This window comes from Lagenorhynchus albirostris, unplaced genomic scaffold (assembly GCF_949774975.1).
Source record: "Lagenorhynchus albirostris unplaced genomic scaffold, mLagAlb1.1 scaffold_29, whole genome shotgun sequence".
Classification (NCBI taxonomy): Eukaryota; Metazoa; Chordata; class Mammalia; order Artiodactyla; family Delphinidae; genus Lagenorhynchus; species Lagenorhynchus albirostris.
The window spans coordinates 2159596-2231684 of NW_026783366.1; positions in this window are offsets into that span (position 1 = coordinate 2159596).

The window sequence follows — 72089 nt, forward strand, 5'->3', positions numbered from 1 at the left end:
ATGTTTCAGGAAACACCATACACTTCTCCCGAGTGGCTGTTGGCAATTGACATCCCGCCCATCAGCATAACAAGGCTCCCAGTTCTCCATGGCCTGTCCTGCCTTTCTGGATTTTACACTTTTTTCAGATGGCCCTTTTGACCGGGGGGAAGTGAGACTTCATTGTAGTGCAGATTTCCTTTGCAAGCTTGCTTGGTTGGCCAAAAAGGGCGTATGCGTTTTTTCCTGAATATATTCAGGAAAAAACGCATACGCCCTTTTTGGCCAAGTGCATCATTGTGGACGTTCTGCCTCTTTTCCTATGCTTTAAATGCAATTCCAGTCTACCTCCTGAAATCGGTTTCCTGCAATTCTGCCCCGCTTTCAAGTCCTCTTGGCAGCCTTACTTCGGTATATTTTTGGACGATAGCTGTCATTTATAACTCTGCAGGTTTGTGAATTACAGTGCCCCTGAGCTCCTTTCTTCAACTTGCTTTCTCGTGAGCTGGCCGCAACACCGCAGGATGGCTTCAGGCCCTAATCTGGTTCCGGCACGGCATGCTGAGCCTTTGGTTAATTCCTCTTCCTGGTGGGAAATGAGAGTTAAATTTGCCCGTCCAGACACCTCCAGCTAGTCTGTCATTGGTTCTCCCTATTCCTGTTCATCTTCCGCAGAAATTGCAAACTGGGCCAAACAGGAGGTTAAAGGCACTGACTCTCCAAGTCGGGAGAGTGTTAGTAAAGCGTCTGGAATGTTGCACCCGAGTACCAGGGGACGAAAACTGACACATATTGGAACACGTCTCCCGATCACACGGTTGATCATACTCTGGGTTCCACATGCATGTTTTAGCTGAAGGAAGAATACCTTAAACCTGGAGAGTTGAGACCCGTGGAATGGGTACCATGCAATATGACTTCAAAGGGTCTTCATTTGCTCACCGAACCTCTCCAATCCTATCACTGCTGCGTTTATGCCCCTGTACACACACTTGATTCTCTTTCAGAGACATAGCAATCCATAGGTTTTAAGATACTTCCTAGTCAGGTACACTCTTAGGCATTTAATATGGGGTGTTGAGTCCATTTCGTTGAGCAAGGAGTAGCTCTTGTCTATTCCATATTTGGCTTAAGGAACTTTATCTGTGCTCATTTCAATCTCTGGTTTTATGCAGCACCCCAACTCACCTTTCCCCTTAAGCAAGCATAAGTTGGGTTTCTAAATTTGAGACCCTGTTCTGTTTTGGAATTCAGTTCCTGTGTAGCCAAGGTTACATTCCGTGTATTAGTGATATCTTATGATGTTTCTTTTCCTGTGTGACTTATTTCAGTTAGAATCATCATACCTGAATCCACTCATTATGCTGCTACGGGCCTGATGACATAGATTTCATTGCTGAGTGATACTGCATTGTACGTAAGTACCACAACTTCTTTATCCATTTTTCACTTTCTGCGATATTGAACTTGTACCGTAAACCAGGTTCTTGTAAACAGAGCCGTCCCAACCTTTGGGGTGGCTGTGTCTTTTTGATTTTAATTTCCCTAAGCTATAGGACCATAAGTGGAAGTGCCCTAGGCTCTGTTGCTTTGTTTTTTAGATGTTTCAGGAAACACCATACACTTCTCCCGAGTGGCTGTTGGCAATTGACATCCCGCCCATCAGCATAACAAGGCTCCCAGTTCTCCATGGCCTGTCCTGCCTTTCTGGATTTTACACTTTTTTCAGATGGCCCTTTTGACCGGGGGGAAGTGAGACTTCATTGTAGTGCAGATTTCCTTTGCAAGCTTGCTTGGTTGGCCAAAAAGGGCGTATGCGTTTTTTCCTGAATATATTCAGGAAAAAACGCATACGCCCTTTTTGGCCAAGTGCATCATTGTGGACGTTCTGCCTCTTTTCCTATGCTTTCAATGCAATTCCAGTCTACCTCCTGAAATCGGTTTCCTGCAATTCTGCCCCGCATTCAAGTCCTCTTGGCAGCCTTACTTCAGTATATTTTTGGACGAGAGCTGTCATTTATAACTCTGCAGGTTTGTGAATTACAGTGCCCCTGAGCTCCTTTCTTCAACTCGCTTTCTCGTGAGCTGGCCGCAACACCGCAGGATGGCTTCAGGCCCTAATCTGGTTCCGGCACGGCACGCTGAGCCTTTGGTTAATTCCTCTTCCTGGTGGGAAATGAGAGTTAAATTTGCCCGTCCAGACACCTCCAGCTAGTCTGTCATTGGTTCTCCCTATTCCTGTTCATCTTCCGCAGAAATTGCAAACTGGGCCAAACAGGAGGTTAAAGGCACTGACTCTCCAAGTCGGGAGAGTGTTAGTAAAGCGTCTGGAATGTTGCACCCGAGTACCAGGGGACGAAAACTGACACATATTGGAACACGTCTCCCGATCACACGGTTGATCATACTCTGGGTTCCACATGCATGTTTTAGCTGAAGGAAGAATACCTTAAACCTGGAGAGTTGAGACCCGTGGAATGGGTACCATGCAATATGACTTCAAAGGGTCTTCATTTGCTCACCGAACCTCTCCAATCCTATCACTGCTGCGTTTATGCCCCTGTACACACACTTGATTCTCTTTCAGAGACATAGCAATCCATAGGTTTTAAGATACTTCCTAGTCAGGTACACTCTTAGGCATTTAATATGGGGTGTTGAGTCCATTTCGTTGAGCAAGGAGTAGCTCTTGTCTATTCCATATTTGGCTTAAGGAACTTTATCTGTGCTCATTTCAATCTCTGGTTTTATGCAGCACCCCAACTCACCTTTCCCCTTAAGCAAGCATAAGTTGGGTTTCTAAATTTGAGACCCTGTTCTGTTTTGTAATTCAGTTCCTGTGTAGCCAAGTTTACATTCCGTGTATTAGTGATATCTTATGATGTTTCTTTTTCTGTTTGACATTTCAGTTAGAATCATCATACCTGAATCCACTCATTATGCTGCTACGGGCCTGATGACATAGATTTCATTGCTGAGTGATACTTCATTGTACGTAAGTACCACAACTTCGTTATCCATTTTTCACTTTCTGCGATATTGAACTTGTACCGTAAACCAGGTTCTTGTAAACAGAGCCGTCCCAACCTTTGGGGTGGCTGTGTCTTTTGATTTTAATTTCCCTAAGCTATAGGACCATAAGTGGAAGTGCCCTAGGCTCTGTTGCTTTGTTTTTTAGATGTTTCAGGAAACACCATACACTTCTCCCGAGTGGCTGTTGGCAATTGACATCCCGCCCATCAGCATAACAAGGCTCCCAGTTCTCCATGGCCTGTCCTGCCTTTCTGGATTTTACACTTTTTTCAGATGGCCCTTTTGACCGGGGGGAAGTGAGACTTCATTGTAGTGCAGATTTCCTTTGCAAGCTTGCTTGGTTGGCCAAAAAGGGCGTATGCGTTTTTTCCTGAATATATTCAGGAAAAAACGCATACGCCCTTTTTGGCCAAGTGCATCATTGTGGACGTTCTGCCTCTTTTCCTATGCTTTAAATGCAATTCCAGTCTACCTCCTGAAATCGGTTTCCTGCAATTCTGCCCCGCTTTCAAGTCCTCTTGGCAGCCTTACTTCGGTATATTTTTGGACGATAGCTGTCATTTATAACTCTGCAGGTTTGTGAATTACAGTGCCCCTGAGCTCCTTTCTTCAACTTGCTTTCTCGTGAGCTGGCCGCAACACCGCAGGATGGCTTCAGGCCCTAATCTGGTTCCGGCACGGCATGCTGAGCCTTTGGTTAATTCCTCTTCCTGGTGGGAAATGAGAGTTAAATTTGCCCGTCCAGACACCTCCAGCTAGTCTGTCATTGGTTCTCCCTATTCCTGTTCATCTTCCGCAGAAATTGCAAACTGGGCCAAACAGGAGGTTAAAGGCACTGACTCTCCAAGTCGGGAGAGTGTTAGTAAAGCGTCTGGAATGTTGCACCCGAGTACCAGGGGACGAAAACTGACACATATTGGAACACGTCTCCCGATCACACGGTTGATCATACTCTGGGTTCCACATGCATGTTTTAGCTGAAGGAAGAATCCCTTAAACCTGGAGAGTTGAGACCCGTGGAATGGGTACCATGCAATATGACTTCAAAGGGTCTTCATTTGCTCACCGAACCTCTCCAATCCTATCACTGCTGCGTTTATGCCCCTGTACACACACTTGATTCTCTTTCAGAGACATAGCAATCCATAGGTTTTAAGATACTTCCTAGTCAGGTACACTCTTAGGCATTTAATATGGGGTGTTGAGTCCACTTCGTTGAGCAAGGAGTAGCTCTTGTCTATTCCATATTTGGCTTAAGGAACTTTATCTGTGCTCATTTCAATCTCTGGTTTTATGCAGCACCCCAACTCACCTTTCCCCTTAAGCAAGCATAAGTTGGTTTTCTAAATTTGAGACCCTGTTCTGTTTTGTAATTCAGTTCCTGTGTAGCCAAGTTTACATTCCGTGTATTAGTGATATCTTATGATGTTTCTTTTTCTGTGTGACTTATTTCAGTTAGAATCATCGTACCTGAATCCACTCATTATGCTGCTACGGGCCTGATGACATAGATTTCATTGCTGAGTGATATTGCATTGTACGTAAGTACCACAACTTCTTTATCCATTTTTCACTTTCTGCGATATTGAACTTGTACCGTAAACCAGGTTCTTGTAAACAGAGCCGTCCCAACCTTTGGGGTGGCTGTGTCTTTTGATTTTAATTTCCCTAAGCTATAGGACCATAAGTGGAAGTGCCCTAGGCTCTGTTGCTTTGTTTTTTAGATGTTTCAGGAAACACCATACACTTCTCCCGAGTGGCTGTTGGCAATTGACATCCCGCCCATCAGCATAACAAGGCTCCCAGTTCTCCATGGCCTGTCCTGCCTTTCTGGATTTTACACTTTTTTCAGATGGCCCTTTTGACCGGGGGGAAGTGAGACTTCATTGTAGTGCAGATTTCCTTTGCAAGCTTGCTTGGTTGGCCAAAAAGGGCGTATGCGTTTTTTCCTGAATATATTCAGGAAAAAACGCATACGCCCTTTTTGGCCAAGTGCATCATTGTGGACGTTCTGCCTCTATTCCTATGCTTTCAATGCAATTCCAGTCTACCTCCTGAAATCGGTTTCCTGCAATTCTGCCCCGCATTCAAGTCCTCTTGGCAGCCTTACTTCAGTATATTTTTGGACGAGAGCTGTCATTTATAACTCTGCAGGTTTGTGAATTACAGTGCCCCTGAGCTCCTTTCTTCAACTCGCTTTCTCGTGAGCTGGCCGCAACACCGCAGGATGGCTTCAGGCCCTAATCTGGTTCCGGCACGGCACGCTGAGCCTTTGGTTAATTCCTCTTCCTGGTGGGAAATGAGAGTTAAATTTGCCCGTCCAGACACCTCCAGCTAGTCTGTCATTGGTTCTCCCTATTCCTGTTCATCTTCCGCAGAAATTGCAAACTGGGCCAAACAGGAGGTTAAAGGCACTGACTCTCCAAGTCGGGAGAGTGTTAGTAAAGCGTCTGGAATGTTGCACCCGAGTACCAGGGGACGAAAACTGACACATATTAGAACACGTCTCCCGATCACACGGTTGATCATACTCTGGGTTCCACATGCATGTGTTAGCTGAAGGAAGAATACCTTAAACCTGGAGAGTTGAGACCCGTGGAATGGGTACCATGCAATATGACTTCAAAGGGTCTTCATTTGCTCACCGAACCTCTCCAATCCTATCACTGCTGCGTTTATGCCCCTGTACACACACTTGATTCTCTTTCAGAGACATAGCAATCCATAGGTTTTAAGATACTTCCTAGTCAGGTACACTCTTAGGCATTTAATATGGGGTGTTGAGTCCATTTCGTTGAGCAAGGAGTAGCTCTTGTCTATTCCATATTTGGCTTAAGGAACTTTATCTGTGCTCATTTCAATCTCTGGTTTTATGCAGCACCCCAACTCACCTTTCCCCTTAAGCAAGCATAAGTTGGGTTTCTAAATTTGAGACCCTGTTCTGTTTTGGAATTCAGTTCCTGTGTAGCCAAGGTTACATTCCGTGTATTAGTGATATCTTATGATGTTTCTTTTCCTGTGTGACTTATTTCAGTTAGAATCATCATACCTGAATCCACTCATTATGCTGCTACGGGCCTGATGACATAGATTTCATTGCTGAGTGATACTGCATTGTACGTAAGTACCACAACTTCTTTATCCATTTTTCACTTTCTGCGATATTGAACTTGTACCGTAAACCAGGTTCTTGTAAACAGAGCCGTCCCAACCTTTGGGGTGGCTGTGTCTTTTTGATTTTAATTTCCCTAAGCTATAGGACCATAAGTGGAAGTGCCCTAGGCTCTGTTGCTTTGTTTTTTAGATGTTTCAGGAAACACCATACACTTCTCCCGAGTGGCTGTTGGCAATTGACATCCCGCCCATCAGCATAACAAGGCTCCCAGTTCTCCATGGCCTGTCCTGCCTTTCTGGATTTTACACTTTTTTCAGATGGCCCTTTTGACCGGGGGGAAGTGAGACTTCATTGTAGTGCAGATTTCCTTTGCAAGCTTGCTTGGTTGGCCAAAAAGGGCGTATGCGTTTTTTCCTGAATATATTCAGGAAAAAACGCATACGCCCTTTTTGGCCAACTGCATCATTGTGGACGTTCTGCCTCTTTTCCTATGCTTTCAATGCAATTCCAGTCTACCTCCTGAAATCGGTTTCCTGCAATTCTGCCCCGCATTCAAGTCCTCTTGGCAGCCTTACTTCAGTATATTTTTGGACGAGAGCTGTCATTTATAACTCTGCAGGTTTGTGAATTACAGTGCCCCTGAGCTCCTTTCTTCAACTCGCTTTCTCGTGAGCTGGCCGCAACACCGCAGGATGGCTTCAGGCCCTAATCTGGTTCCGGCACGGCACGCTGAGCCTTTGGTTAATTCCTCTTCCTGGTGGGAAATGAGAGTTAAATTTGCCCGTCCAGACACCTCCAGCTAGTCTGTCATTGGTTCTCCCTATTCCTGTTCATCTTCCGCAGAAATTGCAAACTGGGCCAAACAGGAGGTTAAAGGCACTGACTCTCCAAGTCGGGAGAGTGTTAGTAAAGCGTCTGGAATGTTGCACCCGAGTACCAGGGGACGAAAACTGACACATATTGGAACACGTCTCCCGATCACACGGTTGATCATACTCTGGGTTCCACATGCATGTTTTAGCTGAAGGAAGAATACCTTAAACCTGGAGAGTTGAGACCCGTGGAATGGGTACCATGCAATATGACTTCAAAGGGTCTTCATTTGCTCACCGAACCTCTCCAATCCTATCACTGCTGCGTTTATGCCCCTGTACACACACTTGATTCTCTTTCAGAGACATAGCAATCCATAGGTTTTAAGATACTTCCTAGTCAGGTACACTCTTAGGCATTTAATATGGGGTGTTGAGTCCATTTCGTTGAGCAAGGAGTAGCTCTTGTCTCTTCCATATTTGGCTTAAGGAACTTTATCTGTGCTCATTTCAATCTCTGGTTTTATGCAGCACCCCAACTCACCTTTCCCCTTAAGCAAGCATAAGTTGGGTTTCTAAATTTGAGACCCTGTTCTGTTTTGGAATTCAGTTCCTGTGTAGCCAAGGTTACATTCCGTGTATTAGTGATATCTTATGATGTTTCTTTTCCTGTGTGACTTATTTCAGTTAGAATCATCATACCTGAATCCACTCATTATGCTGCTACGGGCCTGATGACATAGATTTCATTGCTGAGTGATACTGCATTGTACGTAAGTACCACAACTTCTTTATCCATTTTTCACTTTCTGCGATATTGAACTTGTACCGTAAACCAGGTTCTTGTAAACAGAGCCGTCCCAACCTTTGGGGTGGCTGTGTCTTTTTGATTTTAATTTCCCTAAGCTATAGGACCATAAGTGGAAGTGCCCTAGGCTCTGTTGCTTTGTTTTTTAGATGTTTCAGGAAACACCATACACTTCTCCCGAGTGGCTGTTGGCAATTGACATCCCGCCCATCAGCATAACAAGGCTCCCAGTTCTCCATGGCCTGTCCTGCCTTTCTGGATTTTACACTTTTTTCAGATGGCCCTTTTGACCGGGGGGAAGTGAGACTTCATTGTAGTGCAGATTTCCTTTGCAAGCTTGCTTGGTTGGCCAAAAAGGGCGTATGCGTTTTTTCCTGAATATATTCAGGAAAAAACGCATACGCCCTTTTTGGCCAAGTGCATCATTGTGGACGTTCTGCCTCTTTTCCTATGCTTTCAATGCAATTCCAATCTACCTCCTGAAATCGGTTTCCTGCAATTCTGCCCCGCTTTCAAGTCCTCTTGGCAGCCTTACTTCAGTATATTTTTGGACGATAGCTGTCATTTATAACTCTGCAGGTTTGTGAATTACAGTGCCCCTGAGCTCCTTTCTTCAACTCGCTTTCTCGTGAGCTGGCCGCAACACCGCAGGATGGCTTCAGGCCCTAATCTGGTTCCGGCACGGCACGCTGAGCCTTTGGTTAATTCCCCTTCCTGGTGGGAAATGAGAGTTAAATTTGCCCGTCCAGACAGCTCCAGCTAGTCTGTCATTGGTTCTCCCTATTCCTGTTCATCTTCCGCAGAAATTGCAAACTGGGCCAAACAGGAGGTTAAAGGCACTGACTCTCCAAGTCGGGAGAGTGTTAGTAAAGCGTCTGGAATGTTGCACCCGAGTACCAGGGGACGAAAACTGAGACATATTGGAACACGTCTCCCGATCACACGGTTGATCATACTCTGGGTTCCACATGCATGTTTTAGCTGAAGGAAGAATCCCTTAAACCTGGAGAGTTGAGACCCGTGGAATGGGTACCATGCAATATGACTTCAAAGGGTCTTCATTTGCTCACCGAACCTCTCCAATCCTATCACTGCTGCGTTTATGCCCCTGTACACACACTTGATTCTCTTTCAGAGACATAGCAATGCATAGGTTTTAAGATACTTCCTAGTCAGGTACACTCTTAGGCATTTAATATGGGGTGTTGAGTCCATTTCGTTGAGCAAGGAGTAGCTCTTGTCTATTCCATATTTGGCTTAAAGAACTTTATCTGTGCTCATTTCAATCTCTGGTTTTATGCAGCACCCCAACTCACCTTTCCCCTTAAGCAAGCATAAGTTGGGTTTCTAAATTTGAGACCCTGTTCTGTTTTGGAATTCAGTTCCTGTGTAGCCAAGTTTACATTCCGTGTATTAGTGATATCTTATGATGTTTCTTTTTCTGTGTAACTTATTTCAGTTAGAATCATCATACCTGAATCCACTCATTATGCTGCTACGGGCCTGATGTCATAGATTTCCTTGCTGAGTGATATTGCATTGTACGTAAGTACCACAACTTCTTTATCCATTTTTCACTTTCTGCGATATTGAACTTGTACCGTAAATCAGGTTCTTGTAAACAGAGCGGTCCCAACCTTTGGGGTGGCTGTGTCTTTTTGACTTTAATTTCCCTAAGCTATAGGACCATAAGTGGAAGTGCCCTAGGCTCTGGTGCTTTGTTTTTTAGATGTTTCAGGAAACACCATACACTTCTCCCGAGTGGCTGTTGGCAATTGACATCCCGCCCATCAGCATAACAAGGCTCCCAGTTCTCCATGGCCTGTCCTGCCTTTCTGGATTTTACACTTTTTTCAGATGGCCCTTTTGACCGGGGGGAAGTGAGACTTCATTGTAGTGCAGATTTCCTTTGCAAGCTTGCTTGGTTGGCCAAAAAGGGCGTATGCGTTTTTTCCTGAATATATTCAGGAAAAAACGCATACGCCCTTTTTGGCCAAGTGCATCATTGTGGACGTTCTGCCTCTTTTCCTATGCTTTCAATGCAATTCCAGTCTACCTCCTGAAATCGGTTTCCTGCAATTCTGCCCCGCTTTCAAGTCCTCTTGGCAGCCTTACTTCAGTATATTTTTGGACGATAGCTGTCATTTATAACTCTGCAGGTTTGTGAATTACAGTGCCCCTGAGCTCCTTTCTTCAACTCGCTTTCTCGTGAGCTGGCCGCAACACCGCAGGATGGCTTCAGGCCCTAATCTGGTTCCGGCACGGCACGCTGAGCCTTTGGTTAATTCCTCTTCCTGGTGGGAAATGAGAGTTAAATATGCCCGTCCAGACACCTCCAGCTAGTCTGTCATTGGTTCTCCCTATTCCTGTTCATCTTCCGCAGAAATTGCAAACTGGGCCAAACAGGAGGTTAAAGGCACTGACTCTCCAAGTCGGGAGAGTGTTAGTAAAGCGTCTGGAATGTTGCACCCGAGTACCAGGGGACGAAAACTGACACATATTGGAACACGTCTCCCGATCACACGGTTGATCATACTCTGGGTTCCACATGCATGTTTTAGCTGAAGGAAGAATACCTTCAACCTGGAGAGTTGAGACCCGTGGAATGGGTACCATGCAATATGACTTCAAAGGGTCTTCATTTGCTCACCGAACCTCTCCAGTCCTATCACTGCTGCGTTTATGCCCCTGTACACACACTTGATTCTCTTTCAGAGACATAGCAATCCATAGGTTTTAAGATACTTCCTAGTCAGGTACACTCTTAGGCATTTAATATGGGGTGTTGAGTCCATTTCGTTGAGCAAGGAGTAGCTCTTGTCTCTTCCATATTTGGCTTAAGGAACTTTATCTGTGCTCATTTCAATCTCTGGTTTTATGCAGCACCCCAACTCACCTTTCCCCTTAAGCAAGCATAAGTTGGGTTTCTAAATTTGAGACCCTGTTCTGTTTTGTAATTCAGTTCCTGTGTAGCCAAGTTTACATTCCGTGTATTAGTGATATCTTATGATGTTTCTTTTTCTGTGTGACTTATTTCAGTTAGAATCATCATACCTGAATCCACTCATTATGGTGCTACGGGCCTGATGACATAGATTTCATTGCTGAGTGATATTGCATTGTACATAAGTACCACAACTTCTTTATCCATTTTTCACTTTCTGCGATATTGTACTTGTACCGTAAACCAGGTTCTTGTAAACAGAGCCGTCCCAACCTTTGGGGTGGCTGTGTCTTTTTGATTTTAATTTCCCTAAGCTATTGGACCATAAGTGGAAGTGCCCTAGGCTCTGTTGCTTTGTTTTTTAGATGTTTCAGCAAACACCAAACACTTCTCCCGAGTGGCTGTTGGCAATTGACATCCCGCCCATCAGCATAACAAGGCTCCCAGTTCTCCATGGCCTGTCCTGCCTTTCTGGATTTTACACTTTTTTCAGATGGCCCTTTTGACCGGGGGGAAGTGAGACTTCATTGTAGTGCAGATTTCCTTTGCAAGCTTGCTTGGTTGGCCAAAAAGGGCGTATGCGTTTTTTCCTGAATATATTCAGGAAAAAACGCATACGCCCTTTTTGGCCAAGTGCATCATTGTGGACGTTCTGCCTCTTTTCCTATGCTTTCAATGCAATTCCAGTCTACCTCCTGAAATCGGTTTCCTGCAATTCTGCCCCGCTTTCAAGTCCTCTTGGCAGCCTTACTTCAGTATATTTTTGGACGATAGCTGTCATTTATAACTCTGCAGGTTTGTGAATTACAGTGCCCCTGAGCTCCTTTCTTCAACTCGCTTTCTCGTGAGCTGGCCGCAACACCGCAGGATTGCTTCAGGCCCTAATCTGGTTCCGGCACGGCACGCTGAGCCTTTGGTTAATTCCTCTTCCTGGTGGGAAATGAGAGTTAAATTTGCCCGTCCAGACACCTCCAGCTAGTCTGTCATTGGTTCTCCCTATTCCTGTTCATCTTCCGCAGAAATTGCAAACTGGGCCAAACAGGAGGTTAAAGGCACTGACTCTCCAAGTCGGGAGAGTGTTAGTAAAGCGTCTGGAATGTTGCACCCGAGTACCAGGGGACGAAAACTGAGACCTATTGGAACACGTCTCCCGATCACACGGTTGATCATACTCTGGGTTCCACATGCATGTTTTAGCTGAAGGAAGAATACCTTCAACCTGGAGAGTTGAGACCCGTGGAATGGGTACCATGCAATATGACTTCAAAGGGTCTTCATTTGCTCACCGAACCTCTCCAATCCTATCACTGCTGCGTTTATGCCCCTGTACACACACTTGATTCTCTTTCAGAGACATAGCAATCCATAGGTTTTAAGATACTTCCTAGTCAGGTACACTCTTAGGCATTTAATATGGGGTGTTGAGTCCATTTCGTTGAGCAAGGAGTAGCTCTTGTCTATTCCATATTTGGCTTAAGGAACTTTATCTGTGCTCATTTCAATCTCTGGTTTTATGCAGCACCCCAACTCACCTTTCCCCTTAAGCAAGCATAAGTTGGTTTTCTAAATTTGAGACCCTTTTCTGTTTTGTAATTCAGTTCCTGTGTAGCCAAGTTTACATTCCGTGTATTAGTGATATCTTATGATGTTTCTTTTTCTGTGTGACTTATTTCAGTTAGAATCATCATACCTGAATCCACTCATTATGGTGCTACGGGCCTGATGACATAGATTTCATTGCTGAGTGATATTGCATTGTACGTAAGTACCACAACTTCTTTATCCATTTTTCACTTTCTGCGATATTGTACTTGTACCGTAAACCAGGTTCTTGTAAACAGAGCCGTCCCAACCTTTGGGGTGGCTGTGTCTTTTTGATTTTAATTTCCCTAAGCTATTGGACCATAAGTGGAAGTGCCCTAGGCTCTGTTGCTTTGTTTTTTAGATGTTTCAGGAAACACCATACACTTCTCCCGAGTGGCTGTTGGCAATTGACATCCCGCCCATCAGCATAACAAGGCTCCCAGTTCTCCATGGCCTGTCCTGCCTTTCTGGATTTTACACTTTTTTCAGATGGCCCTTTTGACCGGGGGGAAGTGAGACTTCATTGTAGTGCAGATTTCCTTTGCAAGCTTGCTTGGTTGGCCAAAAAGGGCGTATGCGTTTTTTCCTGAATATATTCAGGAAAAAACGCATACGCCCTTTTTGGCCAAGTGCATCATTGTGGACGTTCTGCCTCTTTTCCTATGCTTTCAATGCAATTCCAGTCTACCTCCTGAAATCGGTTTCCTGCAATTCTGCCCCGCTTTCAAGTCCTCTTGGCAGCCTTACTTCAGTATATTTTTGGACGATAGCTGTCATTTATAACTCTGCAGGTTTGTGAATTACAGTGCCCCTGAGCTCCTTTCTTCAACTCGCTTTCTCGTGAGCTGGCCGCAACACCGCAGGATTGCTTCAGGCCCTAATCTGGTTCCGGCACGGCACGCTGAGCCTTTGGTTAATTCCTCTTCCTGGTGGGAAATGAGAGTTAAATTTGCCCGTCCAGACACCTCCAGCTAGTCTGTCATTGGTTCTCCCTATTCCTGTTCATCTTCCGCAGAAATTGCAAACTGGGCCAAACAGGAGGTTAAAGGCACTGACTCTCCAAGTCGGGAGAGTGTTAGTAAAGCGTCTGGAATGTTGCACCCGAGTACCAGGGGACGAAAACTGAGACCTATTGGAACACGTCTCCCGATCACACGGTTGATCATACTCTGGGTTCCACATGCATGTTTTAGCTGAAGGAAGAATACCTTCAACCTGGAGAGTTGAGACCCGTGGAATGGGTACCATGCAATATGACTTCAAAGGGTCTTCATTTGCTCACCGAACCTCTCCAATCCTATCACTGCTGCGTTTATGCCCCTGTACACACACTTGATTCTCTTTCAGAGACATAGCAATCCATAGGTTTTAAGATACTTCCTAGTCAGGTACACTCTTAGGCATTTAATATGGGGTGTTGAGTCCATTTCGTTGAGCAAGGAGTAGCTCTTGTCTATTCCATATTTGGCTTAAGGAACTTTATCTGTGCTCATTTCAATCTCTGGTTTTATGCAGCACCCCAACTCACCTTTCCCCTTAAGCAAGCATAAGTTGGGTTTCTAAATTTGAGACCCTTTTCTGTTTTGTATTTCAGTTCCTGTGTAGCCAAGTTTACATTCCGTGTATTAGTGATATCTTATGATGTTTCTTTTTCTGTGTGACTTATTTCAGTTAGAATCATCATACCTGAATCCACTCATTATGGTGCTACGGGCCTGATGACATAGATTTCATTGCTGAGTGATATTGCATTGTACATAAGTACCACAACTTCTTTATCCATTTTTCACTTTCTGCGATATTGTACTTGTACCGTAAACCAGGTTCTTGTAAACAGAGCCGTCCCAACCTTTGGGGTGGCTGTGTCTTTTTGATTTTAATTTCCCTAAGCTATTGGACCATAAGTGGAAGTGCCCTAGGCTCTGTTGCTTTGTTTTTTAGATGTTTCAGGAAACACCAAACACTTCTCCCGAGTGGCTGTTGGCAATTGACATCCCGCCCATCAGCATAACAAGGCTCCCAGTTCTCCATGGCCTGTCCTGCCTTTCTGGATTTTACACTTTTTTCAGATGGCCCTTTTGACCGGGGGGAAGTGAGACTTCATTGTAGTGCAGATTTCCTTTGCAAGCTTGCTTGGTTGGCCAAAAAGGGCGTATGCGTTTTTTCCTGAATATATTCAGGAAAAAACGCATACGCCCTTTTTGGCCAAGTGCATCATTGTGGACGTTCTGCCTCTTTTCCTATGCTTTCAATGCAATTCCAGTCTACCTCCTGAAATCGGTTTCCTGCAATTCTGCCCCGCTTTCAAGTCCTCTTGGCAGCCTTACTTCAGTATATTTTTGGACGATAGCTGTCATTTATAACTCTGCAGGTTTGTGAATTACAGTGCCCCTGAGCTCCTTTCTTCAACTCGCTTTCTCGTGAGCTGGCCGCAACACCGCAGGATTGCTTCAGGCCCTAATCTGGTTCCGGCACGGCACGCTGAGCCTTTGGTTAATTCCTCTTCCTGGTGGGAAATGAGAGTTAAATTTGCCCGTCCAGACACCTCCAGCTAGTCTGTCATTGGTTCTCCCTATTCCTGTTCATCTTCCGCAGAAATTGCAAACTGGGCCAAACAGGAGGTTAAAGGCACTGACTCTCCAAGTCGGGAGAGTGTTAGTAAAGCGTCTGGAATGTTGCACCCGAGTACCAGGGGACGAAAACTGAGACCTATTGGAACACGTCTCCCGATCACACGGTTGATCATACTCTGGGTTCCACATGCATGTTTTAGCTGAAGGAAGAATACCTTAAACCTGGAGAGTTGAGACCCGTGGAATGGGTACCATGCAATATGACTTCAAAGGGTCTTCATTTGCTCACCGAACCTCTCCAATCCTATCACTGCTGCGTTTATGCCCCTGTAAACACACTTGATTCTCTTTCAGAGACATAGCAATCCATAGGTTTTAAGATACTTCCTAGTCAGGTACACTCTTAGGCATTTAATATGGGGTGTTGTGTCCATTTCGTTGAGCAAGGAGTAGCTCTTGTCTATTCCATATTTGGCTTAAGGAACTTTATCTGTGCTCATTTCAATCTCTGGTTTTATGCAGCACCCCAACTCACCTTTCCCCTTAAGCAAGCATAAGTTGGTTTTCTATATTTGAGACCCTTTTCTGTTTTGTAATTCAGTTCCTGTGTAGCCAAGGTTACATTCCGTGTATTAGTGATATCTTATGATGTTTCTTTTCCTGTGTGACTTATTTCAGTTAGAATCATCGTACCTGAATCCACTCATTATGCTGCTACGGGCCTGATGACATAGATTTCATTGCTGAGTGATACTGCATTGTACGTAAGTACCACAACTTCTTTATCCATTTTTCACTTTCTGCGATATTGAACTTGTACCGTAAACCAGGTTCTTGTAAACAGAGCCGTCCCAACCTTTGGGGTGGCTGTGTCTTTTTGATTTTAATTTCCCTAAGCTATAGGACCATAAGTGGAAGTGCCCTAGGCTCTGTTGCTTTGTTTTTTAGATGTTTCAGGAAACACCATACACTTCTCCCGAGTGGCTGTTGGCAATTGACATCCCGCCCATCAGCATAACAAGGCTCCCAGTTCTCCATGGCCTGTCCTGCCTTTCTGGATTTTACACTTTTTTCAGATGGCCCTTTTGACCGGGGGGAAGTGAGACTTCATTGTAGTGCAGATTTCCTTTGCAAGCTTGCTTGGTTGGCCAAAAAGGGCGTATGCGTTTTTTCCTGAATATATTCAGGAAAAAACGCATACGCCCTTTTTGGCCAAGTGCATCATTGTGGACGTTCTGCCTCTTTTCCTATGCTTTCAATGCAATTCCAGTCTACCTCCTGAAATCGGTTTCCTGCAATTCTGCCCCGCTTTCAAGTCCTCTTGGCAGCCTTACTTCAGTATATTTTTGGACGATAGCTGTCATTTATAACTCTGCAGGTTTGTGAATTACAGTGCCCCTGAGCTCCTTTCTTCAACTCGCTTTCTCGTGAGCTGGCCGCAACACCGCAGGATTGCTTCAGGCCCTAATCTGGTTCCGGCACGGCACGCTGAGCCTTTGGTTAATTCCTCTTCCTGGTGGGAAATGAGAGTTAAATTTGCCCGTCCAGACACCTCCAGCTAGTCTGTCATTGGTTCTCGCTCTTCCTGTTCATCTTCCGCAGAAATTGCAAACTGGGCCAAACAGGAGGTTAAAGGCACTGACTCTCCAAGTCGGGAGAGTGTTAGTAAAGCGTCTGGAATGTTGCACCCGAGTACCAGGGGACGAAAACTGACACATATTGGAACACGTCTCCCGATCACACGGTTGATCATACTCTGGGTTCCACATGCATGTTTTAGCTGAAGGAAGAATACCTTAAACCTGGAGAGTTGAGACCCGTGGAATGGGTACCATGCAATATGACTTCAAAGGGTCTTCATTTGCTCACCGAACCTCTCCAATCCTATCACTGCTGCGTTTATGCCCCTGTACACACGCTTGATTCTCTTTCGGAGACATAGCATTCCTTAGGTTTTAAGCTACTTAATAGTCAGGTACATTCTTAGGTGTTTAATATGGGGTGTTGAGTCCATTTCGTTGAGCAAGGAGTAGCTCTTGTCTATTCCATATTTGGCTTAAGGAACTTTATCTGTGCTCATTTCAATCTCTGGTTTTATGCAGCACCCCAACTCACCTTTCCCCTTAAGCAAGCATAAGTTGGGTTTCTAAATTTGAGACCCTTTTCTGTTTTGTAATTCAGTTCCTGTGTAGCCAAGGTTACATTCCGTGTATTAGTGATATCTTATGATGTTTCTTTTCCTGTGTGACTTATTTCAGTTAGAATCATCGTACCTGAATCCACTCATTATGCTGCTACGGGCCTGATGACATAGATTTCATTGCTGAGTGATACTGCATTGTACGTAAGTACCACAACTTCTTTATCCATTTTTCACTTTCTGCGATATTGAACTTGTACCGTAAACCAGGTTCTTGTAAACAGAGCCGTCCCAACCTTTGGGGTGGCTGTGTCTTTTTGATTTTAATTTCCCTAAGCTATAGGACCATAAGTGGAAGTGCCCTAGGCTCTGTTGCTTTGTTTTTTAGATGTTTCAGGAAACACCATACACTTCTCCCGAGTGGCTGTTGGCAATTGACATCCCGCCCATCAGCATAACAAGGCTCCCAGTTCTCCATGGCCTGTCCTGCCTTTCTGGATTTTACACTTTTTTCAGATGGCCCTTTTGACCGGGGGGAAGTGAGACTTCATTGTAGTGCAGATTTCCTTTGCAAGCTTGCTTGGTTGGCCAAAAAGGGCGTATGCGTTTTTTCCTGAATATATTCAGGAAAAAACGCATACGCCCTTTTTGGCCAAGTGCATCATTGTGGACGTTCTGCCTCTTTTCCTATGCTTTCAATGCAATTCCAGTCTACCTCCTGAAATCGGTTTCCTGCAATTCTGCCCCGCTTTCAAGTCCTCTTGGCAGCCTTACTTCAGTATATTTTTGGATGATAGCTGTCATTTATAACTCTGCAGGTTTGTGAATTACAGTGCCCCTGAGCTCCTTTCTTCAACTCGCTTTCTCGTGAGCTGGCCACAACACCGCAGGATTGCTTCAGGCCCTAATCTGGTTCCGGCACGGCACGCTGAGCCTTTGGTTAATTCCTCTTCCTGGTGGGAAATGAGAGTTAAATTTGCCCGTCCAGACACCTCCAGCTAGTCTGTCATTGGTTCTCGCTCTTCCTGTTCATCTTCCGCAGAAATTGCAAACTGGGCCAAACAGGAGGTTAAAGGCACTGACTCTCCAAGTCGGGAGAGTGTTAGTAAAGCGTCTGGAATGTTGCACCCGAGTACCAGGGGACGAAAACTGAGACCTATTGGAACACGTCTCCCGATCACACGGTTGATCATACTCTGGGTTCCACATGCATGTTTTAGCTGAAGGAAGAATACCTTCAACCTGGAGAGTTGAGACCCGTGGAATGGGTACCATGCAATATGACTTCAAAGGGTCTTCATTTGCTCACCGAACCTCTCCAATCCTATCACTGCTGCGTTTATGCCCCTGTACACACACTTGATTCTCTTTCAGAGACATAGCAATCCATAGGTTTTAAGATACTTCCTAGTCAGGTACACTCTTAGGCATTTAATATGGGGTGTTGAGTCCATTTCGTTGAGCAAGGAGTAGCTCTTGTCTATTCCATATTTGGCTTAAGGAACTTTATCTGTGCTCATTTCAATCTCTGGTTTTATGCAGCACCCCAACTCACCTTTCCCCTTAAGCAAGCATAAGTTGGTTTTCTAAATTTGAGACCCTTTTCTGTTTTGTAATTCAGTTCCTGTGTAGCCAAGTTTACATTCCGTGTATTAGTGATATCTTATGATGTTTCTTTTTCTGTGTGACTTATTTCAGTTAGAATCATCATACCTGAATCCACTCATTATGGTGCTACGGGCCTGATGACATAGATTTCATTGCTGAGTGATATTGCATTGTACGTAAGTACCACAACTTCTTTATCCATTTTTCACTTTCTGCGATATTGTACTTGTACCGTAAACCAGGTTCTTGTAAACAGAGCCGTCCCAACCTTTGGGGTGGCTGTGTCTTTTTGATTTTAATTTCCCTAAGCTATTGGACCATAAGTGGAAGTGCCCTAGGCTCTGTTGCTTTGTTTTTTAGATGTTTCAGGAAACACCATACACTTCTCCCGAGTGGCTGTTGGCAATTGACATCCCGCCCATCAGCATAACAAGGCTCCCAGTTCTCCATGGCCTGTCCTGCCTTTCTGGATTTTACACTTTTTTCAGATGGCCCTTTTGACCGGGGGGAAGTGAGACTTCATTGTAGTGCAGATTTCCTTTGCAAGCTTGCTTGGTTGGCCAAAAAGGGCGTATGCGTTTTTTCCTGAATATATTCAGGAAAAAACGCATACGCCCTTTTTGGCCAAGTGCATCATTGTGGACGTTCTGCCTCTTTTCCTATGCTTTCAATGCAATTCCAGTCTACCTCCTGAAATCGGTTTCCTGCAATTCTGCCCCGCTTTCAAGTCCTCTTGGCAGCCTTACTTCAGTATATTTTTGGACGATAGCTGTCATTTATAACTCTGCAGGTTTGTGAATTACAGTGCCCCTGAGCTCCTTTCTTCAACTCGCTTTCTCGTGAGCTGGCCGCAACACCGCAGGATTGCTTCAGGCCCTAATCTGGTTCCGGCACGGCACGCTGAGCCTTTGGTTAATTCCTCTTCCTGGTGGGAAATGAGAGTTAAATTTGCCCGTCCAGACACCTCCAGCTAGTCTGTCATTGGTTCTCCCTATTCCTGTTCATCTTCCGCAGAAATTGCAAACTGGGCCAAACAGGAGGTTAAAGGCACTGACTCTCCAAGTCGGGAGAGTGTTAGTAAAGCGTCTGGAATGTTGCACCCGAGTACCAGGGGACGAAAACTGAGACCTATTGGAACACGTCTCCCGATCACACGGTTGATCATACTCTGGGTTCCACATGCATGTTTTAGCTGAAGGAAGAATACCTTCAACCTGGAGAGTTGAGACCCGTGGAATGGGTACCATGCAATATGACTTCAAAGGGTCTTCATTTGCTCACCGAACCTCTCCAATCCTATCACTGCTGCGTTTATGCCCCTGTACACACACTTGATTCTCTTTCAGAGACATAGCAATCCATAGGTTTTAAGATACTTCCTAGTCAGGTACACTCTTAGGCATTTAATATGGGGTGTTGAGTCCATTTCGTTGAGCAAGGAGTAGCTCTTGTCTATTCCATATTTGGCTTAAGGAACTTTATCTGTGCTCATTTCAATCTCTGGTTTTATGCAGCACCCCAACTCACCTTTCCCCTTAAGCAAGCATAAGTTGGTTTTCTAAATTTGAGACCCTTTTCTGTTTTGTAATTCAGTTCCTGTGTAGCCAAGTTTACATTCCGTGTATTAGTGATATCTTATGATGTTTCTTTTTCTGTGTGACTTATTTCAGTTAGAATCATCATACCTGAATCCACTCATTATGGTGCTACGGGCCTGATGACATAGATTTCATTGCTGAGTGATATTGCATTGTACGTAAGTACCACAACTTCTTTATCCATTTTTCACTTTCTGCGATATTGTACTTGTACCGTAAACCAGGTTCTTGTAAACAGAGCCGTCCCAACCTTTGGGGTGGCTGTGTCTTTTTGATTTTAATTTCCCTAAGCTATTGGACCATAAGTGGAAGTGCCCTAGGCTCTGTTGCTTTGTTTTTTAGATGTTTCAGGAAACACCAAACACTTCTCCCGAGTGGCTGTTGGCAATTGACATCCCGCCCATCAGCATAACAAGGCTCCCAGTTCTCCATGGCCTGTCCTGCCTTTCTGGATTTTACACTTTTTTCAGATGGCCCTTTTGACCGGGGGGAAGTGAGACTTCATTGTAGTGCAGATTTCCTTTGCAAGCTTGCTTGGTTGGCCAAAAAGGGCGTATGCGTTTTTTCCTGAATATATTCAGGAAAAAACGCATACGCCCTTTTTGGCCAAGTGCATCATTGTGGACGTTCTGCCTCTTTTCCTATGCTTTCAATGCAATTCCAGTCTACCTCCTGAAATCGGTTTCCTGCAATTCTGCCCCGCTTTCAAGTCCTCTTGGCAGCCTTACTTCAGTATATTTTTGGACGATAGCTGTCATTTATAACTCTGCAGGTTTGTGAATTACAGTGCCCCTGAGCTCCTTTCTTCAACTCGCTTTCTCGTGAGCTGGCCGCAACACCGCAGGATTGCTTCAGGCCCTAATCTGGTTCCGGCACGGCACGCTGAGCCTTTGGTTAATTCCTCTTCCTGGTGGGAAATGAGAGTTAAATTTGCCCGTCCAGACACCTCCAGCTAGTCTGTCATTGGTTCTCCCTATTCCTGTTCATCTTCCGCAGAAATTGCAAACTGGGCCAAACAGGAGGTTAAAGGCACTGACTCTCCAAGTCGGGAGAGTGTTAGTAAAGCGTCTGGAATGTTGCACCCGAGTACCAGGGGACGAAAACTGAGACCTATTGGAACACGTCTCCCGATCACACGGTTGATCATACTCTGGGTTCCACATGCATGTTTTAGCTGAAGGAAGAATACCTTCAACCTGGAGAGTTGAGACCCGTGGAATGGGTACCATGCAATATGACTTCAAAGGGTCTTCATTTGCTCACCGAACCTCTCCAATCCTATCACTGCTGCGTTTATGCCCCTGTACACACACTTGATTCTCTTTCAGAGACATAGCAATCCATAGGTTTTAAGATACTTCCTAGTCAGGTACACTCTTAGGCATTTAATATGGGGTGTTGAGTCCATTTCGTTGAGCAAGGAGTAGCTCTTGTCTATTCCATATTTGGCTTAAGGAACTTTATCTGTGCTCATTTCAATCTCTGGTTTTATGCAGCACCCCAACTCACCTTTCCCCTTAAGCAAGCATAAGTTGGGTTTCTAAATTTGAGACCCTTTTCTGTTTTGTATTTCAGTTCCTGTGTAGCCAAGTTTACATTCCGTGTATTAGTGATATCTTATGATGTTTCTTTTTCTGTGTGACTTATTTCAGTTAGAATCATCATACCTGAATCCACTCATTATGGTGCTACGGGCCTGATGACATAGATTTCATTGCTGAGTGATATTGCATTGTACGTAAGTACCACAACTTCTTTATCCATTTTTCACTTTCTGCGATATTGTACTTGTACCGTAAACCAGGTTCTTGTAAACAGAGCCGTCCCAACCTTTGGGGTGGCTGTGTCTTTTTGATTTTAATTTCCCTAAGCTATTGGACCATAAGTGGAAGTGCCCTAGGCTCTGTTGCTTTGTTTTTTAGATGTTTCAGGAAACACCAAACACTTCTCCCGAGTGGCTGTTGGCAATTGACATCCCGCCCATCAGCATAACAAGGCTCCCAGTTCTCCATGGCCTGTCCTGCCTTTCTGGATTTTACACTTTTTTCAGATGGCCCTTTTGACCGGGGGGAAGTGAGACTTCATTGTAGTGCAGATTTCCTTTGCAAGCTTGCTTGGTTGGCCAAAAAGGGCGTATGCGTTTTTTCCTGAATATATTCAGGAAAAAACGCATACGCCCTTTTTGGCCAAGTGCATCATTGTGGACGTTCTGCCTCTTTTCCTATGCTTTCAATGCAATTCCAGTCTACCTCCTGAAATCGGTTTCCTGCAATTCTGCCCCGCTTTCAAGTCCTCTTGGCAGCCTTACTTCAGTATATTTTTGGACGATAGCTGTCATTTATAACTCTGCAGGTTTGTGAATTACAGTGCCCCTGAGCTCCTTTCTTCAACTCGCTTTCTCGTGAGCTGGCCGCAACACCGCAGGATTGCTTCAGGCCCTAATCTGGTTCCGGCACGGCACGCTGAGCCTTTGGTTAATTCCTCTTCCTGGTGGGAAATGAGAGTTAAATTTGCCCGTCCAGACACCTCCAGCTAGTCTGTCATTGGTTCTCCCTATTCCTGTTCATCTTCCGCAGAAATTGCAAACTGGGCCAAACAGGAGGTTAAAGGCACTGACTCTCCAAGTCGGGAGAGTGTTAGTAAAGCGTCTGGAATGTTGCACCCGAGTACCAGGGGACGAAAACTGAGACCTATTGGAACACGTCTCCCGATCACACGGTTGATCATACTCTGGGTTCCACATGCATGTTTTAGCTGAAGGAAGAATACCTTCAACCTGGAGAGTTGAGACCCGTGGAATGGGTACCATGCAATATGACTTCAAAGGGTCTTCATTTGCTCACCGAACCTCTCCAATCCTATCACTGCTGCGTTTATGCCCCTGTACACACACTTGATTCTCTTTCAGAGACATAGCAATCCATAGGTTTTAAGATACTTCCTAGTCAGGTACACTCTTAGGCATTTAATATGGGGTGTTGAGTCCATTTCGTTGAGCAAGGAGTAGCTCTTGTCTATTCCATATTTGGCTTAAGGAACTTTATCTGTGCTCATTTCAATCTCTGGTTTTATGCAGCACCCCAACTCACCTTTCCCCTTAAGCAAGCATAAGTTGGGTTTCTAAATTTGAGACCCTTTTCTGTTTTGTATTTCAGTTCCTGTGTAGCCAAGTTTACATTCCGTGTATTAGTGATATCTTATGATGTTTCTTTTTCTGTGTGACTTATTTCAGTTAGAATCATCATACCTGAATCCACTCATTATGGTGCTACGGGCCTGATGACATAGATTTCATTGCTGAGTGATATTGCATTGTACGTAAGTACCACAACTTCTTTATCCATTTTTCACTTTCTGCGATATTGTACTTGTACCGTAAACCAGGTTCTTGTAAACAGAGCCGTCCCAACCTTTGGGGTGGCTGTGTCTTTTTGATTTTAATTTCCCTAAGCTATTGGACCATAAGTGGAAGTGCCCTAGGCTCTGTTGCTTTGTTTTTTAGATGTTTCAGGAAACACCAAACACTTCTCCCGAGTGGCTGTTGGCAATTGACATCCCGCCCATCAGCATAACAAGGCTCCCAGTTCTCCATGGCCTGTCCTGCCTTTCTGGATTTTACACTTTTTTCAGATGGCCCTTTTGACCGGGGGGAAGTGAGACTTCATTGTAGTGCAGATTTCCTTTGCAAGCTTGCTTGGTTGGCCAAAAAGGGCGTATGCGTTTTTTCCTGAATATATTCAGGAAAAAACGCATACGCCCTTTTTGGCCAAGTGCATCATTGTGGACGTTCTGCCTCTTTTCCTATGCTTTCAATGCAATTCCAGTCTACCTCCTGAAATCGGTTTCCTGCAATTCTGCCCCGCTTTCAAGTCCTCTTGGCAGCCTTACTTCAGTATATTTTTGGACGATAGCTGTCATTTATAACTCTGCAGGTTTGTGAATTACAGTGCCCCTGAGCTCCTTTCTTCAACTCGCTTTCTCGTGAGCTGGCCGCAACACCGCAGGATTGCTTCAGGCCCTAATCTGGTTCCGGCACGGCACGCTGAGCCTTTGGTTAATTCCTCTTCCTGGTGGGAAATGAGAGTTAAATTTGCCCGTCCAGACACCTCCAGCTAGTCTGTCATTGGTTCTCCCTATTCCTGTTCATCTTCCGCAGAAATTGCAAACTGGGCCAAACAGGAGGTTAAAGGCACTGACTCTCCAAGTCGGGAGAGTGTTAGTAAAGCGTCTGGAATGTTGCACCCGAGTACCAGGGGACGAAAACTGAGACCTATTGGAACACGTCTCCCGATCACACGGTTGATCATACTCTGGGTTCCACATGCATGTTTTAGCTGAAGGAAGAATACCTTAAACCTGGAGAGTTGAGACCCGTGGAATGGGTACCATGCAATATGACTTCAAAGGGTCTTCATTTGCTCACCGAACCTCTCCAATCCTATCACTGCTGCGTTTATGCCCCTGTACACACACTTGATTCTCTTTCAGAGACATAGCAATCCATAGGTTTTAAGATACTTCCTAGTCAGGTACACTCTTAGGCATTTAATATGGGGTGTTGAGTCCATTTCGTTGAGCAAGGAGTAGCTCTTGTCTATTCCATATTTGGCTTAAGGAACTTTATCTGTGCTCATTTCAATCTCTGGTTTTATGCAGCACCCCAACTCACCTTTCCCCTTAAGCAAGCATAAGTTGGTTTTCTATATTTGAGACCCTTTTCTGTTTTGTAATTCAGTTCCTGTGTAGCCAAGGTTACATTCCGTGTATTAGTGATATCTTATGATGTTTCTTTTCCTGTGTGACTTATTTCAGTTAGAATCATCGTACCTGAATCCACTCATTATGCTGCTACGGGCCTGATGACATAGATTTCATTGCTGAGTGATACTGCATTGTACATAAGTACCACAACTTCTTTATCCATTTTTCACTTTCTGCGATATTGAACTTGTACCGTAAACCAGGTTCTTGTAAACAGAGCCGTCCCAACCTTTGGGGTGGCTGTGTCTTTTTGATTTTAATTTCCCTAAGCTATAGGACCATAAGTGGAAGTGCCCTAGGCTCTGTTGCTTTGTTTTTTAGATGTTTCAGGAAACACCATACACTTCTCCCGAGTGGCTGTTGGCAATTGACATCCCGCCCATCAGCATAACAAGGCTCCCAGTTCTCCATGGCCTGTCCTGCCTTTCTGGATTTTACACTTTTTTCAGATGGCCCTTTTGACCGGGGGGAAGTGAGACTTCATTGTAGTGCAGATTTCCTTTGCAAGCTTGCTTGGTTGGCCAAAAAGGGCGTATGCGTTTTTTCCTGAATATATTCAGGAAAAAACGCATACGCCCTTTTTGGCCAAGTGCATCATTGTGGACGTTCTGCCTCTTTTCCTATGCTTTCAATGCAATTCCAGTCTACCTCCTGAAATCGGTTTCCTGCAATTCTGCCCCGCTTTCAAGTCCTCTTGGCAGCCTTACTTCAGTATATTTTTGGACGATAGCTGTCATTTATAACTCTGCAGGTTTGTGAATTACAGTGCCCCTGAGCTCCTTTCTTCAACTCGCTTTCTCGTGAGCTGGCCGCAACACCGCAGGATTGCTTCAGGCCCTAATCTGGTTCCGGCACGGCACGCTGAGCCTTTGGTTAATTCCTCTTCCTGGTGGGAAATGAGAGTTAAATTTGCCCGTCCAGACACCTCCAGCTAGTCTGTCATTGGTTCTCGCTCTTCCTGTTCATCTTCCGCAGAAATTGCAAACTGGGCCAAACAGGAGGTTAAAGGCACTGACTCTCCAAGTCGGGAGAGTGTTAGTAAAGCGTCTGGAATGTTGCACCCGAGTACCAGGGGACGAAAACTGACACATATTGGAACACGTCTCCCGATCACACGGTTGATCATACTCTGGGTTCCACATGCATGTTTTAGCTGAAGGAAGAATACCTTCAACCTGGAGAGTTGAGACCCGTGGAATGGGTACCATGCAATATGACTTCAAAGGGTCTTCATTTGCTCACCGAACCTCTCCAATCCTATCACTGCTGCGTTTATGCCCCTGTACACACGCTTGATTCTCTTTCGGAGACATAGCATTCCTTAGGTTTTAAGCTACTTAATAGTCAGGTACATTCTTAGGTGTTTAATATGGGGTGATGAGTCCGTTTCGTTGAGCAAGGAGTAGCTGTTGTCTGTTCCATATTTGGCTTAAGGAAATTTATCTGTGCTCATTTCAATCTCTGGTTTTATGCAGCACCCCAACTCACCTTTCCCCTTAAGCAAGCATAAGTTGGGTTTCTAAATTTGAGACCCTGTTCTGTTTTGGAATTCAGTTCCTGTGTAGCCAAGTTTACATTCCGTGTATTAGTGATATCTTATGATGTTTCTTTTTCTGTGTGACTTATTTCAGTTAGAATCATCATACCTGAATCCACTCATTATGGTGCTACGGGCCTGATGACATAGATTTCATTGCTGAGTGATATTGCATTGTACGTAAGTACCACAACTTCTTTATCCATTTTTCACTTTCTGCGATATTGAACTTGTACCGTAAACCAGGTTCTTGTAAACAGAGCCGTCCCAACCTTTGGGGTGGCTGTGTCTTTTTGATTTTAATTTCCCTAAGCTATTGGACCATAAGTGGAAGTGCCCTAGGCTCTGTTGCTTTGTTTTTTAGATGTTTCAGGAAACACCATACACTTCTCCCGAGTGGCTGTTGGCAATTGACATCCCGCCCATCAGCATAACAAGGCTCCCAGTTCTCCATGGCCTGTCCTGCCTTTCTGGATTTTACACTTTTTTCAGATGGCCCTTTTGACCGGGGGGAAGTGAGACTTCATTGTAGTGCAGATTTCCTTTGCAAGCTTGCTTGGTTGGCCAAAAAGGGCGTATGCGTTTTTTCCTGAATATATTCAGGAAAAAACGCATACGCCCTTTTTGGCCAAGTGCATCATTGTGGACGTTCTGCCTCTTTTCCTATGCTTTCAATGCAATTCCAGTCTACCTCCTGAAATCGGTTTCCTGCAATTCTGCCCCGCTTTCAAGTCCTCTTGGCAGCCTTACTTCAGTATATTTTTGGACGATAGCTGTCATTTATAACTCTGCAGGTTTGTGAATTACAGTGCCCCTGAGCTCCTTTCTTCAACTCGCTTTCTCGTGAGCTGGCCGCAACACCGCAGGATTGCTTCAGGCCCTAATCTGGTTCCGGCACGGCACGCTGAGCCTTTGGTTAATTCCTCTTCCTGGTGGGAAATGAGAGTTAAATTTGCCCGTCCAGACACCTCCAGCTAGTCTGTCATTGGTTCTCCCTATTCCTGTTCATCTTCCGCAGAAATTGCAAACTGGGCCAAACAGGAGGTTAAAGGCACTGACTCTCCAAGTCGGGAGAGTGTTAGTAAAGCGTCTGGAATGTTGCACCCGAGTACCAGGGGACGAAAACTGAGACCTATTGGAACACGTCTCCCGATCACACGGTTGATCATACTCTGGGTTCCACATGCATGTTTTAGCTGAAGGAAGAATACCTTCAACCTGGAGAGTTGAGACCCGTGGAATGGGTACCATGCAATATGACTTCAAAGGGTCTTCATTTGCTCACCGAACCTCTCCAATCCTATCACTGCTGCGTTTATGCCCCTGTACACACACTTGATTCTCTTTCAGAGACATAGCAATCCATAGGTTTTAAGATACTTCCTAGTCAGGTACACTCTTAGGCATTTAATATGGGGTGTTGAGTCCATTTCGTTGAGCAAGGAGTAGCTCTTGTCTATTCCATATTTGGCTTAAGGAACTTTATCTGTGCTCATTTCAATCTCTGGTTTTATGCAGCACCCCAACTCACCTTTCCCCTTAAGCAAGCATAAGTTGGTTTTCTAAATTTGAGACCCTTTTCTGTTTTGTAATTCAGTTCCTGTGTAGCCAAGTTTACATTCCGTGTATTAGTGATATCTTATGATGTTTCTTTTTCTGTGTGACTTATTTCAGTTAGAATCATCATACCTGAATCCACTCATTATGGTGCTACGGGCCTGATGACATAGATTTCATTGCTGAGTGATATTGCATTGTACGTAAGTACCACAACTTCTTTATCCATTTTTCACTTTCTGCGATATTGTACTTGTACCGTAAACCAGGTTCTTGTAAACAGAGCCGTCCCAACCTTTGGGGTGGCTGTGTCTTTTTGATTTTAATTTCCCTAAGCTATTGGACCATAAGTGGAAGTGCCCTAGGCTCTGTTGCTTTGTTTTTTAGATGTTTCAGGAAACACCAAACACTTCTCCCGAGTGGCTGTTGGCAATTGACATCCCGCCCATCAGCATAACAAGGCTCCCAGTTCTCCATGGCCTGTCCTGCCTTTCTGGATTTTACACTTTTTTCAGATGGCCCTTTTGACCGGGGGGAAGTGAGACTTCATTGTAGTGCAGATTTCCTTTGCAAGCTTGCTTGGTTGGCCAAAAAGGGCGTATGCGTTTTTTCCTGAATATATTCAGGAAAAAACGCATACGCCCTTTTTGGCCAAGTGCATCATTGTGGACGTTCTGCCTCTTTTCCTATGCTTTCAATGCAATTCCAGTCTACCTCCTGAAATCGGTTTCCTGCAATTCTGCCCCGCTTTCAAGTCCTCTTGGCAGCCTTACTTCAGTATATTTTTGGACGATAGCTGTCATTTATAACTCTGCAGGTTTGTGAATTACAGTGCCCCTGAGCTCCTTTCTTCAACTCGCTTTCTCGTGAGCTGGCCGCAACACCGCAGGATTGCTTCAGGCCCTAATCTGGTTCCGGCACGGCACGCTGAGCCTTTGGTTAATTCCTCTTCCTGGTGGGAAATGAGAGTTAAATTTGCCCGTCCAGACACCTCCAGCTAGTCTGTCATTGGTTCTCCCTATTCCTGTTCATCTTCCGCAGAAATTGCAAACTGGGCCAAACAGGAGGTTAAAGGCACTGACTCTCCAAGTCGGGAGAGTGTTAGTAAAGCGTCTGGAATGTTGCACCCGAGTACCAGGGGACGAAAACTGAGACCTATTGGAACACGTCTCCCGATCACACGGTTGATCATACTCTGGGTTCCACATGCATGTTTTAGCTGAAGGAAGAATACCTTCAACCTGGAGAGTTGAGACCCGTGGAATGGGTACCATGCAATATGACTTCAAAGGGTCTTCATTTGCTCACCGAACCTCTCCAATCCTATCACTGCTGCGTTTATGCCCCTGTACACACACTTGATTCTCTTTCAGAGACATAGCAATCCATAGGTTTTAAGATACTTCCTAGTCAGGTACACTCTTAGGCATTTAATATGGGGTGTTGAGTCCATTTCGTTGAGCAAGGAGTAGCTCTTGTCTATTCCATATTTGGCTTAAGGAACTTTATCTGTGCTCATTTCAATCTCTGGTTTTATGCAGCACCCCAACTCACCTTTCCCCTTAAGCAAGCATAAGTTGGGTTTCTAAATTTGAGACCCTTTTCTGTTTTGTATTTCAGTTCCTGTGTAGCCAAGTTTACATTCCGTGTATTAGTGATATCTTATGATGTTTCTTTTTCTGTGTGACTTATTTCAGTTAGAATCATCATACCTGAATCCACTCATTATGGTGCTACGGGCCTGATGACATAGATTTCATTGCTGAGTGATATTGCATTGTACATAAGTACCACAACTTCTTTATCCATTTTTCACTTTCTGCGATATTGTACTTGTACCGTAAACCAGGTTCTTGTAAACAGAGCCGTCCCAACCTTTGGGGTGGCTGTGTCTTTTTGATTTTAATTTCCCTAAGCTATTGGACCATAAGTGGAAGTGCCCTAGGCTCTGTTGCTTTGTTTTTTAGATGTTTCAGGAAACACCAAACACTTCTCCCGAGTGGCTGTTGGCAATTGACATCCCGCCCATCAGCATAACAAGGCTCCCAGTTCTCCATGGCCTGTCCTGCCTTTCTGGATTTTACACTTTTTTCAGATGGCCCTTTTGACCGGGGGGAAGTGAGACTTCATTGTAGTGCAGATTTCCTTTGCAAGCTTGCTTGGTTGGCCAAAAAGGGCGTATGCGTTTTTTCCTGAATATATTCAGGAAAAAACGCATACGCCCTTTTTGGCCAAGTGCATCATTGTGGACGTTCTGCCTCTTTTCCTATGCTTTCAATGCAATTCCAGTCTACCTCCTGAAATCGGTTTCCTGCAATTCTGCCCCGCTTTCAAGTCCTCTTGGCAGCCTTACTTCAGTATATTTTTGGACGATAGCTGTCATTTATAACTCTGCAGGTTTGTGAATTACAGTGCCCCTGAGCTCCTTTCTTCAACTCGCTTTCTCGTGAGCTGGCCGCAACACCGCAGGATTGCTTCAGGCCCTAATCTGGTTCCGGCACGGCACGCTGAGCCTTTGGTTAATTCCTCTTCCTGGTGGGAAATGAGAGTTAAATTTGCCCGTCCAGACACCTCCAGCTAGTCTGTCATTGGTTCTCCCTATTCCTGTTCATCTTCCGCAGAAATTGCAAACTGGGCCAAACAGGAGGTTAAAGGCACTGACTCTCCAAGTCGGGAGAGTGTTAGTAAAGCGTCTGGAATGTTGCACCCGAGTACCAGGGGACGAAAACTGAGACCTATTGGAACACGTCTCCCGATCACACGGTTGATCATACTCTGGGTTCCACATGCATGTTTTAGCTGAAGGAAGAATACCTTAAACCTGGAGAGTTGAGACCCGTGGAATGGGTACCATGCAATATGACTTCAAAGGGTCTTCATTTGCTCACCGAACCTCTCCAATCCTATCACTGCTGCGTTTATGTCCCTGTACACACACTTGATTCTCTTTCAGAGACATAGCAATCCATAGGTTTTAAGATACTTCCTAGTCAGGTACACTCTTAGGCATTTAATATGGGGTGTTGTGTCCATTTCGTTGAGCAAGGAGTAGCTCTTGTCTATTCCATATTTGGCTTAAGGAACTTTATCTGTGCTCATTTCAATCTCTGGTTTTATGCAGCACCCCAACTCACCTTTCCCCTTAAGCAAGCATAAGTTGGTTTTCTATATTTGAGACCCTTTTCTGTTTTGTAATTCAGTTCCTGTGTAGCCAAGGTTACATTCCGTGTATTAGTGATATCTTATGATGTTTCTTTTCCTGTGTGACTTATTTCAGTTAGAATCATCGTACCTGAATCCACTCATTATGCTGCTACGGGCCTGATGACATAGATTTCATTGCTGAGTGATACTGCATTGTACGTAAGTACCACAACTTCTTTATCCATTTTTCACTTTCTGCGATATTGAACTTGTACCGTAAACCAGGTTCTTGTAAACAGAGCCGTCCCAACCTTTGGGGTGGCTGTGTCTTTTTGATTTTAATTTCCCTAAGCTATAGGACCATAAGTGGAAGTGCCCTAGGCTCTGTTGCTTTGTTTTTTAGATGTTTCAGGAAACACCATACACTTCTCCCGAGTGGCTGTTGGCAATTGACATCCCGCCCATCAGCATAACAAGGCTCCCAGTTCTCCATGGCCTGTCCTGCCTTTCTGGATTTTACACTTTTTTCAGATGGCCCTTTTGACCGGGGGGAAGTGAGACTTCATTGTAGTGCAGATTTCCTTTGCAAGCTTGCTTGGTTGGCCAAAAAGGGCGTATGCGTTTTTTCCTGAATATATTCAGGAAAAAACGCATACGCCCTTTTTGGCCAAGTGCATCATTGTGGACGTTCTGCCTCTTTTCCTATGCTTTCAATGCAATTCCAGTCTACCTCCTGAAATCGGTTTCCTGCAATTCTGCCCCGCTTTCAAGTCCTCTTGGCAGCCTTACTTCAGTATATTTTTGGACGATAGCTGTCATTTATAACTCTGCAGGTTTGTGAATTACAGTGCCCCTGAGCTACTTTCTTCAACTCGCTTTCTCGTGAGCTGGCCGCAACACCGCAGGATTGCTTCAGGCCCTAATCTGGTTCCGGCACGGCACGCTGAGCCTTTGGTTAATTCCTCTTCCTGGTGGGAAATGAGAGTTAAATTTGCCCGTCCAGACACCTCCAGCTAGTCTGTCATTGGTTCTCGCTCTTCCTGTTCATCTTCCACAGAAATTGCAAACTGGGCCAAACAGGAGGTTAAAGGCACTGACTCTCCAAGTCGGGAGAGTGTTAGTAAAGCGTCTGGAATGTTGCACCCGAGTACCAGGGGACGAAAACTGACACATATTGGAACACGTCTCCCGATCACACGGTTGATCATACTCTGGGTTCCACATGCATGTTTTAGCTGAAGGAAGAATACCTTCAACCTGGAGAGTTGAGACCCGTGGAATGGGTACCATGCAATATGACTTCAAAGGGTCTTCATTTGCTCACCGAACCTCTCCAATCCTATCACTTCTGCGTTTATGCCCCTGTACACACGCTTGATTCTCTTTCGGAGACATAGCATTCCTTAGGTTTTAAGCTACTTAATAGTCAGGTACATTCTTAGGTGTTTAATATGGGGTGTTGAGTCCATTTCGTTGAGCAAGGAGTAGCTCTTGTCTATTCCATATTTGGCTTAAGGAACTTTATCTGTGCTCATTTCAATCTCTGGTTTTATGCAGCACCCCAACTCACCTTTCCCCTTAAGCAAGCATAAGTTGGGTTTCTAAATTTGAGACCCTTTTCTGTTTTGTAATTCAGTTCCTGTGTAGCCAAGGTTACATTCCGTGTATTAGTGATATCTTATGATGTTTCTTTTCCTGTGTGACTTATTTCAGTTAGAATCATCGTACCTGAATCCACTCATTATGCTGCTACGGGCCTGATGACATAGATTTCATTGCTGAGTGATACTGCATTGTACGTAAGTACCACAACTTCTTTATCCATTTTTCACTTTCTGCGATATTGAACTTGTACCGTAAACCAGGTTCTTGTAAACAGAGCCGTCCCAACCTTTGGGGTGGCTGTGTCTTTTTGATTTTAATTTCCCTAAGCTATAGGACCATAAGTGGAAGTGCCCTAGGCTCTGTTGCTTTGTTTTTTAGATGTTTCAGGAAACACCATACACTTCTCCCGAGTGGCTGTTGGCAATTGACATCCCGCCCATCAGCATAACAAGGCTCCCAGTTCTCCATGGCCTGTCCTGCCTTTCTGGATTTTACACTTTTTTCAGATGGCCCTTTTGACCGGGGGGAAGTGAGACTTCATTGTAGTGCAGATTTCCTTTGCAAGCTTGCTTGGTTGGCCAAAAAGGGCGTATGCGTTTTTTCCTGAATATATTCAGGAAAAAACGCATACGCCCTTTTGGGCCAAGTGCATCATTGTGGACGTTCTGCCTCTTTTCCTATGCTTTAAATGCAATTCCAGTCTACCTCCTGAAATCGGTTTCCTGCAATTCTGCCCCGCTTTCAAGTCCTCTTGGCAGCCTTACTTCAGTATATTTTTGGATGATAGCTGTCATTTATAACTCTGCAGGTTTGTGAATTACAGTGCCCCTGAGCTCCTTTCTTCAACTCGCTTTATCGTGAGCTGGCCACAACACCGCAGGATTGCTTCAGGCCCTAATCTGGTTCCGGCACGGCACGCTGAGCCTTTGGTTAATTCCTCTTCCTGGTGGGAAATGAGAGTTAAATTTGCCCGTCCAGACACCTCCAGCTAGTCTGTCATTGGTTCTCGCTCTTCCTGTTCATCTTCCGCAGAAATTGCAAACTGGGCCAAACAGGAGGTTAAAGGCACTGACTCTCCAAGTCGGGAGAGTGTTAGTAAAGCGTCTGGAATGTTGCACCCGAGTACCAGGGGACGAAAACTGACACATATTGGAACACGTCTCCCGATCACACGGTTGATCATACTCTGGGTTCCACATGCATGTTTTAGCTGAAGGAAGAATACCTTAAACCTGGAGAGTTGAGACCCGTGGAATGGGTACCATGCAATATGACTTCAAAGGGTCTTCATTTGCTCACCGAACCTCTCCAATCCTATCACTGCTGCGTTTATGCCCCTGTACACACGCTTGATTCTCTTTCGGAGACATAGCATTCCTTAGGTTTTAAGCTACTTAATAGTCAGGTACATTCTTAGGTGTTTAATATGGGGTGATGAGTCCGTTTCGTTGAGCAAGGAGTAGCTGTTGTCTGTTCCATATTTGGCTTAAGGAAATTTATCTGTGCTCATTTCAATCTCTGGTTTTATGCAGCACCCCAACTCACCTTTCCCCTTAAGCAAGCATAAGTTGGGTTTCTAAATTTGAGACCCTGTTCTGTTTTGGAATTCAGTTCCTGTGTAGCCAAGTTTACATTCCGTGTATTAGTGATATCTTATGATGTTTCTTTTTCTGTGTGACTTATTTCAGTTAGAATCATCATACCTGAATCCACTCATTATGGTGCTACGGGCCTGATGACATAGATTTCATTGCTGAGTGATATTGCATTGTACGTAAGTACCACAACTTCTTTATCCATTTTTCACTTTCTGCGATATTGTACTTGTACCGTAAACCAGGTTCTTGTAAACAGAGCCGTCCCAACCTTTGGGGTGGCTGTGTCTTTTTGATTTTAATTTCCCTAAGCTATTGGACCATAAGTGGAAGTGCCCTAGGCTCTGTTGCTTTGTTTTTTAGATGTTTCAGGAAACACCATACACTTCTCCCGAGTGGCTGTTGGCAATTGACATCCCGCCCATCAGCATAACAAGGCTCCCAGTTCTCCATGGCCTGTCCTGCCTTTCTGGATTTTACACTTTTTTCAGATGGCCCTTTTGACCGGGGGGAAGTGAGACTTCATTGTAGTGCAGATTTCCTTTGCAAGCTTGCTTGGTTGGCCAAAAAGGGCGTATGCGTTTTTTCCTGAATATATTCAGGAAAAAACGCATACGCCCTTTTTGGCCAAGTGCATCATTGTGGACGTTCTGCCTCTTTTCCTATGCTTTCAATGCAATTCCAGTCTACCTCCTGAAATCGGTTTCCTGCAATTCTGCCCCGCTTTCAAGTCCTCTTGGCAGCCTTACTTCAGTATATTTTTGGACGATAGCTGTCATTTATAACTCTGCAGGTTTGTGAATTACAGTGCCCCTGAGCTCCTTTCTTCAACTCGCTTTCTCGTGAGCTGGCCGCAACACCGCAGGATTGCTTCAGGCCCTAATCTGGTTCCGGCACGGCACGCTGAGCCTTTGGTTAATTCCTCTTCCTGGTGGGAAATGAGAGTTAAATTTGCCCGTCCAGACACCTCCAGCTAGTCTGTCATTGGTTCTCCCTATTCCTGTTCATCTTCCGCAGAAATTGCAAACTGGGCCAAACAGGAGGTTAAAGGCACTGACTCTCCAAGTCGGGAGAGTGTTAGTAAAGCGTCTGGAATGTTGCACCCGAGTACCAGGGGACGAAAACTGAGACCTATTGGAACACGTCTCCCGATCACACGGTTGATCATACTCTGGGTTCCACATGCATGTTTTAGCTGAAGGAAGAATACCTTCAACCTGGAGAGTTGAGACCCGTGGAATGGGTACCATGCAATATGACTTCAAAGGGTCTTCATTTGCTCACCGAACCTCTCCAATCCTATCACTGCTGCGTTTATGCCCCTGTACACACACTTGATTCTCTTTCAGAGACATAGCAATCCATAGGTTTTAAGATACTTCCTAGTCAGGTACACTCTTAGGCATTTAATATGGGGTGTTGAGTCCATTTCGTTGAGCAAGGAGTAGCTCTTGTCTATTCCATATTTGGCTTAAGGAACTTTATCTGTGCTCATTTCAATCTCTGGTTTTATGCAGCACCCCAACTCACCTTTCCCCTTAAGCAAGCATAAGTTGGTTTTCTAAATTTGAGACCCTTTTCTGTTTTGTAATTCAGTTCCTGTGTAGCCAAGTTTACATTCCGTGTATTAGTGATATCTTATGATGTTTCTTTTTCTGTGTGACTTATTTCAGTTAGAATCATCATACCTGAATCCACTCATTATGGTGCTACGGGCCTGATGACATAGATTTCATTGCTGAGTGATATTGCATTGTACGTAAGTACCACAACTTCTTTATCCATTTTTCACTTTCTGCGATATTGTACTTGTACCGTAAACCAGGTTCTTGTAAACAGAGCCGTCCCAACCTTTGGGGTGGCTGTGTCTTTTTGATTTTAATTTCCCTAAGCTATTGGACCATAAGTGGAAGTGCCCTAGGCTCTGTTGCTTTGTTTTTTAGATGTTTCAGGAAACACCATACACTTCTCCCGAGTGGCTGTTGGCAATTGACATCCCGCCCATCAGCATAACAAGGCTCCCAGTTCTCCATGGCCTGTCCTGCCTTTCTGGATTTTACACTTTTTTCAGATGGCCCTTTTGACCGGGGGGAAGTGAGACTTCATTGTAGTGCAGATTTCCTTTGCAAGCTTGCTTGGTTGGCCAAAAAGGGCGTATGCGTTTTTTCCTGAATATATTCAGGAAAAAACGCATACGCCCTTTTTGGCCAAGTGCATCATTGTGGACGTTCTGCCTCTTTTCCTATGCTTTCAATGCAATTCCAGTCTACCTCCTGAAATCGGTTTCCTGCAATTCTGCCCCGCTTTCAAGTCCTCTTGGCAGCCTTACTTCAGTATATTTTTGGACGATAGCTGTCATTTATAACTCTGCAGGTTTGTGAATTACAGTGCCCCTGAGCTCCTTTCTTCAACTCGCTTTCTCGTGAGCTGGCCGCAACACCGCAGGATTGCTTCAGGCCCTAATCTGGTTCCGGCACGGCACGCTGAGCCTTTGGTTAATTCCTCTTCCTGGTGGGAAATGAGAGTTAAATTTGCCCGTCCAGACACCTCCAGCTAGTCTGTCATTGGTTCTCCCTATTCCTGTTCATCTTCCGCAGAAATTGCAAACTGGGCCAAACAGGAGGTTAAAGGCACTGACTCTCCAAGTCGGGAGAGTGTTAGTAAAGCGTCTGGAATGTTGCACCCGAGTACCAGGGGACGAAAACTGAGACCTATTGGAACACGTCTCCCGATCACACGGTTGATCATACTCTGGGTTCCACATGCATGTTTTAGCTGAAGGAAGAATACCTTCAACCGGAGAGTTGAGACCCGTGGAATGGATACCATGCAATATGACTTCAAAGGGTCTTCATTTGCTCACCGAACCTCTCCAATCCTATCACTGCTGCGTTTATGCCCCTGTACACACACTTGATTCTCTTTCAGAGACATAGCAATCCATAGGTTTTAAGATACTTCCTAGTCAGGTACACTCTTAGGCATTTAATATGGGGTGTTGAGTCCATTTCGTTGAGCAAGGAGTAGCTCTTGTCTATTCCATATTTGGCTTAAGGAACTTTATCTGTGCTCATTTCAATCTCTGGTTTTATGCAGCACCCCAACTCACCTTTCCCCTTAAGCAAGCATAAGTTGGGTTTCTAAATTTGAGACCCTTTTCTGTTTTGTATTTCAGTTCCTGTGTAGCCAAGTTTACATTCCGTGTATTAGTGATATCTTATGATGTTTCTTTTTCTGTGTGACTTATTTCAGTTAGAATCATCATACCTGAATCCACTCATTATGGTGCTACGGGCCTGATGACATAGATTTCATTGCTGAGTGATATTGCATTGTACATAAGTACCACAACTTCTTTATCCATTTTTCACTTTCTGCGATATTGTACTTGTACCGTAAACCAGGTTCTTGTAAACAGAGCCGTCCCAACCTTTGGGGTGGCTGTGTCTTTTTGATTTTAATTTCCCTAAGCTATTGGACCATAAGTGGAAGTGCCCTAGGCTCTGTTGCTTTGTTTTTTAGATGTTTCAGGAAACACCAAACACTTCTCCCGAGTGGCTGTTGGCAATTGACATCCCGCCCATCAGCATAACAAGGCTCCCAGTTCTCCATGGCCTGTCCTGCCTTTCTGGATTTTACACTTTTTTCAGATGGCCCTTTTGACCGGGGGGAAGTGAGACTTCATTGTAGTGCAGATTTCCTTTGCAAGCTTGCTTGGTTGGCCAAAAAGGGCGTATGCGTTTTTTCCTGAATATATTCAGGAAAAAACGCATACGCCCTTTTTGGCCAAGTGCATCATTGTGGACGTTCTGCCTCTTTTCCTATGCTTTCAATGCAATTCCAGTCTACCTCCTGAAATCGGTTTCCTGCAATTCTGCCCCGCTTTCAAGTCCTCTTGGCAGCCTTACTTCAGTATATTTTTGGACGATAGCTGTCATTTATAACTCTGCAGGTTTGTGAATTACAGTGCCCCTGAGCTCCTTTCTTCAACTCGCTTTCTCGTGAGCTGGCCGCAACACCGCAGGATTGCTTCAGGCCCTAATCTGGTTCCGGCACGGCACGCTGAGCCTTTGGTTAATTCCTCTTCCTGGTGGGAAATGAGAGTTAAATTTGCCCGTCCAGACACCTCCAGCTAGTCTGTCATTGGTTCTCCCTATTCCTGTTCATCTTCCGCAGAAATTGCAAACTGGGCCAAACAGGAGGTTAAAGGCACTGACTCTCCAAGTCGGGAGAGTGTTAGTAAAGCGTCTGGAATGTTGCACCCGAGTACCAGGGGACGAAAACTGAGACCTATTGGAACACGTCTCCCGATCACACGGTTGATCATACTCTGGGTTCCACATGCATGTTTTAGCTGAAGGAAGAATACCTTAAACCTGGAGAGTTGAGACCCGTGGAATGGGTACCATGCAATATGACTTCAAAGGGTCTTCATTTGCTCACCGAACCTCTCCAATCCTATCACTGCTGCGTTTATGCCCCTGTACACACACTTGATTCTCTTTCAGAGACATAGCAATCCATAGGTTTTAAGATACTTCCTAGTCAGGTACACTCTTAGGCATTTAATATGGGGTGTTGAGTCCATTTCGTTGAGCAAGGAGTAGCTCTTGTCTATTCCATATTTGGCTTAAGGAACTTTATCTGTGCTCATTTCAATCTCTGGTTTTATGCAGCACCCCAACTCACCTTTCCCCTTAAGCAAGCATAAGTTGGTTTTCTATATTTGAGACCCTTTTCTGTTTTGTAATTCAGTTCCTGTGTAGCCAAGGTTACATTCCGTGTATTAGTGATATCTTATGATGTTTCTTTTCCTGTGTGACTTATTTCAGTTAGAATCATCGTACCTGAATCCACTCATTATGCTGCTACGGGCCTGATGACATAGATTTCATTGCTGAGTGATACTGCATTGTACGTAAGTACCACAACTTCTTTATCCATTTTTCACTTTCTGCGATATTGAACTTGTACCGTAAACCAGGTTCTTGTAAACAGAGCCGTCCCAACCTTTGGGGTGGCTGTGTCTTTTTGATTTTAATTTCCCTAAGCTATAGGACCATAAGTGGAAGTGCCCTAGGCTCTGTTGCTTTGTTTTTTAGATGTTTCAGGAAACACCATACACTTCTCCCGAGTGGCTGTTGGCAATTGACATCCCGCCCATCAGCATAACAAGGCTCCCAGTTCTCCATGGCCTGTCCTGCCTTTCTGGATTTTACACTTTTTTCAGATGGCCCTTTTGACCGGGGGGAAGTGAGACTTCATTGTAGTGCAGATTTCCTTTGCAAGCTTGCTTGGTTGGCCAAAAAGTGCGTATGCGTTTTTTCCTGAATATATTCAGGAAAAAACGCATACGCCCTTTTGGGCCAAGTGCATCATTGTGGACGTTCTGCCTCTTTTCCTATGCTTTCAATGCAATTCCAGTCTACCTCCTGAAATCGGTTTCCTGCAATTCTGCCCCGCTTTCAAGTCCTCTTGGCAGCCTTACTTCAGTATATTTTTGGACGATAGCTGTCATTTATAACTCTGCAGGTTTGTGAATTACAGTGCCCCTGAGCTCCTTTCTTCAACTCGCTTTCTCGTGAGCTGGCCGCAACACCGCAGGATTGCTTCAGGCCCTAATCTGGTTCCGGCACGGCACGCTGAGCCTTTGGTTAATTCCTCTTCCTGGTGGGAAATGAGAGTTAAATTTGCCCGTCCAGACACCTCCAGCTAGTCTGTCATTGGTTCTCGCTCTTCCTGTTCATCTTCCGCAGAAATTGCAAACTGGGCCAAACAGGAGGTTAAAGGCACTGACTCTCCAAGTCGGGAGAGTGTTAGTAAAGCGTCTGGAATGTTGCACCCGAGTACCAGGGGACGAAAACTGACACATATTGGAACACGTCTCCCGATCACACGGTTGATCATACTCTGGGTTCCACATGCATGTTTTAGCTGAAGGAAGAATACCTTAAACCTGGAGAGTTGAGACCCGTGGAATGGGTACCATGCAATATGACTTCAAAGGGTCTTCATTTGCTCACCGAACCTCTCCAATCCTATCACTGCTGCGTTTATGCCCCTGTACACACGCTTGATTCTCTTTCGGAGACATAGCATTCCTTAGGTTTTAAGCTACTTAATAGTCAGGTACATTCTTAGGTGTTTAATATGGGGTGATGAGTCCGTTTCGTTGAGCAAGGAGTAGCTGTTGTCTGTTCCATATTTGGCTTAAGGAAATTTATCTGTGCTCATTTCAATCTCTGGTTTTATGCAGCACCCCAACTCACCTTTCCCCTTAAGCAAGCATAAGTTGGGTTTCTAAATTTGAGACCCTGTTCTGTTTTGGAATTCAGTTCCTGTGTAGCCAAGTTTACATTCCGTGTATTAGTGATATCTTATGATGTTTCTTTTTCTGTGTGACTTATTTCAGTTAGAATCATCGTACCTGAATCCACTCATTATGCTGCTACGGGCCTGATGACATAGATTTCATTGCTGAGTGATATTGCATTGTACGTAAGTACCACAACTTCTTTATCCATTTTTCACTTTCTGCGATATTGTACTTGTACCGTAAACCAGGTTCTTGTAAACAGAGCCGTCCCAACCTTTGGGGTGGCTGTGTCTTTTTGATTTTAATTTCCCTAAGCTATTGGACCATAAGTGGAAGTGCCCTAGGCTCTGTTGCTTTGTTTTTTAGATGTTTCAGGAAACACCATACACTTCTCCCGAGTGGCTGTTGGCAATTGACATCCCGCCCATCAGCATAACAAGGCTCCCAGTTCTCCATGGCCTGTCCTGCCTTTCTGGATTTTACACTTTTTTCAGATGGCCCTTTTGACCGGGGGGAAGTGAGACTTCATTGTAGTGCAGATTTCCTTTGCAAGCTTGCTTGGTTGGCCAAAAAGGGCGTATGCGTTTTTTCCTGAATATATTCAGGAAAAAACGCATACGCCCTTTTTGGCCAAGTGCATCATTGTGGACGTTCTGCCTCTTTTCCTATGCTTTCAATGCAATTCCAGTCTACCTCCTGAAATCGGTTTCCTGCAATTCTGCCCCGCTTTCAAGTCCTCTTGGCAGCCTTACTTCAGTATATTTTTGGACGATAGCTGTCATTTATAACTCTGCAGGTTTGTGAATTACAGTGCCCCTGAGCTCCTTTCTTCAACTCGCTTTCTCGTGAGCTGGCCGCAACACCGCAGGATTGCTTCAGGCCCTAATCTGGTTCCGGCACGGCACGCTGAGCCTTTGGTTAATTCCTCTTCCTGGTGGGAAATGAGAGTTAAATTTGCCCGTCCAGACACCTCCAGCTAGTCTGTCATTGGTTCTCCCTATTCCTGTTCATCTTCCGCAGAAATTGCAAACTGGGCCAAACAGGAGGTTAAAGGCACTGACTCTCCAAGTCGGGAGAGTGTTAGTAAAGCGTCTGGAATGTTGCACCCGAGTACCAGGGGACGAAAACTGAGACCTATTGGAACACGTCTCCCGATCACACGGTTGATCATACTCTGGGTTCCACATGCATGTTTTAGCTGAAGGAAGAATACCTTCAACCTGGAGAGTTGAGACCCGTGGAATGGGTACCATGCAATATGACTTCAAAGGGTCTTCATTTGCTCACCGAACCTCTCCAATCCTATCACTGCTGCGTTTATGCCCCTGTACACACACTTGATTCTCTTTCAGAGACATAGCAATCCATAGGTTTTAAGATACTTCCTAGTCAGGTACACTCTTAGGCATTTAATATGGGGTGTTGAGTCCATTTCGTTGAGCAAGAGTAGCTCTTGTCTATTCCATATTTGGCTTAAGGAACTTTATCTGTGCTCATTTCAATCTCTGGTTTTATGCAGCACCCCAACTCACCTTTCCCCTTAAGCAAGCATAAGTTGGTTTTCTAAATTTGAGACCCTTTTCTGTTTTGTAATTCAGTTCCTGTGTAGCCAAGTTTACATTCCGTGTATTAGTGATATCTTATGATGTTTCTTTTTCTGTGTGACTTATTTCAGTTAGAATCATCATACCTGAATCCACTCATTATGGTGCTACGGGCCTGATGACATAGATTTCATTGCTGAGTGATATTGCATTGTACGTAAGTACCACAACTTCTTTATCCATTTTTCACTTTCTGCGATATTGTACTTGTACCGTAAACCAGGTTCTTGTAAACAGAGCCGTCCCAACCTTTGGGGTGGCTGTGTCTTTTTGATTTTAATTTCCCTAAGCTATTGGACCATAAGTGGAAGTGCCCTAGGCTCTGTTGCTTTGTTTTTTAGATGTTTCAGGAAACACCATACACTTCTCCCGAGTGGCTGTTGGCAATTGACATCCCGCCCATCAGCATAACAAGGCTCCCAGTTCTCCATGGCCTGTCCTGCCTTTCTGGATTTTACACTTTTTTCAGATGGCCCTTTTGACCGGGGGGAAGTGAGACTTCATTGTAGTGCAGATTTCCTTTGCAAGCTTGCTTGGTTGGCCAAAAAGGGCGTATGCGTTTTTTCCTGAATATATTCAGGAAAAAACGCATACGCCCTTTTTGGCCAAGTGCATCATTGTGGACGTTCTGCCTCTTTTCCTATGCTTTCAATGCAATTCCAGTCTACCTCCTGAAATCGGTTTCCTGCAATTCTGCCCCGCTTTCAAGTCCTCTTGGCAGCCTTACTTCAGTATATTTTTGGACGATAGCTGTCATTTATAACTCTGCAGGTTTGTGAATTACAGTGCCCCTGAGCTCCTTTCTTCAACTCGCTTTCTCGTGAGCTGGCCGCAACACCGCAGGATTGCTTCAGGCCCTAATCTGGTTCCGGCACGGCACGCTGAGCCTTTGGTTAATTCCTCTTCCTGGTGGGAAATGAGAGTTAAATTTGCCCGTCCAGACACCTCCAGCTAGTCTGTCATTGGTTCTCCCTATTCCTGTTCATCTTCCGCAGAAATTGCAAACTGGGCCAAACAGGAGGTTAAAGGCACTGACTCTCCAAGTCGGGAGAGTGTTAGTAAAGCGTCTGGAATGTTGCACCCGAGTACCAGGGGACGAAAACTGAGACCTATTGGAACACGTCTCCCGATCACACGGTTGATCATACTCTGGGTTCCACATGCATGTTTTAGCTGAAGGAAGAATACCTTCAACCTGGAGAGTTGAGACCCGTGGAATGGGTACCATGCAATATGACTTCAAAGGGTCTTCATTTGCTCACCGAACCTCTCCAATCCTATCACTGCTGCGTTTATGCCCCTGTACACACACTTGATTCTCTTTCAGAGACATAGCAATCCATAGGTTTTAAGATACTTCCTAGTCAGGTACACTCTTAGGCATTTAATATGGGGTGTTGAGTCCATTTCGTTGAGCAAGGAGTAGCTCTTGTCTATTCCATATTTGGCTTAAGGAACTTTATCTGTGCTCATTTCAATCTCTGGTTTTATGCAGCACCCCAACTCACCTTTCCCCTTAAGCAAGCATAAGTTGGGTTTCTAAATTTGAGACCCTTTTCTGTTTTGTATTTCAGTTCCTGTGTAGCCAAGTTTACATTCCGTGTATTAGTGATATCTTATGATGTTTCTTTTTCTGTGTGACTTATTTCAGTTAGAATCATCATACCTGAATCCACTCATTATGGTGCTACGGGCCTGATGACATAGATTTCATTGCTGAGTGATATTGCATTGTACATAAGTACCACAACTTCTTTATCCATTTTTCACTTTCTGCGATATTGTACTTGTACCGTAAACCAGGTTCTTGTAAACAGAGCCGTCCCAACCTTTGGGGTGGCTGTGTCTTTTTGATTTTAATTTCCCTAAGCTATAGGACCATAAGTGGAAGTGCCCTAGGCTCTGTTGCTTTGTTTTTTAGATGTTTCAGGAAACACCAAACACTTCTCCCGAGTGGCTGTTGGCAATTGACATCCCGCCCATCAGCATAACAAGGCTCCCAGTTCTCCATGGCCTGTCCTGCCTTTCTGGATTTTACACTTTTTTCAGATGGCCCTTTTGACCGGGGGGAAGTGAGACTTCATTGTAGTGCAGATTTCCTTTGCAAGCTTGCTTGGTTGGCCAAAAAGGGCGTATGCGTTTTTTCCTGAATATATTCAGGAAAAAACGCATACGCCCTTTTCGGCCAAGTGCATCATTGTGGACGTTCTGCCTCTTTTCCTATGCTTTCAATGCAATTCCAGTCTACCTCCTGAAATCGGTTTCCTGCAATTCTGCCCCGCTTTCAAGTCCTCTTGGCAGCCTTACTTCAGTATATTTTTGGACGATAGCTGTCATTTATAACTCTGCAGGTTTGTGAATTACAGTGCCCCTGAGCTCCTTTCTTCAACTCGCTTTCTCGTGAGCTGGCCGCAACACCGCAGGATTGCTTCAGGCCCTAATCTGGTTCCGGCACGGCACGCTGAGCCTTTGGTTAATTCCTCTTCCTGGTGGGAAATGAGAGTTAAATTTGCCCGTCCAGACACCTCCAGCTAGTCTGTCATTGGTTCTCGCTCTTCCTGTTCATCTTCCGCAGAAATTGCAAACTGGGCCAAACAGGAGGTTAAAGGCACTGACTCTCCAAGTCGGGAGAGTGTTAGTAAAGCGTCTGGAATGTTGCACCCGAGTACCAGGGGACGAAAACTGACACATATTGGAACACGTCTCCCGATCACACGGTTGATCATACTCTGGGTTCCACATGCATGTTTTAGCTGAAGGAAGAATACCTTCAACCTGGAGAGTTGAGACCCGTGGAATGGGTACCATGCAATATGACTTCAAAGGGTCTTCATTTGCTCACCGAACCTCTCCAATCCTATCACTTCTGCGTTTATGCCCCTGTACACACGCTTGATTCTCTTTCGGAGACATAGCATTCCTTAGGTTTTAAGCTACTTAATAGTCAGGTATATTCTTAGGTGTTTAATATGGGGTGTTGAATCCATTTCGTTGAGCAAGGAGTAGCTCTTGTCTATTCCATATTTGGCTTAAGGAACTTTATCTGTGCTCATTTCAATCTCTGGTTTTATGCAGCACCCCAACTCACCTTTCCCCTTAAGCAAGCATAAGTTGGGTTTCTAAATTTGAGACCCTGTTCTGTTTTGGAATTCAGTTCCTGTGTAGCCAAGTTTACATTCCGTGTATTAGTGATATCTTATGATGTTTCTTTTTCTGTGTGACTTATTTCAGTTAGAATCATCATACCTGAATCCACTCATTATGCTGCTACGGGCCTGATGACATAGATTTCATTGCTGAGTGATACTGCATTGTACGTAAGTACCACAACTTCTTTATCCATTTTTCACTTTCTGCGATATTGAACTTGTACCGTAAACCAGGTTCTTGTAAACAGAGCCGTTCCAACCTTTGGGGTGGCTCTGTCTTTTTGATTTTAATTTCCCTAAGCTATAGGACCATAAGTGGAAGTGCCCTAGGCTCTGTTGCTTTGTTTTTTTGATGTTTCAGGAAACACCATACACTTCTCCCGAGTGGCTGTTGGCAATTGACATCCCGCCCATCAGCATAACAAGGCTCCCAGTTCTCCATGGCCTGTCCTGCCTTTCTGGATTTTACACTTTTTTCAGATGGCCCTTTTGACCGGGGGGAAGTGAGACTTCATTGTAGTGCAGATTTCCTTTGCAAGCTTGCTTGGTTGGCCAAAAAGGGCGTATGCGTTTTTTCCTGAATATATTCAGGAAAAAACGCATACGCCCTTTTTGGCCAAGTGCATCATTGTGGACGTTCTGCCTCTATTCCTATGCTTTCAATGCAATTCCAGTCTACCTTCCTGAAATCGGTTTCCTGCAATTCTGCCCCGCATTCAAGTCCTCTTGGCAGCCTTACTTCAGTATATTTTTGGACGAGAGCTGTCATTTATAACTCTGCAGGTTTGTGAATTACAGTGCCCCTGAGCTCCTTTCTTCAACTCGCTTTCTCGTGAGCTGGCCGCAACACCGCAGGATGGCTTCAGGCCCTAATCTGGTTCCGGCACGGCACGCTGAGCCTTTGGTTAATTCCTCTTCCTGGTGGGAAATGAGAGTTAAATTTGCCCGTCCAGACACCTCCAGCTAGTCTGTCATTGGTTCTCCCTATTCCTGTTCATCTTCCGCAGAAATTGCAAACTGGGCCAAACAGGAGGTTAAAGGCACTGACTCTCCAAGTCGGGAGAGTGTTAGTAAAGCGTCTGGAATGTTGAACCCGAGTACCAGGGGACGAAAACTGACACATATTGGAACACGTCTCCCGATCACACGGTTGATCATACTCTGGGTTCCACATGCATGTTTTAGCTGAAGGAAGAATACCTTAAACCTGGAGAGTTGAGACCCGTGGAATGGGTACCATGCAATATGACTTCAAAGGGTCTTCATTTGCTCACCGAACCTCTCCAATCCTATCACTGCTGCGTTTATGCCCCTGTACACACGCTTGATTCTCTTTCGGAGACATAGCATTCCTTAGGTTTTAAGCTACTTAATAGTCAGGTAATTCTTAGGTGTTTAATATGGGGTGTTGAGTCCATTTCGTTGAGCAAGGAGTAGCTCTTGTCTATTCCATATTTGGCTTAAGGAACTTTATCTGTGCTCATTTCAATCTCTGGTTTTATGCAGCACCCCAACTCACCTTTCCCCTTAAGCAAGCATAAGTTGGGTTTCTAAATTTGAGACCCTTTTCTGTTTTGTAATTCAGTTCCTGTGTAGCCAAGGTTACATTCCGTGTATTAGTGATATCTTATGATGTTTCTTTTCCTGTGTGACTTATTTCAGTTAGAATCATCGTACCTGAATCCACTCATTATGCTGCTACGGGCCTGATGACATAGATTTCATTGCTGAGTGATACTGCATTGTACGTAAGTACCACAACTTCTTTATCCATTTTTCACTTTCTGCGATATTGAACTTGTACCGTAAACCAGGTTCTTGTAAACAGAGCCGTCCCAACCTTTGGGGTGGCTGTGTCTTTTTGATTTTAATTTCCCTAAGCTATAGGACCATAAGTGGAAGTGCCCTAGGCTCTGTTGCTTTGTTTTTTAGATGTTTCAGGAAACACCATACACTTCTCCCGAGTGGCTGTTGGCAATTGACATCCCGCCCATCAGCATAACAAGGCTCCCAGTTCTCCATGGCCTGTCCTGCCTTTCTGGATTTTACACTTTTTTCAGATGGCCCTTTTGACCGGGGGGAAGTGAGACTTCATTGTAGTGCAGATTTCCTTTGCAAGCTTGCTTGGTTGGCCAAAAAGGGCGTATGCGTTTTTTCCTGAATATATTCAGGAAAAAACGCATACGCCCTTTTTGGCCAAGTGCATCATTGTGGACGTTCTGCCTCTATTCCTATGCTTTCAATGCAATTCCAGTCTACCTCCTGAAATCGGTTTCCTGCAATTCTGCCCCGCATTCAAGTCCTCTTGGCAGCCTTACTTCAGTATATTTTTGGACGAGAGCTGTCATTTATAACTCTGCAGGTTTGTGAATTACAGTGCCCCTGAGCTCCTTTCTTCAACTCGCTTTCTCGTGAGCTGGCCGCAACACCGCAGGATGGCTTCAGGCCCTAATCTGGTTCCGGCACGGCACGCTGAGCCTTTGGTTAATTCCTCTTCCTGGTGGGAAATGAGAGTTAAATTTGCCCGTCCAGACACCTCCAGCTAGTCTGTCATTGGTTCTCCCTATTCCTGTTCATCTTCCGCAGAAATTGCAAACTGGGCCAAACAGGAGGTTAAAGGCACTGACTCTCCAAGTCGGGAGAGTGTTAGTAAAGCGTCTGGAATGTTGCACCCGAGTACCAGGGGACGAAAACTGACACATATTGGAACACGTCTCCCGATCACACGGTTGATCATACTCTGGGTTCCACATGCATGTTTTAGCTGAAGGAAGAATACCTTAAACCTGGAGAGTTGAGACCCGTGGAATGGGTACCATGCAATATGACTTCAAAGGGTCTTCATTTGCTCACCGAACCTCTCCAATCCTATCACTGCTGCGTTTATGCCCCTGTACACACGCTTGATTCTCTTTCGGAGACATAGCATTCCTTAGGTTTTAAGCTACTTAATAGTCAGGTACATTCTTAGGTGTTTAATATGGGGTGTTGAGTCCATTTCGTTGAGCAAGGAGTAGCTCTTGTCTATTCCATATTTGGCTTAAGGAACTTTATCTGTGCTCATTTCAATCTCTGGTTTTATGCAGCACCCCAACTCACCTTTCCCCTTAAGCAAGCATAAGTTGGGTTTCTAAATTTGAGACCCTTTTCTGTTTTGTAATTCAGTTCCTGTGTAGCCAAGGTTACATTCCGTGTATTAGTGATATCTTATGATGTTTCTTTTCCTGTGTGACTTATTTCAGTTAGAATCATCGTACCTGAATCCACTCATTATGCTGCTACGGGCCTGATGACATAGATTTCATTGCTGAGTGATACTGCATTGTACGTAAGTACCACAACTTCTTTATCCATTTTTCACTTTCTGCGATATTGAACTTGTACCGTAAACCAGGTTCTTGTAAACAGAGCCGTCCCAACCTTTGGGGTGGCTGTGTCTTTTTGATTTTAATTTCCCTAAGCTATAGGACCATAAGTGGAAGTGCCCTAGGCTCTGTTGCTTTGTTTTTTAGATGTTTCAGGAAACACCATACACTTCTCCCGAGTGGCTGTTGGCAATTGACATCCCGCCCATCAGCATAACAAGGCTCCCAGTTCTCCATGGCCTGTCCTGCCTTTCTGGATTTTACACTTTTTTCAGATGGCCCTTTTGACCGGGGGGAAGTGAGACTTCATTGTAGTGCAGATTTCCTTTGCAAGCTTGCTTGGTTGGCCAAAAAGGGCGTATGCGTTTTTTCCTGAATATATTCAGGAAAAAACGCATACGCCCTTTTTGGCCAAGTGCATCATTGTGGACGTTCTGCCTCTTTTCCTATGCTTTCAATGCAATTCCAGTCTACCTCCTGAAATCGGTTTCCTGCAATTCTGCCCCGCTTTCAAGTCCTCTTGGCAGCCTTACTTCAGTATATTTTTGGATGATAGCTGTCATTTATAACTCTGCAGGTTTGTGAATTACAGTGCCCCTGAGCTCCTTTCTTCAACTCGCTTTCTCGTGAGCTGGCCACAACACCGCAGGATTGCTTCAGGCCCTAATCTGGTTCCGGCACGGCACGCTGAGCCTTTGGTTAATTCCTCTTCCTGGTGGGAAATGAGAGTTAAATTTGCCCGTCCAGACACCTCCAGCTAGTCTGTCATTGGTTCTCGCTCTTCCTGTTCATCTTCCGCAGAAATTGCAAACTGGGCCAAACAGGAGGTTAAAGGCACTGACTCTCCAAGTCGGGAGAGTGTTAGTAAAGCGTCTGGAATGTTGCACCCGAGTACCAGGGGACGAAAACTGACACATATTGGAACACGTCTCCCGATCACACGGTTGATCATACTCTGGGTTCCACATGCATGTTTTAGCTGAAGGAAGAATACCTTAAACCTGGAGAGTTGAGACCCGTGGAATGGGTACCATGCAATATGACTTCAAAGGGTCTTCATTTGCTCACCGAACCTCTCCAATCCTATCACTGCTGCGTTTATGCCCCTGTACACACGCTTGATTCTCTTTCGGAGACATAGCATTCCTTAGGTTTTAAGCTACTTAATAGTCAGGTACATTCTTAGGTGTTTAATATGGGGTGATGAGTCCGTTTCGTTGAGCAAGGAGTAGCTGTTGTCTGTTCCATATTTGGCTTAAGGAAATTTATCTGTGCTCATTTCAATCTCTGGTTTTATGCAGCACCCCAACTCACCTTTCCCCTTAAGCAAGCATAAGTTGGGTTTCTAAATTTGAGACCCTGTTCTGTTTTGGAATTCAGTTCCTGTGTAGCCAAGTTTACATTCCGTGTATTAGTGATATCTTATGATGTTTCTTTTTCTGTGTGACTTATTTCAGTTAGAATCATCATACCTGAATCCACTCATTATGGTGCTACGGGCCTGATGACATAGATTTCATTGCTGAGTGATATTGCATTGTACGTAAGTACCACAACTTCTTTATCCATTTTTCACTTTCTGCGATATTGTACTTGTACCGTAAACCAGGTTCTTGTAAACAGAGCCGTCCCAACCTTTGGGGTGGCTGTGTCTTTTTGATTTTAATTTCCCTAAGCTATTGGACCATAAGTGGAAGTGCCCTAGGCTCTGTTGCTTTGTTTTTTAGATGTTTCAGGAAACACCATACACTTCTCCCGAGTGGCTGTTGGCAATTGACATCCCGCCCATCAGCATAACAAGGCTCCCAGTTCTCCATGGCCTGTCCTGCCTTTCTGGATTTTACACTTTTTTCAGATGGCCCTTTTGACCGGGGGGAAGTGAGACTTCATTGTAGTGCAGATTTCCTTTGCAAGCTTGCTTGGTTGGCCAAAAAGGGCGTATGCGTTTTTTCCTGAATATATTCAGGAAAAAACGCATACGCCCTTTTTGGCCAAGTGCATCATTGTGGACGTTCTGCCTCTTTTCCTATGCTTTCAATGCAATTCCAGTCTACCTCCTGAAATCGGTTTCCTGCAATTCTGCCCCGCTTTCAAGTCCTCTTGGCAGCCTTACTTCAGTATATTTTTGGACGATAGCTGTCATTTATAACTCTGCAGGTTTGTGAATTACAGTGCCCCTGAGCTCCTTTCTTCAACTCGCTTTCTCGTGAGCTGGCCGCAACACCGCAGGATTGCTTCAGGCCCTAATCTGGTTCCGGCACGGCACGCTGAGCCTTTGGTTAATTCCTCTTCCTGGTGGGAAATGAGAGTTAAATTTGCCCGTCCAGACACCTCCAGCTAGTCTGTCATTGGTTCTCCCTATTCCTGTTCATCTTCCGCAGAAATTGCAAACTGGGCCAAACAGGAGGTTAAAGGCACTGACTCTCCAAGTCGGGAGAGTGTTAGTAAAGCGTCTGGAATGTTGCACCCGAGTACCAGGGGACGAAAACTGAGACCTATTGGAACACGTCTCCCGATCACACGGTTGATCATACTCTGGGTTCCACATGCATGTTTTAGCTGAAGGAAGAATACCTTCAACCTGGAGAGTTGAGACCCGTGGAATGGGTACCATGCAATATGACTTCAAAGGGTCTTCATTTGCTCACCGAACCTCTCCAATCCTATCACTGCTGCGTTTATGCCCCTGTACACACACTTGATTCTCTTTCAGAGACATAGCAATCCATAGGTTTTAAGATACTTCCTAGTCAGGTACACTCTTAGGCATTTAATATGGGGTGTTGAGTCCATTTCGTTGAGCAAGAGTAGCTCTTGTCTATTCCATATTTGGCTTAAGGAACTTTATCTGTGCTCATTTCAATCTCTGGTTTTATGCAGCACCCCAACTCACCTTTCCCCTTAAGCAAGCATAAGTTGGTTTTCTAAATTTGAGACCCTTTTCTGTTTTGTAATTCAGTTCCTGTGTAGCCAAGTTTACATTCCGTGTATTAGTGATATCTTATGATGTTTCTTTTTCTGTGTGACTTATTTCAGTTAGAATCATCATACCTGAATCCACTCATTATGGTGCTACGGGCCTGATGACATAGATTTCATTGCTGAGTGATATTGCATTGTACGTAAGTACCACAACTTCTTTATCCATTTTTCACTTTCTGCGATATTGTACTTGTACCGTAAACCAGGTTCTTGTAAACAGAGCCGTCCCAACCTTTGGGGTGGCTGTGTCTTTTTGATTTTAATTTCCCTAAGCTATTGGACCATAAGTGGAAGTGCCCTAGGCTCTGTTGCTTTGTTTTTTAGATGTTTCAGGAAACACCATACACTTCTCCCGAGTGGCTGTTGGCAATTGACATCCCGCCCATCAGCATAACAAGGCTCCCAGTTCTCCATGGCCTGTCCTGCCTTTCTGGATTTTACACTTTTTTCAGATGGCCCTTTTGACCGGGGGGAAGTGAGACTTCATTGTAGTGCAGATTTCCTTTGCAAGCTTGCTTGGTTGGCCAAAAAGGGCGTATGCGTTTTTTCCTGAATATATTCAGGAAAAAACGCATACGCCCTTTTTGGCCAAGTGCATCATTGTGGACGTTCTGCCTCTTTTCCTATGCTTTCAATGCAATTCCAGTCTACCTCCTGAAATCGGTTTCCTGCAATTCTGCCCCGCTTTCAAGTCCTCTTGGCAGCCTTACTTCAGTATATTTTTGGACGATAGCTGTCATTTATAACTCTGCAGGTTTGTGAATTACAGTGCCCCTGAGCTCCTTTCTTCAACTCGCTTTCTCGTGAGCTGGCCGCAACACCGCAGGATTGCTTCAGGCCCTAATCTGGTTCCGGCACGGCACGCTGAGCCTTTGGTTAATTCCTCTTCCTGGTGGGAAATGAGAGTTAAATTTGCCCGTCCAGACACCTCCAGCTAGTCTGTCATTGGTTCTCCCTATTCCTGTTCATCTTCCGCAGAAATTGCAAACTGGGCCAAACAGGAGGTTAAAGGCACTGACTCTCCAAGTCGGGAGAGTGTTAGTAAAGCGTCTGGAATGTTGCACCCGAGTACCAGGGGACGAAAACTGAGACCTATTGGAACACGTCTCCCGATCACACGGTTGATCATACTCTGGGTTCCACATGCATGTTTTAGCTGAAGGAAGAATACCTTCAACCTGGAGAGTTGAGACCCGTGGAATGGGTACCATGCAATATGACTTCAAAGGGTCTTCATTTGCTCACCGAACCTCTCCAATCCTATCACTGCTGCGTTTATGCCCCTGTACACACACTTGATTCTCTTTCAGAGACATAGCAATCCATAGGTTTTAAGATACTTCCTAGTCAGGTACACTCTTAGGCATTTAATATGGGGTGTTGAGTCCATTTCGTTGAGCAAGGAGTAGCTCTTGTCTATTCCATATTTGGCTTAAGGAACTTTATCTGTGCTCATTTCAATCTCTGGTTTTATGCAGCACCCCAACTCACCTTTCCCCTTAAGCAAGCATATGTTGGGTTTCTAAATTTGAGACCCTTTTCTGTTTTGTATTTCAGTTCCTGTGTAGCCAAGTTTACATTCCGTGTATTAGTGATATCTTATGATGTTTCTTTTTCTGTGTGACTTATTTCAGTTAGAATCATCATACCTGAATCCACTCATTATGGTGCTACGGGCCTGATGACATAGATTTCATTGCTGAGTGATATTGCATTGTACATAAGTACCACAACTTCTTTATCCATTTTTCACTTTCTGCGATATTGTACTTGTACCGTAAACCAGGTTCTTGTAAACAGAGCCGTCCCAACCTTTGGGGTGGCTGTGTCTTTTTGATTTTAATTTCCCTAAGCTATTGGACCATAAGTGGAAGTGCCCTAGGCTCTGTTGCTTTGTTTTTTAGATGTTTCAGGAAACACCAAACACTTCTCCCGAGTGGCTGTTGGCAATTGACATCCCGCCCATCAGCATAACAAGGCTCCCAGTTCTCCATGGCCTGTCCTGCCTTTCTGGATTTTACACTTTTTTCAGATGGCCCTTTTGACCGGGGGGAAGTGAGACTTCATTGTAGTGCAGATTTCCTTTGCAAGCTTGCTTGGTTGGCCAAAAAGGGCGTATGCGTTTTTTCCTGAATATATTCAGGAAAAAACGCATACGCCCTTTTTGGCCAAGTGCATCATTGTGGACGTTCTGCCTCTTTTCCTATGCTTTCAATGCAATTCCAGTCTACCTCCTGAAATCGGTTTCCTGCAATTCTGCCCCGCTTTCAAGTCCTCTTGGCAGCCTTACTTCAGTATATTTTTGGACGATAGCTGTCATTTATAACTCTGCAGGTTTGTGAATTACAGTGCCCCTGAGCTCCTTTCTTCAACTCGCTTTCTCGTGAGCTGGCCGCAACACCGCAGGATTGCTTCAGGCCCTAATCTGGTTCCGGCACGGCACGCTGAGCCTTTGGTTAATTCCTCTTCCTGGTGGGAAATGAGAGTTAAATTTGCCCGTCCAGACACCTCCAGCTAGTCTGTCATTGGTTCTCCCTATTCCTGTTCATCTTCCGCAGAAATTGCAAACTGGGCCAAACAGGAGGTTAAAGGCACTGACTCTCCAAGTCGGGAGAGTGTTAGTAAAGCGTCTGGAATGTTGCACCCGAGTACCAGGGGACGAAAACTGAGACCTATTGGAACACGTCTCCCGATCACACGGTTGATCATACTCTGGGTTCCACATGCATGTTTTAGCTGAAGGAAGAATACCTTAAACCTGGAGAGTTGAGACCCGTGGAATGGGTACCATGCAATATGACTTCAAAGGGTCTTCATTTGCTCACCGAACCTCTCCAGTCCTATCACTGCTGCGTTTATGCCCCTGTACACACGCTTGGTTCTCTTTCGGAGACATAGCAATCCATAGGTTTTAAGATACTTCCTAGTCAGGTACATGCTTAGGCGTTTAATATGGGGTGTTGAGTCCATTTCCTTGAGCAAGGAGTAGCTCTTGTCTATTCCATATTTGGCTTAAGGAACTTTATCTGTGCTCATTTCAATCTCTGGTTTTATGCAGCACCCCAACTCACCTTTCCCCTTAAGCAAGCATAAGTTGGGTTTCTAAATTTGAGACCCTGTTCTGTTTTGTAATTCAGTTCCTGTGTAGCCAAGTTTACATTCCGTGTATTAGTGATATCTTATGATGTTTCTTTTTCTGTGTGACTTATTTCAGTTAGAATCATCATACCTGAATCCACTCATTATGCTGCTACGGGCCTGATGTCATAGATTTCCTTGCTGAGTGATATTGCATTGTTCGTAAGTACCACAACTTCTTTATCCATTTTTCACTTTCTGCGATATTGAACTTGTACCGTAAATCAGGTTCTTGTAAACAGAGCCGTCCCAACCTTTGGGGTGGCTGTGTCTTTTTGATTTTAATTTCCCTAAGCTATAGGACCATAAGTGGAAGTGCCCTAGGCTCTGGTGCTTTGTTTTTTAGATGTTTCAGGAAACACCATACACTTCTCCCGAGTGGCTGTTGGCAATTGACATCCCGCCCATCAGCATAACAAGGCTCCCAGTTCTCCATGGCCTGTCCTGCCTTTCTGGATTTTACACTTTTTTCAGATGGCCCTTTTGACCCGGGGGAAGTGAGACTTCATTGTAGTGCAGATTTCCTTTGCAAGCTTGCTTGGTTGGCCAAAAAGGGCGTATGCGTTTTTTCCTGAATATATTCAGGAAAAAACGCATACGCCCTTTTTGGCCAAGTGCATCATTGTGGACGTTCTGCCTCTTTTCCTATGCTTTCAATGCAATTCCAGTCTACCTCCTGAAATCGGTTTCCTGCAATTCTGCCCCGCTTTCAAGTCCTCTTGGCAGCCTTACTTCAGTATATTTTTGGACGATAGCTGTCATTTATAACTCTGCAGGTTTGTGAATTACAGTGCCCCTGAGCTCCTTTCTTCAACTCGCTTTCTCGTGAGCTGGCCGCAACACCGCAGGAGTGCTTCAGGCCCTAATCTGGTTCTGGCACGGCACGATGAGCCTTTGGTTAATTCCTCTTCCTGGTGGGAAATGAGAGTTAAATATGCCCGTCCAGACACCTCCAGCTAGTCTGTCATTGGTTCTCCCTATTCCTGTTCATCTTCCACAGAAATTGCAAACTGGGCCAAACAGGAGGTTAAAGGCACTGACTCTCCAACTCGGGAGAGTGTTAGTAAAGCGTCTGGAATGTTGCACCCGAGTACCACGGGACGAAAACTGAGACATATTTAAACACGTCTCCCGATCACACGGTTGATCATACTCTGGGTTCCACATGCATGTTTTAGCTGAAGGAAGAATACCTTAAACCTGGAGAGTTGAGACCCGTGGAATGGGTACCATGCAATATGACTTCAAAGGGTCTTCATTTGCTAACCGAACCTCTCCAGTCCTATCACTGCTGCGTTTATGCCCCTGTACACACACTTGATTCTCTTTCGGAGATATAGCAATCCATAGGTTTTAATATACTTCCTAGTCAGGTACATTCTTAGGCGTTTAATATGGGGTGTTGAGTCCATTTCGTTGAGCAAGGAGTAGCTCTTGTCTATTCCATATTTGGCTTAAGGAACTTTATCTGTGCTCATTTCAATCTCTGGTTTTATGCATTACCCCAACTCACCTTTCCCCTTAAGCAAGCATAAGTTTGTTTTCTTAATTTGAGACCCTGTTCTGTTTTGGAATTCAGTTCCTGTGTAGCCAAGTTTACATTCCGTGTATTAGTGATATCTTATGATGTTTCTTTCTCTGTGTGACTTATTTCAGTTAGAATCATCATACCTGAATCCACTCATTATGCTGCTACGGGCCTGATGACATAGATTTCCTTGCTGAGTGATATTGCATTGTACGTAAGTACCACAACTTCTTTATCCATTTTTCACTTTCTGCGATATTGAACTTGTACCGTAAACCAGGTTCTTGTAAACAGAGCCGTCCCAACCTTTGGGGTGGCTGTGTCTTTTTGACTTTAATTTCCCTAAGCTATAGGACCATAAGTGGAAGTGCCCTAGGCTCTGGTGCTTTGTTTTTTAGATGTTTCAGGAAACACCATACACTTCTCCCGAGTGGCTGTTGGCAATTGACATCCCGCCCATCAGCATAACAAGGCTCCCAGTTCTCCATGGCCTGTCCTGCCTTTCTGGATTTTACACTTTTTTCAGATGGCCCTTTTGACCGGGGGGAAGTGAGACTTCATTGTAGTGCAGATTTCCTTTGCAAGCTTGCTTGGTTGGCCAAAAAGGGCGTATGCGTTTTTTCCTGAATATATTCAGGAAAAAACGCATACGCCCTTTTTGGCCAAGTGCATCATTGTGGACGTTCTGCCTCTTTTCCTATGCTTTCAATGCAATTCCAGTCTACCTCCTGAAATCGGTTTCCTGCAATTCTGCCCCGCTTTCAAGTCCTCTTGGCAGCCTTACTTCAGTATATTTTTGGACGATAGCTGTCATTTATAACTCTGCAGGTTTGTGAATTACAGTGCCCCTGAGCTCCTTTCTTCAACTCGCTTTCTCGTGAGCTGGCCGCAACACCGCAGGATGGCTTCAGGCCCTAATCTGGTTCCGGCACGGCATGCTGAGCCTTTGGTTAATTCCTCTTCCTGGTGGGAAATGAGAGTTAAATTTGCCCGTCCAGACACCTCCAGCTAGTCTGTCATTGGTTCTCCCTATTCCTGTTCATCTTCCGCAGAAATTGCAAACTGGGCCAAACAGGAGGTTAAAGGCACTGACTCTCCAAGTCGGGAGAGTGTTAGTAAAGCGTCTGGAATGTTGCACCCGAGTACCAGGGGACGAAAACTGACACATATTGGAACACGTCTCCCGATCACACGGTTGATCATACTCTGGGTTCCACATGCATGTTTTAGCTGAAGGAAGAATACCTTAAACCTGGAGAGTTGAGACCCGTGGAATGGGAACCATGCAATATGACTTCAAAGGGTCTTCATTTGCTCACCGAACCTCTCCAGTCCTATCACTGCTGCGTTTATGCCCCTGTACACACGCTTGGTTCTCTTTCAGAGACATAGCAGTCCATAGGTTTTAAGATACTTCCTAGTCAGGTACATGCTTAGGCGTTTAATATGGGGTGTTGAGTCCATTTCCTTGAGCAAGGAGTAGCTCTTGTCTATTCCATATTTGGCTTAAGGAACTTTATCTGTGCTCATTTCAATCTCTGGTTTTATGCATTACCCCAACTCACCTTTCCCCTTAAGCAAGCATAAGTTTGTTTTCTTAATTTGAGACCCTGTTCTGTTTTGGAATTCAGTTCCTGTGTAGCCAAGTTTACATTCCGTGTATTAGTGATATCTTATGATGTTTCTTTCTCTGTGTGACTTATTTCAGTTAGAATCATCATACCTGAATCCACTCATTATGCTGCTACGGGCCTGATGACATAGATTTCCTTGCTGAGTGATATTGCATTGTACGTAAGTACCACAACTTCTTTATCCATTTTTCACTTTCTGCGATATTGAACTTGTACCGTAAATCAGGTTCTTGTAAACAGAGCCGTCCCAACCTTTGGGGTGGCTGTGTCTTTTTGACTTTAATTTCCCTAAGCTATAGGACCATAAGTGGAAGTGCCCTAGGCTCTGGTGCTTTGTTTTTTAGATGTTTCAGGAAACACCATACACTTCTCCCGAGTGGCTGTTGGCAATTGACATCCCGCCCATCAGCATAACAAGGCTCCCAGTTCTCCATGGCCTGTCCTGCCTTTCTGGATTTTACACTTTTTTCAGATGGCCCTTTTGACCGGGGGGAAGTGAGACTTCATTGTAGTGCAGATTTCCTTTGCAAGCTTGCTTGGTTGGCCAAAAAGGGCGTATGCGTTTTTTCCTGAATATATTCAGGAAAAAACGCATACGCCCTTTTTGGCCAAGTGCATCATTGTGGACGTTCTGCCTCTTTTCCTATGCTTTCAATGCAATTCCAGTCTACCTCCTGAAATCGGTTTCCTGCAATTCTGCCCCGCTTTCAAGTCCTCTTGGCAGCCTTACTTCAGTATATTTTTGGACGATAGCTGTCATTTATAACTCTGCAGGTTTGTGAATTACAGTGCCCCTGAGCTCCTTTCTTCAACTCGCTTTCTCGTGAGCTGGCCGCAACACCGCAGGATGGCTTCAGGCCCTAATCTGGTTCCGGCACGGCACGCTGAGCCTTTGGTTAATTCCTCTTCCTGGTGGGAAATGAGAGTTAAATTTGCCCGTCCAGACACCTCCAGCTAGTCTGTCATTGGTTCTCCCTATTCCTGTTCATCTTCCGCAGAAATTGCAAACTGGGCCAAACAGGAGGTTAAAGGCACTGACTCTCCAAGTCGGGAGAGTGTTAGTAAAGCGTCTGGAATGTTGCACCCGAGTACCAGGGGACGAAAACTGACACATATTGGAACACGTCTCCCGATCACACGGTTGATCATACTCTGGGTTCCACATGCATGTTTTAGCTGAAGGAAGAATACCTTCAACCTGGAGAGTTGAGACCCGTGGAATGGGAACCATGCAATATGACTTCAAAGGGTCTTCATTTGCTCACCGAACCTCTCCAGTCCTATCACTGCTGCGTTTATGCCCCTGTACACACGCTTGGTTCTCTTTCGGAGACATAGCAATCCATAGGTTTTAAGATACTTCCTAGTCAGGTACACGCTTAGGCGTTTAATATGGGGTGTTGAGTCCATTTCCTTGAGCAAGGAGTAGCTCTTGTCTATTCCATATTTGGCTTAAGGAACTTTATCTGTGCTCATTTCAATCTCTGGTTTTATGCAGCACCCCAACTCACCTTTCCCCTTAAGCAAGCATAAGTTGGGTTTCTAAATTTGAGACCCTGTTCTGTTTTGGAATTCAGTTCCTGTGTAGCCAAGTTTACATTCCGTGTATTAGTGATATCTTATGATGTTTCTTTCTCTGTGTGACTTATTTCAGTTAGAATCATCATACCTGAATCCACTCATTATGCTGCTACGGGCCTGATGACATAGATTTCCTTGCTGAGTGATATTGCATTGTACGTAAGTACCACAACTTCTTTATCCATTTTTCACTTTCTGCGATATTGAACTTGTACCGTAAATCAGGTTCTTGTAAACAGAGCCGTCCCAACCTTTGTGGTGGCTGTGTCTTTTTGACTTTAATTTCCCTAAGCTATAGGACCATAAGTGGAAGTGCCCTAGGCTCTGGTGCTTTGTTTTTTAGATGTTTCAGGAAACACCATACACTTCTCCCGAGTGGCTGTTGGCAATTGACATCCCGCCCATCAGCATAACAAGGCTCCCAGTTCTCCATGGCCTGTCCTGCTTTTCTGGATTTTACACTTTTTTCAGATGGCCCTTTTGACCGGGGGGAAGTGAGACTTCATTGTAGTGCAGATTTCCTTTGCAAGCTTGCTTGGTTGGCCAAAAAGGGCGTATGCGTTTTTTCCTGAATATATTCAGGAAAAAACGCATACGCCCTTTTTGGCCAAGTGCATCATTGTGGACGTTCTGCCTCTTTTCCTATGCTTTCAATGCAATTCCAGTCTACCTCCTGAAATCGGTTTCCTGCAATTCTGCCCCGCTTTCAAGTCCTCTTGGCAGCCTTACTTCAGTATATTTTTGGACGATAGCTGTCATTTATAACTCTGCAGGTTTGTGAATTACAGTGCCCCTGAGCTCCTTTCTTCAACTCGCTTTCTCGTGAGCTGGCCGCAACACCGCAGGATGGCTTCAGGCCCTAATCTGGTTCCGGCACGGCACGCTGAGCCTTTGGTTAATTCCTCTTCCTGGTGGGAAATGAGAGTTAAATTTGCCCGTCCAGACACCTCCAGCTAGTCTGTCATTGGTTCTCCCTATTCCTGTTCATCTTCCGCAGAAATTGCAAACTGGGCCAAACAGGAGGTTAAAGGCACTGACTCTCCAAGTCGGGAGAGTGTTAGTAAAGCGTCTGGAATGTTGCACCCGAGTACCAGGGGACGAAAACTGACACATATTGGAACACGTCTCCCGATCACACGGTTGATCATACTCTGGGTTCCACATGCATGTTTTAGCTGAAGGAAGAATACCTTAAACCTGGAGAGTTGAGACCCGTGGAATGGGTACCATGCAATATGACTTCAAAGGGTCTTCATTTGCTCACCGAACCTCTCCAGTCCTATCACTGCTGCGTTTATGCCCCTGTACACACGCTTGGTTCTCTTTCGGAGACATAGCAATCCGTAGGTTTTAAGATACTTCCTAGTCAGGTACACGCTTAGGCGTTTAATATGGGGTGTTGAGTCCATTTCCTTGAGCAAGGAGTAGCTCTTGTCTATTCCATATTTGGCTGAAGGAACTTTATCTGTGCTCATTTCAATCTCTGGTTTTATGCAGCACCCCAACTCACCTTTCCCCTTAAGCAAGCATAAGTTGGGTTTCTAAATTTGAGACCCTGTTCTGTTTTGGAATTCAGTTCCTGTGTAGCCAAGTTTACATTCCGTGTATTAGTGATATCTTATGATGTTTCTTTTTCTGTGTGACTTATTTCAGTTAGAATCATCGTACCTGAATCCACTCATTATGCTGCTACGGGCCTGATGTCATAGATTTCCTTGCTGAGTGATATTGCATTGTACGTAAGTACCACAACTTCTTTATCCATTTTTCACTTTCTGCGATATTGAACTTGTACCGTAAATCAGGTTCTTGTAAACAGAGCGGTCCCAACCTTTGGGGTGGCTGTGTCTTTTTGATTTTAATTTCCCTAAGCTATAGGACCATAAGTGGAAGTGCCCTAGGCTCTGTTGCTTTGTTTTTTAGATGTTTCAGGAAACACCATACACTTCTCCCGAGTGGCTGTTGGCAATTGACATCCCGCCCATCAGCATAACAAGGCTCCCAGTTCTCCATGGCCTGTCCTGCCTTTCTGGATTTTACACTTTTTTCAGATGGCCCTTTTGACCGGGGGGAAGTGAGACTTCATTGTAGTGCAGATTTCCTTTGCAAGCTTGCTTGGTTGGCCAAAAAGGGCGTATGCGTTTTTTCCTGAATATATTCAGGAAAAAACGCATACGCCCTTTTTGGCCAAGTGCATCATTGTGGACGTTCTGCCTCTTTTCCTATGCTTTAAATGCAATTCCAGTCTACCTCCTGAAATCGGTTTCCTGCAATTCTGCCCCGCTTTCAAGTCCTCTTGGCAGCCTTACTTCAGTATATTTTTGGACGAGAGCTGTCATTTATAACTCTGCAGGTTTGTGAATTACAGTGCCCCTGAGCTCCTTTCTTCAACTCGCTTTCTCGTGAGCTGGCCGCAACACCGCAGGTGTGCTTCAGGCCCTAATCTGGTTCCGGCACAGCACGCTGAGCCTTTGGTTAATTCCTCTTCCTGGTGGGAAATGAGAGTTAAATATGCCCGTCCAGACACCTCCAGCTAGTCTCTCATTGGTTCTCCCTATTCCTGTTCATCTTCCACAGAAATTGCAAACTGGGCCAAACAGGAGGTTAAAGGCACTGACTCTCCAACTCGGGAGAGTGTTAGTAAAGCGTCTGGAATGTTGCACCCGAGTACCAGGGGACGAAAACTGACACATATTGGAACACGTCTCCCGATCACACGGTTGATCATACTCTGGGTTCCACATGCATGTTTTAGCTGAAGGAAGAATACCTTAAACCTGGAGAGTTGAGACCCGTGGAATGGGTACCATGCAATATGACTTCAAAGGGTCTTCATTTGCTCACCGAACCTCTCCAGTCCTATCACTGCTGCGTTTATGCCCCTGTACACACGCTTGGTTCTCTTTCGGAGACATAGCAATCCATAGGTTTTAAGATACTTCCTAGTCAGGTACATGCTTAGGCGTTTAATATGGGGTGTTGAGTCCATTTCCTTGAGCAAGGAGTAGCTCTTGTCTATTCCATACTTGGCTTAAGGAACTTTATCTGTGCTCATTTCAATCTCTGGTTTTATGCAGCACCCCAACTCACCTTTCCCCTTAAGCAAGCATAAGTTGGGTTTCTAAATTTGAGACCCTGTTCTGTTTTGGAATTCAGTTCCTGTGTAGCCAAGTTTACATTCCGTGTATTAGTGATATCTTATGATGTTTCTTTCTCTGTGTGACTTATTTCAGTTAGAATCATCATACCTGAATCCACTCATTATGCTGCTACGGTCCTGATGACATAGATTTCCTTGCTGAGTGATATTGCTTTGTACGTAAGTACCACAACTTCTTTATCCATTTTTCACTATCTGTGATATTGAACTTGTACCGTAAATCAGGTTCTTGTAAACAGAGCCGTCCCAACCTTTGGGGTGGCTGTGTCTTTTTGATTTTAATTTCCCTAAGCTATAGGACCATAAGTGGAAGTGCCCTAGGCTCTGTTGCTTTGTTTTTTAGATGTTTCAGGAAACACCATACACTTCTCCCGAGTGGCTGTTGGCAATTTACATCCCGCCCATCAGCATAACAAGGCTCCCAGTTCTCCATGGCCTGTCCTGCCTTTCTGGATTTTACACTTTTTTCAGATGGCCCTTTTGACCCGGGGAAAGTGAGACTTCATTGTAGTGCAGATTTCCTTTGCAAGCTTGCTTGGTTGGCCAAAAAGGGCGTATGCGTTTTTTCCTGAATATATTCAGGAAAAAACGCATACACCCTTTTTGGCCATGTGCATCATTGTGGACGTTCTGCCTCTTTTCCTATGCTTTAAATGCAATTCCAGTCTACCTCCTGAAATCGGTTTCCTGCAATTCTGCCCCACTTTCAAGTCCTCTTGACAGCCTTACTTCAGTATATTTTTGGACGATAGCTGTCATTTATAACTCTGCAGGTTTGTGAATTACAGTGCCCCTGAGCTCCTTTCTTCAACTCGCTTTCTCGTGAGCTGGCCGCAACACCGCAGGATGGCTTCAGGCCCTAATCTGGTTCCGGCACGGCACGCTGAGCCTTTGGTTAATTCCTCTTCCTGGTGGGAAATGAGAGTTAAATTTGCCCGTCCAGACACCTCCATCTAGTGTGTCATTGGTTCTCCCTATTCCTGTTCATCTTCCGCAGAAATTGCAAACTGGGCCAAACAGGAGGTTAAAGGCACTGACTCTCCAAGTCGGGAGAGTGTTAGTAAAGCGTCTGGAATGTTGCACCCGAGTACCAGGGGACGAAAACTGACACATATTGGAACACGTCTCCCGATCACACGGTTGATCATACTCTGGGTTCCACATGCATGTTTTGGCTGAAGGAAGAATACCTTCAACCTGGAGAGTTGAGACCCGTGGAATGGGTACCATGCAATATGACTTCAAAGGGTCTTCATTTGCTCACCGAACCTCTCCAATCCTATCACTGCTGCCTTTATGCCCCTGTACACACGCTTGGTTCTCTTTCGGAGACATAGCAATCCATAGGTTTTAAGATACTTACTAGTCAGGTACATGCTTAGGCGTTTAATATGGGGTGTTGAGTCCATTTCCTTGAGCAAGGAGTAGCTCTTGTCTATTCCATATTTGGCTTAAGGAACTTTATCTGTGCTCATTTCAATCTCTGGTTTTATGCAGCACCCCAACTCACCTTTCCCCTTAAGCAAGCATAAGTTGGGTTTCTAAATTTGAGACCCTGTTCTGTTTTGTAATTCAGTTCCTATGTAGCCAAGTTTACATTCCGTGTATTAGTGATATCTTATGATGTTTCTTTCTCTGTGTGACTTATTTCAGTTAGAATCATCATACCTGAATGCACTCATTATGCAGCTACGGGCCTGATGACATAGATTTCCTTGCTGAGTGATATTGCATTGTACGTAAGTACCACAACTTCTTTATCCATTTTTCACTTTCTGCGATATTGAACTTGTACCGTAAATCAGGTTCTTGTAAACAGAGCCGTCCCAACCTTTGGGGTGGCTGTGTCTTTTTGACTTTAATTTCCCTAAGCTATAGGACCATAAGTGGAAGTGCCCTAGGCTCTGGTGCTTTGTGTTTTAGATGTTTCAGGAAACACCATACACTTCTCCCGAGTGGCTGTTGGCAATTGACATCCCGCCCATCAGCATAACAAGGCTCCCAGTTCTCCATGGCCTGTCCTGCCTTTCTGGATTTTACACTTTTTTCAGATGGCCCTTTTGACTGCGGGGAAGTGAGACTTCATTGTAGTGCAGATTTCCTTTGCAAGCTTGCTTGGTTGGCCAAAAAGGGCGTATGCGTTTTTTCCTGAATATATTCAGGAAAAAACGCATACGCCCTTTTTGGCCAAGTGCATCATTGTGGACGTTCTGCCTCTTTTCCTATGCTTTCAATGCAATTCCAGTCTACCTCCTGAAATCGGTTTCCTGCAATTCTGCCCCGCTTTCAAGTCCTCTTGGCAGCCTTACTTCAGTATATTTGTGGACGATAGCTGTCATTTATAACTCTGCAGGTTTGTGAATTACAGTGCCCCTGAGCTCCTTTCTTCAACTCGCTTTCTCGTGAGCTGGCCGCAACACCGCAGGATGGCTTCAGGCCCTAATCTGGTTCCGGCACGGCACGCTGAGCCTTTGGTTAATTCCTCTTCCTGGTGGGAAATGAGAGTTAAATTTGCCCGTCCAGACACCTCCAGCTAGTCTGTCATTGGTTCTCCCTATTCCTGTTCATCTTCCGCAGAAATTGCAAACTGGGCCAAACAGGAGGTTAAAGGCACTGACTCTCCAAGTCGGGAGAGTGTTAGTAAAGCGTCTGGAATGTTGCACCCGAGTACCAGGGGACGAAAACTGACACATATTGGAACACGTCTCCCGATCACACGGTTGATCATACTCTGGGTTCCACATGCATGTTTTAGCTGAAGGAAGAATACCTTAAACCTGGAGAGTTGAGACCCGTGGAATGGGTACCATGCAATATGACTTCAAAGGGTCTTCATTTGCTCACCGAACCTCTCCAATCCTATCACTGCTGCGTTTATGCCCCTGTACACATGCTTGATTCTCTTTTGGTGACATAGAAATCCATAGGTTTTAAGATACTTCCTAGTCAGGTACATTCTTAGGCGTTTAATATGGGGTGTTGAGTCCATTTCCTTGAGCAAGGAGTAGCTCTTGTCTATTCCATACTTGGCTTAAGGAACTTTATCTGTGCTCATTTCAATCTCTGGTTTTATGCATTACCCCAACTCACCTTTCCCCTTAAGCAAGCATAAGTTGGGTTTCTAAATTTGAGACCCTGTTCTGTTTTGGAATTCAGTTCCTGTGTAGCCAAGGTTACATTCCATGTATTAGTGATATCTTATGATGTTTCTTTCTCTGTGTGACTTATTTCAGTTAGAATCATCATACCTGAATCCACTCATTATGCTGCTACGGGCCTGATGACATAGATTTCCTTGCTGAGTGATATTGCATTGTACGTAAGTACCACAACTTCTTTATCCATTTTTCACTTTCTGCGATATTGAACTTGTACCGTAAATCAGGTTCTTGTAAACAGAGCCGTCCCAACCTTTGGGGTGGCTGTGTCTTTTTGACTTTAATTTCCCTAAGCTATAGGACCATAAGTGGAAGTGCCCTAGGCTCTGGTGCTTTGTTTTTTAGATGTTTCAGGAAACACCATACACTTCTCCCGAGTGGCTGTTGGCAATTGACATCCCGCCCATCAGCATAACAAGGCTCCCAGTTCTCCATGGCCTGTCCTGCCTTTCTGGATTTTACACTTTTTTCAGATGGCCCTTTTGACCACGGGGAAGTGAGACTTCATTGTAGTGCAGATTTCCTTTGCAAGCTTGCTTGGTTGGCCAAAAAGGGCGTATGCGTTTTTTCCTGAATATATTCAGGAAAAAACGCATACGCCCTTTTTGGCCAAGTGCATCATTGTGGACGTTCTGCCTCTTTTCCTATGCTTTCAATGCAATTCCAGTCTACCTCCTGAAATCGGTTTCCTGCAATTCTGCCCCGCTTTCAAGTCCTCTTGGCAGCCTTACTTCAGTATATTTGTGGACGATAGCTGTCATTTATAACTCTGCAGGTTTGTGAATTACAGTGCCCCTGAGCTCCTTTCTTCAACTCGCTTTCTCGTGAGCTGGCCGCAACACCGCAGGATGGCTTCAGGCCCTAATCTGGTTCCGGCACGGCACGCTGAGCCTTTGGTTAATTCCTCTTCCTGGTGGGAAATGAGAGTTAAATTTGCCCGTCCAGACACCTCCAGCTAGTCTGTCATTGGTTCTCCCTATTCCTGTTCATCTTCCGCAGAAATTGCAAACTGGGCCAAACAGGAGGTTAAAGGCACTGACTCTCCAAGTCGGGAGAGTGTTAGTAAAGCGTCTGGAATGTTGCACCCGAGTACCAGGGGACGAAAACTGAGACCTATTGGAACACGTCTCCCGATCACACGGTTGATCATACTCTGGGTTCTACATGCATGTTTTAGCTGAAGGAAGAATACCTTAAACCTGGAGAGTTGAGACCCGTGGAATGGGTACCATGCAATATGACTTCAAAGGGTCTTCATTTGCTCACCGAACCTCTCCAATCCTATCACTGCTGCCTTTATGCCCCTGTACACACGCTTGGTTCTCTTTCGGAGACATAGCAATCCATAGGTTTTAAGATACTTACTAGTCAGGTACATGCTTAGGCGTTTAATATGGGGTGTTGAGTCCATTTCCTTGAGCAAGGAGTAGCTCTTGTCTATTCCATATTTGGCTTAAGGAACTTTATCTGTGCTCATTTCAATCTCTGGTTTTATGCAGCACCCCAACTCACCTTTCCCCTTAAGCAAGCATAAGTTGGGTTTCTAAATTTGAGACCCTGTTCTGTTTTGTAATTCAGTTCCTATGTAGCCAAGTTTACATTCCGTGTATTAGTGATATCTTATGATGTTTCTTTCTCTGTGTGACTTATTTCAGTTAGAATCATCATACCTGAATGCACTCATTATGCAGCTACGGGCCTGATGACATAGATTTCCTTGCTGAGTGATATTGCATTGTACGTAAGTACCACAACTTCTTTATCCATTTTTCACTTTCTGCGATATTGAACTTGTACCGTAAATCAGGTTCTTGTAAACAGAGCCGTCCCAACCTTTGGGGTGGCTGTGTCTTTTTGACTTTAATTTCCCTAAGCTATAGGACCATAAGTGGAAGTGCCCTAGGCTCTGGTGCTTTGTGTTTTAGATGTTTCAGGAAACACCATACACTTCTCCCGAGTGGCTGTTGGCAATTGACATCCCGCCCATCAGCATAACAAGGCTCCCAGTTCTCCATGGCCTGTCCTGCCTTTCTGGATTTTACACTTTTTTCAGATGGCCCTTTTGACCGGGGGGAAGTGAGACTTCATTGTAGTGCAGATTTCCTTTGCAAGCTTGCTTGGTTGGCCAAAAAGGGCGTATGCGTTTTTTCCTGAATATATTCAGGAAAAAACGCATACGCCCTTTTTGGCCAAGTGCATCATTGTGGACGTTCTGCCTCTTTTCCTATGCTTTCAATGCAATTCCAGTCTACCTCCTGAAATCGGTTTCCTGCAATTCTGCCCCGCTTTCAAGTCCTCTTGGCAGCCTTACTTCAGTATATTTTTGGACGATAGCTGTCATTTATAACTCTGCAGGTTTGTGAATTACAGTGCCCCTGAGCTCCTTTCTTCAACTCGCTTTCTCGTGAGCTGGCCGCAACACCGCAGGATGGCTTCAGGCCCTAATCTGGTTCTGGCACGGCACGCTGAGCCTTTGGTTAATTCCCCTTCCTGGTGGGAAATGAGAGTTAAATTTGCCCGTCCAGACACCTCCAGCTAGTCTGTCATTGGTTCTCCCTATTCCTGTTCATCTTCCGCAGAAATTGCAAACTGGGCCAAACAGGAGGTTAAAGGCACTGACTCTCCAAGTCGGGAGAGTGTTAGTAAAGCGTCTGGAATGTTGCACCCGAGTACCAGGGGACGAAAACTGACACATATTGGAACACGTCTCCCGATCACACGGTTGATCATACTCTGGGTTCCACATGCATGTTTTAGCTGAAGGAAGAATACCTTAAACCTGGAGAGTTGAGACCCGTGGAATGGGTACCATGCAATATGACTTCAAAGGGTCTTCATTTGCTCACCGAACCTCTCCAATCCTATCACTGCTGCGTTTATGCCCCTGTACACACACTTGATTCTCTTTCAGAGACATAGCAATCCATAGGTTTTAAGATACTTCCTAGTCAGGTACACTCTTAGGCATTTAATATGGGGTGTTGAGTCCATTTCGTTGAGCAAGGAGTAGCTCTTGTCTATTCCATACTTGGCTTAAGGAACTTTATCTGTGCTCATTTCAATCTCTGGTTTTATGCAGCACCCCAACTCACCTTTCCCCTTAAGCAAGCATAAGTTGGGTTTCTAAATTTGAGACCCTGTTCTGTTTTGGAATTCAATTCCTGTGTAGCCAAGTTTACATTCCGTGTATTAGTGATATCTTATGATGTTTCTTTTTCTGTGTGACTTATTTCAGTTAGAATCATCATACCTGAATCCACTCATTATGCTGCTACGGGCCTGATGACATAGATTTCATTGCTGAGTGATATTGCATTGTTCGTAAGTACCACAACTTCTTTATCCATTTTTCACTTTCTGCGATATTGAACTTGTACCGTAAATCAGGTTCTTGTAAACAGAGCCGTCCCAACCTTTGGGGTGGCTGTGTCTTTTTGATTTTAATTTCCCTAAGCTATAGGACCATAAGTGGAAGTGCCCTAGGCTCTGTTGCTTTGTTTTTTAGATGTTTCAGGAAACACCATACACTTCTCCCGAGTGGCTGTTGGCAATTGACATCCCGCCCATCAGCATAACAAGGCTCCCAGTTCTCCATGGCCTGTCCTGCCTTTCTGGATTTTACACATTTTTCAGATGGCCCTTTTGACCGGGGGGAAGTGAGACTTCATTGTAGTGCAGATTTCCTTTGCAAGCTTGATTGGTTGGCCAAAAAGGGCGTATGCGTTTTTTCCTGAATATATTCAGGAAAAAACGCATACGCCCTTTTTGGCCAAGTGCATCATTGTGGACGTTCTGCCTCTTTTCCTATGCTTTAAATGCAATTCCAGTCTACCTCCTGAAATCGGTTTCCTGCAATTCTGCCCCGCTTTCAAATCCTCTTGGCAGCCTTACTTCAGTATATTTTTGGACGATAGCTGTCATTTATAACTCTGCAGGTTTGTGAATTACAGTGCCCCTGAGCTCCTTTCTTCAACTCGCTTTCTCGTGAGCTGGCCGCAACACCGCACGATTGCTTCAGGCCCTAATGTGGTTCCGGCACGGCACGCTGAGCCTTTGGTTAATTCCCCTTCCTGGTGGGAAATGAGAGTGAAATTTGCCCGTCCAGACACCTCCAGCTAGTCTGTCATTGGTTCTCCCTATTCCTGTTCATCTTCCGCAGAAATTGCAAACTGGGCCAAACAGGAGGTTAAAGGCACTGACTCTCCAAGTCGGGAGAGTGTTAGTAAAGCGTCTGGAATGTTGCACCCGAGTACCAGGGGACGAAAACTGACACATATTGGAACACGTCTCCCGATCACACGGTTGATCATACTCTGGGTTCCACATGCATGTTTTAGCTGAAGGAAGAATAACTTAAACCTGGAGAGTTGAGACCCGTGGAAAGGGTACCATGCAATATGACTTCAAAGGGTCTTCATTTGCTCACCGAACCTCTCCAGTCCTATCACTGCTGCGTTTATGCCCCTGTACACACGCTTGGTTCTCTTTCGGAGACATAGCAATCCATAGGTTTTAAGATACTTCCTAGTCAGGTACATGCTTAGGCGTTTAATATGGGGTGTTGAGTCCATTTCCTTGAGCAAGGAGTAGCTCTTGTCTATTCCATATTTGGCTTAAGGAACTTTATCTGTGCTCATTTCAATCTCTGGTTTTATGCAGCACCCCAACTCACCTTTCCCCTTAAGCAAGCATAAGTTGGGTTTCTAAATTTGAGACCCTGTTCTGTTTTGGAATTCAGTTCCTATGTAGCCAAGGTTACATTTCGTGTATTAGTGATATCTTATGATGTTTCTATTTCTGTGTGAATTATTTCAGTTAGAATCATCATACCTGAATCCACTCATTATGCTGCTATGGGCCTGATGACATAGATTTCCTTGCTGAGTGTTATTGCATTGTACGTAAGTACCACAACTTCTTTATCCATTTTTCACTTTCTGCGATATTGAACTTGTACCGTAAACCAGGTTCTTGTAAACAGAGCCGTCCCAACCTTTGGGGTGGCTGTGTCTTTTTGATTTTAATTTCCCTAAGCTATAGGACCATAAGTGGAAGTGCCCTAGGCTGTGTTGCTTTGTTTTTTAGATGTTTCAGGAAACACCATACACTTCTCCCGAGTGGCTGTTGGCAATTGACATCCCGCCCATCAGCATAACAAGGCTCCCAGTTCTCCATGGCCTGTCCTGCCTTTCTGGATTTTACACTTTTTTCAGATGGCCCTTTTGACCGGGGGGAAGTGAGACTTCATTGTAGTGCATATTTTCTTTGCAAGCTTGCTTGGTTGGCCAAAAAGGGCGTATGCGTTTTTTCCTGAATATATTCAGGAAAAAACGCATACGCCCTTTTTGGCCAAGTGCATCATTGTGGACGTTCTGCCTCTTTTCCTATGCTTTAAATGCAATTCCAGTCTACCTCCTGAAATCGGTTTCCTGCAATTCTGCCCCGCTTTCAAGTCCTCTTGGCAGCCTTACTTCAGTATATTTTTGGACGATAGCTGTCATTTATAACTCTGTAGGTTTGTGAATTACAGTGCCCCTGAGCTCCTTTCTTCAACTCGCTTTCTCGTGAGCTGGCCGCAACACCGCAGGATGGCTTCAGGCCCTAATCTGGTTCCGGCACGGCACGCTGAGCCTTTGGTTAATTCCTCTTCCTGGTGGGAAATGAGAGTTAAATTTGCCCGTCCAGACACCTCCAGCTAGTCTGTCATTGGTTCTCCCTATTCCTGTTCATCTTCCGCAGAAATTGCAAACTGGGCCAAACAGGAGGTTAAAGGCACTGACTCTCCAAGTCGGGAGAGTGTTAGTAAAGCGTCTGGAATGTTGCACCCGAGTACCAGGGGACGAAAACTGACACATATTGGAACACGTCTCCCGATCACACGGTTGATCATACTCTGGTTTCCACATGCATGTTTTAGCTGAAGGAAGAATACCTTAAACCTGGAGAGTTGAGACCCGTGGAATGGGTACCATGCAATATGACTTCAAAGGGTCTTCATTTGCTCACCGAACCTCTCCAGTCCTATCACTGCTGCGTTTATGCCCCTGTACACACGCTTGATTCTCTTTCGGAGACATAGCA